Genomic DNA, 70,810 nt, shown 5'->3' with positions numbered 1-70,810 from the left:
TAGCCCGGGACACCTCCACCCTGTGTTGTCCAGTCCTCACGATGCCAGCACGCTGGCCCGAAAAACCTGAGGAGAGATGAGCCAGAGCCACAATGGGGTTGGGAAAGCCAAAACTCCTGAGGTCTTCAAGCTAAAAGAGCCTCATGTCTGCCAGGCTCCACTTTGTAGATCAGGAAACTGGCTCAGAAAAGTTGTAGTTGACAGGCCCAAAGGGTATCCAGCCAAGCCTGAGGCCCTTCTTGCTGCCCAGAGTGAGCCCCCCGTGCTGTGGACTGAAGGGGGAGGGTAATAGTGCTGAAGCCACCATTTGTCTCCCAGAACATTTAGTGAGCACTTACTATGTGATGGGTGCAGGCCAGGCAATGTGTTGGCGTAGTCTCACTCGATCCCAACCTCACTCCCTCTGAGGTGGGCGTATTACTATGCCTCTTAACAGATGAGAAGACTGAGACCCATGAGGATGATTTTGTCCCAGAGCACACAGCTAATAAGTGGCAGGATCAGAATTTGGACCCAAACTTCTCTAACCCCCAAACAAGGATCTTTCCTTTCCATTTTATAAGCACTTCCATGTGGCATAGACCCTGGGAGAATGAGTTTCAGAGTCAGAGATGGTGGCTGTACTGACTGAAGACAGGGAGAGAGGGGTCCTGGGGACAAGGGAAGAATCAAGGCCAGGATAAAGGGGGGAATTATTACCATATGGTAATAATTAGGTTGGTTTTAATTAGATTAAAGCAGGTTGGTAACATTGCAAGTCTTTTTTTTTTTTTTAAGATTTTATTTATTTATTTGAGGGAGAGAGCTGGGGAAGGAGCAAGGAGAGGGAAAGGACAAGCAGACTCTGTACTGAGTGCGGAGCCTGACGTGGGGCTCGATCCCAGGACCTTGAGATCATGACCTGAGCAGAAATCAAGACTCCAACACTTGTAACCACCTGAGCCACACAGGTGCCCACATTGCAAGTCTTTTTTAAATTCATTTAGTTGGGATGCCTGGTTGGCTCAGGGGTTGAGGGTCTGCCTTCGGCTCAGGGTGTGATCCTGGAGTCCTGGGATTGAGTCCCACATCGGGCTCCCTGCTGAGAGAGAGCCTGCCTCTCCCTCTTCCTGTGTCTCTGCCTCTCATGAATAAATAGATAAAACCTTAAAAAAAAAAAAAGAATAAAAAATTTCATTTTGTTTAAGTGTAATATATATATATATTTAAAGAGTAATAGACATTACAGAAAAGTACACCAATCATGAATTTTCACAAATTGAGCACTCCAATCAGCACTTAAATGAGGAAGCAGAACCTTTCCAGCGACCCCCCTCATGCCCTCTGCCCTGACCACTATCCTGACTTCTAACCTCATCAGTGGATCATGTCTGTTTTGTTTTGAAGGAAATTACACATCACACATTCCTTTCTATCTGGCTTCTTCCATGCAACATCATGCTTGTGTGTAGCAAGTGTGTTTTTCAACATTTTATTTGGAACATTTTCAAACATATGGCAAAGCTGAGAGAATTTTACAGCGGACTCCCACCCAGATCCTCCTATGAACATTTTACTACACTTGCTTTTCTTTCATATAAAACCTCCTCTCTATCCATTCAGTACTATGTCTGTTTTATTATGCATCTCAGGGCAGATTGCAGACACCCATGCACTTCCCCTAAATACTTCAGCAAGCATGTTATTAAAGAGTTTAATATTTGTTCACGATTTTTGTCCTTTCGGTGTAAAATTTATATATGATGAAGTGTACAAATCTGAAGTGCACAATTTTGATAAATGCATACACATGTGTCACCCCAAACCCTGTCAAGATAATAGAACATTCCTATCACCCCAAAAATTTCCCTCATGCACCTTCCCAGTTAGTACTCCCTCTCCCCAAGGCCCTAGGCAACTATCATTCTGATATTTTTCTATGATATATTAGCTTTGCCCATTCTAGAACTTCATGTAAATGGAATCATATAATATATACCCTGTGTGTAAGGCTTCTTTCACTCAGTGTAATGTTTTTGAGATTTATCTGTGCTGTCATTCATACCAGTAATTTGCTCTTTTTATCGAGTAGTGTTCTATTGTAGGAACATACCACAGTTTCTTTATCCATTCTCCTAGTGATGGACTCTGGGGCTGTTTTTTTCTGGAAAGGGTGCTCTGAGCACTCTTATACAAGCCTTTTTGTGAAAATATGCTTTTATTACCCTTGAGTAAATACTAAGGCGTGTAAGTCCTAAGTATTGGGTCACAGGGAAGGTATATGTTTTGTTTTATAGAAAACGGACAGATTCTTTGCCAGAGTGGGTTTTATCCATTTATATCACCACCAGCAATGAATGAGAGATCCAGCTGCTTCACAGCCTTGGTGTTGCCAGTCTCTACTACTCCTAGCAGGTACGCAGTTATGTAGCAGTATCCCATTGTAATTTTAGTTTGCATTTCCATGAAAAGGCACCACTTCCTTTAGGGGGATACAGCTCCTTGCCCAGGCTCAAAGCCTAGCAAGCAGAGTACATGCTTTTTTGTGCAGACCACAACCTGCCCAACTGTACAAGGTAGCCCTGCTTCACGTCTTCCTATCTAATAAGCACAATGAGTAAGAGCCAACCCTTGAAGTACCATCTTTATTTCAAAGAAAAATAGCATGTATAGTGGTTGGGACTGGCCTCTGCTGTCAGACTGCCTGGACTCAGACCTTGACCTCACCACATACCAGGTGGGTGATGATGGGCAAATTACTTAACATTTGTAACTCATTCTCTCTAACCTACTCATATCATAGGTTTGCTATGAAGATGAATGAGATAATCCATACAATATGCTTAGCACAGTGCCTGACACACAGTAAACACTGGGAAACGTTAGTTGTTTTATTATTGTTATGTTTGATTAGGAAAGTTTTATATGCATTTATTGCAGAAAGAAGGTAAATAAAAGTAGAAAGAAGTTTAAAGTCAACATAACCCTGCCACTGAAAGGTAACTGCATTAATGCTTGGTGCATTTTTTTCTTGTACTTCTCCTATATAATTTTTTTCAAAACACAGTTGGCATCATGCTCTATCTGCAATTTCATGTCCTCTTTCCTATAACTAACCCTACGTCACAAATGTCTTCCCATGTCCTTGCGTATTCTTTGAATATTCTACTCCGAAAGGCTGTGTAATGTCCCAGCAGCAGTTGCACCACATCTGGAATATGTCATCCATACATAAGATGACAAAACGGTGGGTTCAAGGGCAACAACCCTAGACACAGGCTTCTATGTTAACTACATGTGGTATTTCCTTACAGTGGTTTAAAGCCATTGGTAAAGACGGCCAGATTGGAATGCAACGTTAAAAACATCTTCTCACTTATCCCCAAACATAAAAGTATGAGACAATAGAAAATGTTGTAAAGAAAAAAATGAGTCAATGCACGAATGTGAAAACATAGAAAGTAAAAGCTCCCCCGCCCCCCACCAGAATGTTCTCTTTTAATACCACTAGTAAGGAATAGTTACTTTGGTGCACGTGCTTCCAGACCTTTTTTCCACACGCATACAACCACAGAGAGAGAGGTATACTGATGCAAGGGTAGGAGGGGGCTCCGGAGCCTGCCCAAACCCAGGTCCAGAACTGACTCTGCCACACGTGACTGCATGTGACCTTGGGCAAGTTACCTCGTCTGGCCATGTGCCCTATTTCAGAAGGTCTCAGGCACTTGTTTCTGGAGCAACTTTTCGAATGTCTCCAGCACTGCCTCCACCCCCTGCCCCCAATCCCTGAATGGATATGGGAGAATAGGTGAAACCCATTCCTGAAGCTGGGTGGTGGTGGTCACTTTTGCCCTTTGGACCAGACATTCCTGCTAAGCTGCTTCCCCAAGGCCCTTGGACCCCAGGCAAGGTTGGGGCCCCCATGGTTTGCAGCAGGTTAGACATGGATTCGCCTGGACAAATGGGGGATTGCACAAGTTCCCTACACAGATGCATGCCTCACGCCTGCTTACTCAATGCTCCCCTCGGTGGGTGTGGCGTAGTGGGGACAGGTGGGGCCTCGGCCTCACTTACCACTCGGAGGCCCCTGTCATGGTCATCCTGTGCCTGTCAGGGAGCACAGAGAATGTCATTTAAAGCTTTCTCCGAAATGACATCACCTTCTCCAGCGCAGGACGTCAGGCTGTGGCTGTTCACCATGGGACAAGAGGGCATCTCAAGGGACTTTTAAACAAACGTGAGGCGAGCCCCAGTGGTGACCCTTGCCTCCCTGAGGCCTTCACCGGCATTGCCGAGAGCACCTCCTGTTTACTCCCCCTGCTGTGTGTATCACCTCTTCGAGCTGACCTCATTCAGTAGCACAAGGAAAAATCAACTGTGATTCATGAAAATCCCAAGACACCCTCGGCTTCACCTGGAAACTCGGCAGAGCGACTTCCTCCAGGAGCAGGGAATTGGGCCACATGTTTAGTTTATTGACTTACCTACACACATCTGGCCTACTTTGCATTATGATTCATCTCGGGAGGTGGATCAGATGGGACAGCACCCAAGGAGGAACCAAGCTGCGAACGGATGCTCGGATCCCGGAACTGTCTTCCTGATAACCTCGGAAGCCGGCTTGCCTTTCCCCCCTCACACTCTCCTCCCTGATGAGGCTCCTCCCCAGAAATCCTGAGCCTTTCGGAACACTTTCCACAGGTCGATGGGACTGGGTTTTTGTTTTTGTTTTGAAGATTTTATTTATTTATTCATGAGAGACACAGAAGGAGAGAGGCAGAGACACAGGCAGAGGGAGAAGCAGGCTCCATGCAGGGAGCCCGATGTGGGACTCGATCCCAAGACTCCAGGATCATGCCCTGGGCTGAAGGCAGACGTTCAACTGCTGAGCCACCCAGGTGTCCCAATGGGCCTGGTCTTTTGGAGGGATGGGTGACCCAGGTCAAGTCCCCAGGAAAACACCATAGGCTCAGAGCACAGCTGTGGGGCTCCAGCAGGTTACAGAACCTCCTCAAGACTCAATTTTCTCATCTGCAAAACAAGATGTTTCCTCTAGAGGGGTTGGTGGTTGTCAATGTGAGTGAAAGAACGTGGGCAAGCTTGCTTCTGGACCTTTGCACGTGCTATTCCCTCTTCTGGAGACACAGTTCTCCTCAACACCTGTCTTGCAACCTGGGCGCCTCCAACTGACTGACATCAGGGATCCTTCTGGCTGTAGCCTACATGTTATCCCGTCGCCCCCAGTCTAGCCCATGCCCCACAGAAGTACCCACGGCCTTCTGTGCTTTCCCGCCTCGGCTACGTGACAGCTGAGATTGAAGTAACTCTTGCTCTTTGATGCTCCTCAGCCCAGGCCAGGAGCTTGGCAGGGGAAGGCTGGTCTGCCTGGCTGGACGCTCCGTCCCCAGTTCCTCACACGGGCCTGACCCATAGCCGGCCCTCAGGAAACACCAACGTCCCTTTCAGAGTCAGGAGGTGGCCAGTGCGTCGACAGCCTCGACAGCCTCCTGCCCCTACGTGGGAGGCCCTGAGACTTGGCACCTTGCAGGATAGAGACTGGGCCGGGGCCCAGAAGCCCGGCAGCAGCCTGGAAGTTCAGGCTGGGGTGCCTTGCCGCTCCAGGCCTGCCGTGGAGCTCCCCCTAAAACTTGGGGTTCAGGCAGTTCCCCGATTCTGTGGTCAGATTAGGGGTGGACAGGCCCGGGCAGGCCTGTTCTGAAGCACAGGCCGCTGGGAAGGGCAAAGCCAGGGCCTCACCCACGCTGCCCCTGCCCCGTACCCTGCCGCACGCAGGCTGCTACATGCCCGGCGAGGCCCGGGCCGCCTCCCCTCGGTGCAGTTACAGCCTGTCTCCATTTTCAGAGAAAGAGCAGCCTCCGAGGTTCATTGGGGCCCCAGCGGCCCTCGCACCGAAGAGGAACCGGGTGACACTCGTGCTAACAAACGCACGCACACCTGTGCGCACACACTCCGCTCCAAGAAAAGTTGGGGGCAAGGCCCAGCCCTCTGCTGTGGCTTCTCAGGGGCCTGATTATTTCTCTTTCTCAGTGTGCAAGCCCAGGAGGGTGGTGATCCTGATAAGGGTGGCCCGGTGCCCCAGGAAGCTGCTTGCCTGTGTGCCCTGGGCAGTCACGCCGAGTGTTAGAATAATGCCACCAGTAGCCGCCGCCACCGAAGTCGCCCTTTTGTCAGACTTGCTATGTGCCAGGCACTGCGTGAGGGCCCCGGGGGACAGCGAGGAGCAAGAGGTAAGAGGCTCTGCCCCTGTGCAGCCTATGGCTGGAGAAGACAGATGATAAATAAGTAACTTAGAGCAGGCGAGGAAGTGACAGGTGCTGGGGCGGAAAATATAATAGGAAGTGTGGGGCTGGGTGGGGGGACACTGGGATTCTATGCAGCATGATCAGAAAAGGCCTCCCCAGAAGCCGACCTGGCCTCATCTCCTGTAACCTGCTTAACAAACTCTGGAAGCCATTACTGTTGTCATGTGCATCCTATGGATGAGGGAACTGAGGCTCAGAAGACCTCTCTGATATCCAAGTGCTAACCTGCCATGAGACCCCGTCCCCTAGCATGGTGGCCCCAGCGCTGTGCCCCGGGGAGTGCGGACTTGCAGGACCCCTGGGCTGTGCTCAAAATCCCACCTGCTGGGTTACCTGAAGAGGGCAGCTGCTGGGTCTCCCTGGGGCCTGGCATTCCGGCTGGACATGTGTCTCCAAGTCAGACCTGTTTGGGCTGGACAGCCCAGCCCCTGAAAAAGTTCTTTTGTGCTTTCTCAAAGGGCCTCACAGAGGGTTAAACGCCCTCACATTAGTGCTAATTTGGGGCTGACTTTCCTATTCAGCCAGTGACAAAGCCGGGTGTTTGCACAAGGGCCTGAGGAATGGGACCACACGCACTGCCAGGGAGCCAGGCTCCGTGGGCTCCGCCGCCCTGCCCTCCCAGGCACCTGTTCCTCCCACAGCAAGTAACTGGAGCGCTGTTTCTGGCTCTGCCCCACCTCTGCACCAGCCTTCAGCCGGTGTCCCCCAGTGGAGGACCTCTGGAAAGGAGTGGAAGCCCCATCTGCAAAATGGCCCAGTAGACCTTGATTTGGTTACAAACCCCCATTGTCATGAACAAAAATGTTTGTAATAACGAAAAATGGAAACAACTTAAGTGATCATCTAAGGGGGAAATGAGAGAAGACATCACACAGATATTTAAAAAGAGTGAGGCAGGTCTGTAGGTACCAAACACAGGAAGTGCCACGCGGCTTGTTGTCATGTGAGAGAAGGAAACTGCAAAATTATGTAGACAGAAGCATCCCACTTGGGGTCATTGAAACACAACCTCAAATACGTATGTCCTTGGATAGGATTGTAAATGTATGAGTCTGATTTAGAAGATTTAGAAAGCATTGCACTTTGGTCAGAAAAAATATAGATACAGCTTTAAAACAAGATTGTATTTATTTATTTGACAGAGAGGGAGAGAGAGCATAAGGAGAGAGTGGGAAAAGGAGAGGGAGAAGCAGACTCCCCACTGAGCAAGGAGTCTGACATGGGACTCGATCCAAGGACCCTGAGACTATGACCTGAGCTGAAGGCAGACACCCAACCAACTGAGCCACCCACGCGCCCCAGATTCTAAATGTTTTCTTTTTTTTGTTGTTGTTTTCTTTTTTTTTTTTTAAGAGTCTGAAAACAAACAACAAAAAACTATTAATGGGGAAAGAGCGATTAGCTAGGGGTCTGAGTGGGGAAATAAAGGTGGACTTTCAATGTTTTGTTGTATTTTCTTCTGAATTGCTAAAACATTTTTTTGTAAAGATTTTATTTATGTATTCATGAAAGACACAGAGAGAGAGGCAGAGACACAGGCAGAGGGAGAAGCAGGCTCCTGCAGGGAGCCCGATGTGGGACTTGATTCCAGATCCCAGGATCACGCCCTGGGCCGAAGGCAGACCCTCAACCGCTAAGACACTCAAGTGCCACTGGTTAAAACATTTTTAAAGAAAGAGAATATAGGTACACATATGTATTTATGTATGCACGTACCTTTGTGCAGGGGGAGACAGAAGCACTCTTCACGAAGCACTCCCATTTTGTCATCCACAGAGGAGCCTCACATTTGCGTAGTTCTGTAAAGTCACCACACACACGTCTCCCAGGGGACATAGAGGTGCACGGGCCTGCAAGCCTCTGATCACAAGATCTTCTTCAACTGATGGAACTGTAACCTTGCTTTATGTGTTTCTCTGTAAATGTATCTTATTTAATATAAATTGTTGATTTTCACACTGTCCTCACAGCCACTGTAACTCAGGATGAAATAAGGTTCCAACACACATATTTTGTCTGTAAAGCACATCGGAGCCTTGTGGCTTTTAGGAACACTGTACGGTGTTCCTTGATCCCTGGGTGGCTCAGTGGTTTAGTGCCCACCTTCGGCCCAGGGCGTGATCCTGGGGTCCCAGGATCGAGTCCCACATCGGCCTCTTGCATGAAGCCTGCTTCTCCCTCTGTCTGTGTCTCTGCCTCTCTCTCTCTCTGTGTCTCTCATGAATAAATAAATTCAATCTAAAAAAAAAAAAAAAGGAACATTGGTCAGCACCTTGGCACTATGCTCAGGAGCCATTTTAAACAGAGAAATTACCAAGAAAAAGCACAAAAATGTGAAAAGGGTAGCACTAAACCGACCTCGAGAAAGACCTTTATTTATAGTATGAAAACTGAAACAAGAGGCAGAGCGTCACGTCGTTGGTCCTCAGCTGGGAATGTGCATGTTGAGCAACTCCTATTTCCCCCCACGTCATGCGTGTGCCAAAAATGACCACAAAGGTGCCTCAAGGTATTGATTTGGGGATTGCAAGGAAATTTTAGCGAGTTGGCAAATTCTCAAATACAGAATCTGTGAATCATGTATATACTTCAACCTTCTTCCTATTCCCAGGATAATTCTCATCTCATGCCTTTAAGGCTCAGTGCGGCATTCTGCGAGCTCCTTGTGCGTGTGCCAGGCCACCGGGGGGCTGTGCGATCTTGGCGGGGCTCAGTGTTCTCTCCCTGCCTGGCACAGTGCCTGACAACACAGGTAGTCAAAACCCAGCCGTCTCCCTCATCCTATGATCCTGCATCTGTGCACTGGGCAGAGGGTTCACCCAAAGTTTGGAGAAGTCCATCTGCACCAGAGCGCCAGGCTGGCATCCTTTCACACACTCTTTGGCCCGTCCTTCCTCTCCCCGGCTGTACCTATAAAGCCAGACAACAATCTGTTGAAAATTGTAGTCAATAAAATGACTTCATGACACCAGGACAGATAGGAAGGTTCCCGTTGATGTGATGCCTTCTCCTCGCCTCCCCCTCCCTTCCCCCCCTTCCCTCCAGTGTGCCCCTGGGGCTGTGCTCACTCCTTGGGATTCCCATAAGACTGCTCAGCATAGATCCCACTGGCTGATGCTGGTTAATGGTCAAGATACTCAGACTCGGGGCCAGAATAGCAACTCACCCTGGGCAGGGCCGCGATACTCATCACTGCTCCCCGGGCTCAGCACAGGGCCCAGCATGGCTGATCGGTGCCCTATAAAAGCTGAGTTGAAGAAATAGGGACCAGGAGTGAATGAAGCTTCCTACCACAGACCTCCCCCAATGCAAGTAGAAGTCCATGGACCCATGGAGAGTAGTCAATGCAGCATTGGTCATTGCTCTGGGCTTCATAAGTGGTATCCAATGCTATGGACATTTTCCACTTAATTGAGTGTGCCTAAAGTCCAAAGTGGCCGCAGATATCTCTTTCACTCTAATAAAACTATGAAACTATAGCCTGGGAGAATAATGGGAACTTAAACTTCTAATTTTAAAAAACTTTTAATATTGAAGAGAATAAGCCCAGGAATGGGGGTGGGGAGGAGAAGGAAGCAATGAGGAGAGTTAGCACTCGTTATGGATTTGTGAAAAGGGACAGGGAAAGAGGAAGGAGAATGCCTGATGACCGAATAACCACCAATCAAGTGAACCAACAGGTGAATGAGATGGAGACGCGTAGCTCTCCGCCTCTGACCACGGCTGGAAAGGGCAAGCAATGAAAGGAGCCAGGGGCTATAGAACAGGTACTAGCATTAACAGGTGCAAATGCTGTGCCACCGGTTCTCTGCTGTGCCTGCTGAATGTATGAACTAATTTAAGCCCCACATCAGTCCTAGGAGATTACAGATTACCGGCCCCATCTTACAGATGAGCACACTGAGGCGCCGAAGAAGCCAAGTAAATTGCCCAAGGTCAGAGGCCCGGTTAGCAGGTAGCTGAACTTGAACCTACACAGCTGGTTCTGGAAGCTGCCCTCCTAGCCACTATGAGATACTGTCCCTCTGGGCTGTGATGGCTCTTGTCCCTCAGAGCCATCAGGTGGTGGACATCCCATAGGGTGTGATGATCACATACGGGTGGGGTTATGCCTTGTTCAGTACCCATGCCCAGACTCCACTGCCCGAACCCCTAGGTCCGGACTCCCTCGCTTGCCAATTTCCCATTTCTCTGCAGCCTGTTCCAACAGACTTTTCCCATTTTATCTCCGTCCCCTTCTTTCCCACACCAGGTCTGTTCTGCTGCTCAGCCCAGCCCAGATGTTCCCTGTTCCCTGTCACACCCTCCACATTCCTGTCTCCAGGCCTCTCCTGCTGCTCTCCCCTCCTTGGCTCAGAACATGTTCTCCCCTCCCTGCCCACCGTGATCCTCCCCACATCCCAAATCAAACTTGGATGCCCCCTTGCCCTCCCTGGCCGTCCCTGATGGAATCCACCACACCTTGCCAGCCTCTGGGCCTCAAGAGCTAACTCTCAACCAGCCCCAACACCTGCCCTTCACCCCCACATCCCACCCTAAGAAATTCTCACTGACCAGCAGCCTGGCAGCACGCTCACAGCCCTTCCCACTGCAGATCTTGGGATGCCGGAGAGCTGGATGCCGCAGGGAGCTCTGTGTAGTTCCCGTCTTTGCCCCCACAGCCTAACCCAGTACCTGGCACAGTAAACAAAAATACTTCTGACCCTGCAGATATGATGAATATCTTGACAGTAAAAGTCAGTGACAGGTCCATGAGTCCATGTTTCATGAATTATCGCTCCACTGGGCTCCTAATAGCATGATAGTGTCCCCAGATCTTCAATTCCAGGGCTCCTTAGGTCTCCCTCAATATACACCATTTCTCATCACGCCTCTGTGCCTTTGCCATGCTGTTCCCTCTGTCTGGAATGCTCTTCCCCACCAGCATTGCCCAGAGAATCCAATCCTTGCAAATTTGGTTCACTGCCCCCTCCCCGGAGAAGCCTTCCCTGATCACTCAGCACCCTCTTTTATCCCAGAACTAACCACTTCTTATGAGTTGCCTACACACTTGACACTTACCTGGGTAGTTGTTAAGCTTGCTGCTGTACCACACTAGATTTGTCTGTGTGTCCATCCCCTGGTGGCTTTTTGAGGCCAGGGACATGTCATACCATCTCTGTGTTCTCGGGATCAAACATGGTAATTTTCAAGCATTTTAGGGGTGGATCTCTTTCTCCAAAAGAAAATCTATGAGCATCTTGATACAAAACAGAAATAAGGGAAACAGTTCTTGAAGGGGGTGATGGATATATACCCCTGCCTGTGTGGTCACCTCAGAACGTGCCTGGGACCCTCCCTGGAGCTCCTGAATCTCTACAAAGGTCTGAAAGCCTCTGACTCAGCACAATGCTGGAAACAAGGTCACTGCTCAACAAATATCTTTTAAATGATTTGAAGACCAAAGCTTTACGACCCAAAGAATCTTTAGGGTAGAATTTCAGATATCTTGACTATAGGGAGGGGTATGCTAGGGCTTTGGGGCAGGAGTCAGGGGTTCAAGTCTGACCACCATTGCTCTCTGGCTGGGCAGAGACCTCACCTCTCTGGACCTCATTGTCTCATCCATAAAATGAGAATGATAGGATGCCTGGGTGGTTCAGCGGCTGGGTGCCTGCCTTCGGCCCAGGGCGTGATCCTGGGTCCGGGGATCGAGTCCCACATCGGGCTCCTGCATGGAGCCTGCTTCTCCCTCTGCCTGTGTCTCTGCCTCTCTCTCTGTGTGTCTCATGAATGAATAAACAGATAAAATCTAAAAAAAAAAAAAAAAAAAAGAGTTGAGCTTTGGTACCAGATCCTGGTTCTGACATCGACTAGCACACTGAGCCTCAATTTGCTCATCTGCCAAATGGGGATGATACTAGTAGCTTCTAGGGTGTCAGTAAGTATGTGGCCAGGTCCAGAATGCTCTACTTTGAGGGCTGGCTCCCTCACTTTCTAGCCTGTGACCTTGAGCAGGTTAGGTCACTTAACCTGTTTGAACCTCAGTTTCCCCATCTGTACAAAGGAGGTAATTATAGTACTCACTTCATAGGATTGGATAAATTAGTTAACACGAGATACTTAGAACAGTGCCTGGCACACAGTAACCGTTGTGTACACGTGAGCAATGGATACCACCCCCGTGGCGCTGTTGTGAGGATTAAGTTGATTCATACTTAAAATGTGCCTAGCCCTGGGAACCTGGGATATGATAAAAGCTCATTTGATAGGAGCTGATGTTTAATATGAAATCAGCTCAAACTCAGCATGTTGCATATGAGTTTGGGTGGAAAAATGTAAAAAAAAAAAAAGCAAAAGATGGGCAGAAACTGCAGGGCTTGGGATGTCACTCTGCAGCCTCCTGCGGAAGGGGCAGTGGCAGCGGCTCTGTCTGGGTGGGTGCCCCACGGGGCGGCTGCGGGCGTGTCCTGCCACCTGACTCAGAGAAGAGCGGCCCCCCCACCGGGTCCCCACCCGCCTCCCAAGGCACCCTGTGTCTGCCCATCCATGCGGTGATCGGCCCTGACCCTGGGGAGCTACAAAGATCCCATCACTGCCCCGGGGCCGGGGGTGGCAGGAGGGGTTATAATTACGGGTTTCATCGAAATTGTGGCTATGATGAGCTCCGCTTTCCACAGTTCCTCCTTGAATAGCTCTGCCTGGGCCCTCCCCATCCCCTCCCACCTGGGTGCTGCCAGAAGCGGGCACTCCCAGCCGGGTGAGCTAAGCACTTTATTTGAGGTATCTCAATTAATCCTCACAAACGGTGTGACTTCCCCCATTTTACAGATGAGGAAACTGAGGCTCAAGGAGGCAAACTGACTCACCCCGAAGTAAGTAGCCAAGACCCGCTCCAAGGTCTTTCTGGCTCGTGTCCCGCAATCTTCACCTCCACGCAGCTCGTACCCCAAATGGCATCAAAATCTGGTTGTTGTCACAGAAATGGGAAAGTGGGTTCTAGAACTCAGTAGCCCTGGGTTTGATTCTAGGCTCTGATGCTGTGTGATCCTGGGCAGCCACACCACCTCTCTGATCCTGGATCCCCCCTACCCCCACCGCCCACAACCCCTGGCTTTGTTGGGACGACTGTGTGAGAAAATATACAGATACGTATCTGTAAGTGCCTGGGACAGAGAGGGTCCACTGAGGGTCAGATGACACACAAGTGTCCGAAATCACTGTCTATATAGATACAGTCATCAGGGCGTGAGGAAACCTCTTGGTATTGGACGTGCCACATGTGACATTTCTAATTTTCTCCAGATTCTGACTCATGAAAGTGTGGACTGAGTCACGGGGTTTCCATTTTGCCTATATTAAGCCATCAGGTTGTGGGATCACTCCCTAGCAAGCAACAGAATCTTTAGTGGAAGCAAATGAAACAGATTCCCCAGTTTGCTGTGCAAGTGGATTCCAGTCAATGAACCTCTCTGTTCCATGAGTTTCTCTCTAGCAGAATGCGTTGATCTCTTGCCAGGAGGTAGTGATCGCAGGGTAGGGCCTGGAGCTCTGGGAGGGAAAGGGGTTTTAGAAGCCCTACCTAGTCCTGTCCTGTTTCCTGTTTCCTGTCCCTTGTTTCTCGTGATAAATGACTGGGAGGGGAAGATGTGCAATAGGGAGGGGGAAGGGGTGGGGAATGTCATTTACTGCTCTGGGAGCACGTCTTGAAGACAAAGCCTGGAGTTCCCTCTGTGGCCCAGAGCAAGTATCACTCCAATGTGCCGATGTGCCGTGACTGGGCTCTGATCACCTCTCTCAGACTTACTCACCCCTCCCGAGGAGGCAGGAAGGGAAACATGGTGCCTGGCATGAGGCAATCCCAAGGACAGGCACGATTCCATTAACCCCAGAAACGAACCCTGGGTTCCCACCTGCCAGGTCCCACCTGTGATGAGGCTGAGGCTTCATCCTCCTTTATGAGCTTCTCCACTTTGCCTGTTATTATGTCCCTCGTATTCATGAGCAGGCTTAGGGCATTCAGGATTTCCTTAATTAGTGTTTCTTCCTTCCTGAGCATTTTGTCTTAGGATTTTTATAGGTCATTTACGGCCTTGCCAGGTTGGACATTGTCCCAGGCAACTTTGGTTTCTTCCCTGGGAAGGACAAGGGACAGGTTGAGGAACAGAAATGGCTTTCTCATTCCAGGGGGAGCAGGTGGGAACTACTTCAGCTCAGGTCAGGGTGGCTCTTCATCCCCAAGGGCCACAGGCTCACTATTTCCTGTCCCCAGGAGACAAACACAACACATACAGCTAGCATGGAACCGAGGAGATTTTGTACATACATTCTTTCAAAATTCACAGGGCTAGAAACTGGTCCCCAGAGACAGTGTGGACTACTCTTTTGAGCTTCTGGGTGCTTTCACCCAACGCACCTTTCCTTGGCCTCAAGCTCTCTTGGGCTCAGATGCACAGGGGAAGGGCCAGAGTGGGGAGACACAGTCCCAGTCAACAAAAACACCTTTCTTTTTATTCTGCGGTGTTTGACACACGGGCACGCTTAATAAAACAGGTGGCAGGCACGGTGAGCCCGAAGTGCTGAATCAGCCGTGTCCCTTTGCTTTCATCTTGGGCCGGGAGTGTTTAACAGCCACGCTGAACAAGAAGAAATGGAATTTATCTCCTTAATAAGCCACCCTGAAGTCGCTGTGCTTAATCATGTTCATCTCCCAGGAGGCTGGGGGAGGGGGGGGGCGGATAATTTCTGGTTATATTAAGAATTTTCCTGGTGTGCCTAAAAAGTATTGATATGATCCTTAAAAACACACACACACACACACACACACACACACACACACAAAGAAAAACCGTTGCTATGGTTCTTTTGAAAAAAGTGAGTTTAGGGATGCCTGGGTGGTTGAGGGCATGCTGCTTCTCCTTCTGCCTATGTCTCTGCTCCTCTCTGTGTGTCTCTCATGAATAAATAAAATCTTAAAGAAAAAAAAAAAAGCAAGTTTAGAAAACAGCACCTGACATACAATTCCAGTTTTGTGGGAAAGAGTCCTTCCCTTCCCATTATTTTCCCTTCTGGATGGGAAAATAGTGTGGAAGGTTTAAAATATGAGCATTGAATGACAGGGTAATGTGGTTTTCAAATTTTTAGTTCTTCATTGCCTTTGGAGATTTTGATACATCCCTCCCACAAACATATATTACACTCGAGATTCAAGAAAAAAAGTAAGCCCCAAGATATCCCTGGTAAATCCAGCTCAAGCTTGGCTCAAACTGTCTTCCTCAGACAAAAAACCTAGATGTCATAGCTAATTTCTGCTTTTATAGCCCTTCCTCAATCTAAGCCCAGCTCCGCACAGGCCCCCGAGGTGAAGCTAATGAGAAATGATCGTTCATCATTTGCGCTGGACTCCGTAGCCCATTTCCCCCCCAGCCTGGGTTCTTCCCATAGTGAGAGCTGTCACCCAAGTACGCGGGGACGGGAGCGGCTGTCTTCCCACAGGCCTCTGTTTGGCTTCTCCTAGCCTCTGCTTTACCCTGAAGGCCGGGGCTTCTGTACGCTTCTCCAAGGAGGGAGATGCTTATAGAAATTTGCTGGTCCAACCTGGGTTGGGGCGGCCGGGGTCTCAGGGTGTGGAACCAGCTTCTCTTTCAGCCTTTTGTGGGGGGTGGCGGGGGTCAGTGTTCTCAAGCAGAAGCCAGGAGCAGCAAGGCCTTGGAGAGAGGCTTCTGGTACTAACTCCCTTCAGCTTCCTCAAAAACAGCCTGATTCCCTCCCCACCTGCGGTTAAGCCTGGAAAGTCTTGACATTCCCCCTACGTGGAGGAAGGAGAGGGGTTTGCAAAAATGATTTGGAAGATCATTTGGAGTTAAAATGATCAGGCCATTTGGGAGTTAAAACAACATTTTGGGCTGATGAAGCCTGGAAACTGACTTTGAACACCCAGGTGGTAGTTTCCCAGGGGATGGGGAGAAGTCCCGACACCCCCCCACCCCACCCCCACCCCACCCCTGGGCCTGTGTCTCCCTCCTGCGGGGCAAAGTTGCACTCAGGACATGAACAAATCCCATAAGGCAGTGGCTAAGAATGTGGACTTTGGAGCCCATGGATCTGGGTTCACCTTCCAGCATGGCTGTCAAGGGCTGTGTGACCTTGAGCAGAGGAGACCCAGTGCCCACTGCACAGGGGGTTGGAGGGGATTAGGTCAGAGAGCTCCCCTGCAGTGCAGAGCAGGGCCCCAGGGGACAGGGGCGTGAAAGAGCTGTTTTGTATCTTGACTGTAGTGGAGGACACATGACATTATGTGTTTGTTGAAATCCACAGAACTATACGCTACAGAATGAACTGTATGTTCTGTAAATTTTTAAAACTTGACTATCTTGAGGATTTCTCCTGGTTTTGACATGCTACAGGTTTCCTCAGAGGGAGAGGGAGAAGCAGACTCCCCATTGAGCAGAGAGTTCCATGCGGGGCTCAATCCCAGGACCCTGAGATCATGACCCGAGCCTAAGGCAGATGCTCAACCGCTGAGCCACTGGGGGGGGGGGGCCCTAATTAATTTCTATTTAGATTTGGAAACTGAATCAGTGTAAAATATTTTCCTACTAAGGATAACTTTATTGTTTTGGTAGGACTACATTATATTTTTAATATATTTTTATCATTAACTTTTTATTGAGATGTAACTCAATACCACTAAATTCGCCATTTTATTTTATTTATTTATTTTAAAGATTTTATTTATTTATTTGACAGAGCAAGCAAGAGAGCACAAGCAGGGTGAGCAGGAGAGGGAGGAGCAGACTCCCCGCTGAGCAGGAAGCCCCATGAGGGACTCAGTCCCAGGATCCTGGGATCATGACCTGAGCTGAAGGAAGACGCTTAACCAACTGAGCCACCCAGGTGCCTCTAAATTTGCCATTTTAAAGTATACAACTCAGCGGCTGTTAGTATATTCACAAGGTTATGCAACCATCACCACTAATTCCAGAACATTTTGTCACCCCAAAAAGAAAACTCATACCTATTAGCGATCACTCATGCCCCCCCCCCCCCCCGCACCCAGCTCCTGGCAACCATAATCTACTTTCTTTCTCTATTTGCCTATTCTAGACAGTTCACATAAATGGATTCATTTAGTATATGCTCTTTTGTGTCTGGCTTCTTTCACTGAGCATATTTTTTTTAAGGTTTCCTCCATGTTGCATTTATTCCTTTTTTATTGCTGAATATGTAATGTTCCTCCAATTGAATATAACACCTTTTGTTTATCTAAATATCTGGATATTTGGGTTGTTTCCACTTTTGGGCTACTAGCTCTTGAAAACATAGCATCAAAACTGAGATGTGTTGTAAGTATAAAATATATTCCAGGGATGCCTGGGTGGCTCAGCAGTTGAGCGTCTGCCTTTGGCTTAGGGCATGATCCTGGAGTCCTGGGATTGAGTCCCACATCAGACTCCCTGCGTGGAGCCTGCTTCTCTCTCTGCTTGTGTCTCTCCCTCTCTCTGGTGTGTCTCTCATGAATAAGTAAATAAAATCTTAAAAATATATACAAAATAAAATAAAGTAGGGACACCTGAGTGGCTCAGCAGTTGAGTGCCTGCCTTTGACTCAGGGCCTGATCCTGGGGTCCTGGGATCGAGTCCCGCATTGGGCTCCTTGCATGGAGCCTGCTTCTCCTCCCTCTGCCTGTGTCTCTGCCTCTCTGTGTCTTTCATAAACAAATAAAATCTTTATAAAAAATAAATAAAATAAAATATATTCTAGATTTTAAAGACTTGTACAAAAAAAAGAATATAAAATACCTTTTTAATACTCTATTAAATTGACTGTATGTTGAAACATATTTTTTATATGTTAGGTTAAATAAAATACATCCTTAAAAAAAAAATTAGGCTGCAAACAAAGCAGGGAAGGCATGAGCTGCTGAGGAGGAGGGCAGGGGCCCATGCTGGCAGCTTCTCCTCCTCAGGTCACCCAGCGCAGTGGAGACCTCAAGTGAGGAGCAAAGTGAGCAGCCACTTTTGGTCACCCTGCCTTGGCACCGAGGGCAGCTGCAGAGAGGGCAAGTCCAGGCAGGAGTCATTAGATTATTCCTCCCCAGGAGGGGACCCAGACCTAGAATTACGGACAAAAGTAGTAATTGCAGTGGCCAATGACAACAATGGCTTCTCCTGGCACCTGGCCTGCTTTGGGCTGCAGAGTTGCTCATGTCCCCACAAGCTCTAGGGCTCTGCTCACTAGTCCAGGAACAAAGGCAGCAACAGGAGAGGCTTCCCTACCCCTGGCACCAGGCACCTGGCTCCTGAATGGCCATCGGGAGGCTGGAGCTCCAGCCCTGTGCTGTCACTACCCTACTATGTGTCCTTGGACATTTCCCTTACACCCTGAGCCTTGTCAGGTGAGGGAATTGGATTAAATGATCTGGAGTGTTATCCAGCTTTAATTTGGAATATAATTTTGATAATTGTTAATATTTAAATAAACATTAATATTTCATATTCTAAATGAAAAAGTCGTGAGTCAAACAGATGTGAAGAGGCCTGAGTCAGATAGACGTGAGATCAGTTTTGGCTTTTTTCTTACCATTTGTGTAACTTCTCTGCTCCATGTTCCTCCATCTTTAAAACGGAGTCAATGATAAGTAGTTCTCTTACAGCATTACTGTGAGGTTTAAATCAGATAATGGTTGCTGGCACTTAGTGCTTACTGGGTACCAAGTAGTGTCCTAAGTGCTTTGCACAGATGAGCGTATTTAATCTCCCCACCAAACCATCCACGGCAGGTCTTATTAGTTCCATTGCCAAGTGCATACAGGTGACAGTGTTTCAGGACGAGGGTTTGGAACCCAGGCTGTCCAGAGTTCCTTCTGTGTCATGCTAGCCCGCCCCCAGCACAGATAGGAGGCATAATAAATCCTCAGTAGATGTTAGAAGGGCGAGGGAGACAGCATCCCATGATTGTTGATATACCTCAGTGGAAACACTATTCAGCTCCCCACTGAACAGATACGGACACCAAGCCCAAAAGGATAAAGTGACGTGTCCTGGGCCACCGCCAAAATGGTGACAGTGCGAAACCCAGGTATCCTGGCTCAGAGCTCCCCTAAGTATTTGAAACTGGAGTGGATCTCAAGTTACACATGCAAATCTGTTGGCAGATCAGTGGCCCCAACCCAGGCTGATCTCAGAACTTATCACTTGGCTGATTAACATCTGAATATCAGGGCTGTGCTTCTGGAAATGCCTTTGTCTTCCTCTGTGTCTAGTCCCTGAATTTCATCTAGGTAGAATCCTTGGTTGTTAGGTCTTGCACTTAATAAGAATTGTCTGCCCAGGGCACTTAAAAAATCACTCTTGGCTTCTGAGACTCAGTTCAAATACTTCTTGATGTTTACCTTGGATAGAACTTGTACTAGGTACAGGAGCTACCCAGAGATGAAGGAGCTACCTCCCTGCCCTGCCCTCCGGGAGTTCCCAGTTGAATCAGGCAGATAAAAGAAATTCCCTTGCTCAAGAATAATTGCTTAAAGATGGACAAAAATGATAAAAGCTGGTGTTGGTGATGTTGCAGAGAAATAGTCACTCTTATTCTCGGCTGGTGGGAAAGGAACTTGGTATGGTCTTTCTGGAGGGCAATTTGGCAACAGGTTATCAAAAGTCCTAAAACTGTGGCTGCCCTTAAAATCCTGCAATTCTATTTCTTGAACTTGGCTCCAAGGAAATAACTGTGGCTGGGTACAAAAATTTAGCTGCAGTTATGTTAATGCAGCTTTGATTATAGTAATGAAATACTGGATGTAACCTGAATGTCCATCAGTGGGTGACCGGTAAATGAGGCCTGGTCTTCCAAAGGTCTTCATAGAATAGTTAATGCTGGAAAGAGACTCACATTGTCGTCTAACAGAAAAGAGAAAGAAAGAAAGGCAGGTAGCAAACAGTATCTGTGGAGTGATGTCATTTTTCTCATAAGAATATATATTTGCTATGATAAGAGCTAACACTTGTTGAGTCACGGACATTATTTCAATCCTATAACATAGATCATTTCTTTAGAAAAAAATTTTAAATGAACTTTTTAGTATCCTAGATGCTGTTCTTAATTTCATTTTACAGTTGAGGAAATGAGGTTCAAATGGCATAGAGACTAGCCCACATGTGTCTAGCGAGGATTAGAGTCCAGCTCAGCCAGCCTGTACATTTTATCCTGGGGCCACAGCCTTCCTGTGAGCAGAGGGAAAGATAGGAAAGATCAACTGTGGTTCTCTTCGGATGAAAAATAATCAGTTATTTGTTTATTAAATTTATTATTATTTTATTCTTCATTATATTTATCTGCATTTTCTCTTTTTTTCTTTTCTTTCTATGAGCATGGGTTATTACTTTATTTCAAGGAACACTGGCCTATTGACTCCACAAATCAAAAAAGACCAAAGACTTGAACTGTCAAGAGTTTCTGCCCTGCCTCGCCCTCCACATGCCAGGGGGTTGTTTCAGGCAAAGAGGCGGGAAACCCTAAGGTCTAGTCTTCAGAACTACAATGAGGGGAACCTCGTCCCCTGCCAGTCCCTCTCACACAAGATCCCAAAGGGCAAGCTTCCAGCCAAAGGGGTCCAGTCTTCCCACCAGCCCCCTGACCTCCAAGGCCCGGACCTCATGTGAAATTCAAAGGTGGACACTCTGGTCCCAGTGGTCCCATTCCTCATGTCGTTAGGCTTCCAACTACCTCATTTCAGAATGAAGGAGGCAAGGAGAAGCCCAAAGCAGGTGGCAAGGATTCTTTAAAAAACAAGGATTCATGTTTTTTCCCCCAAATCAGCTAGGGATCCCCGAGTTACCACCCACCAGATGACTCTTTCTACTCCCTGAGCTGACTGGCAGTCGTGGCAATTGTCCCCGATTCAAACTATTTGTCACAACTACCAAATCCTAGGCTTCTACCTTCTGAGGAAGGGAAGAGGCTGGGTGCAGGACAAAGAATTGTTTGGAGGGGGAAAAAGGGGAGAGCAGGGAGTTATAATCCTACAGAAAACAGCAAAATGATAATAATAAACTCAATAAACATTTACTGAGAATGAGAGCTTAGACATGTTGAGAGGTTTACGCACATTACCTCATTGAATCCTCCCTCAAAACGCCAGAAGATGGGCACTGTCACTACACCCATGTCGAAGGTGGGAGAACCCAGGCTGAGTAGTATCAAATAACTTGCCCCAGGTCATGTCATGCAGCTGATAAATGGGGCAGTTAGGATTCTAAACCCAAGTCCTCCTTGCTATAGCCCCTTCCTGGAGCTATGGGAGCCCTACAGTGCCTTTACACCTCTCTGTACACACACACACACACACACACACACACACACACACACACACTTTCAACTTCAAGGAAACTGTTTTCAAGTCTCTTGGCCAAAAAGATCTCACGACATTTCTTCTGGATTTATGTGGTGCCACTTTGGAAACAGTCTGGCTCTACGCCTCTGAGATCAAGCACCCTGGGTTTGTCTCCTGGTCCTACATGTTTCTGGGAAGTCGAATCTCATTATCTCCATATAAAATGGAGACTGATAGTAATACACACAGACACATATGCACACAATCGCACACTGACTATAAAGTCAGAAATACACTATCATTTTGCCTGTATTATAATGCAATATAGCTAAACCATTTGTATTTATTATTAGTCTGTTTTCAAACTTATTTTTTTAAAGATTATTTATCTTTTCATGAGAGACACACAGAGAGAGGCAGAGACACAGGCAGAGGGAGAAGCAGGCTCCATGCAGGGAGCCCGACGTGGGGCTTGATCCTGGGACCCCGGGATCACGCCCTGAGCCAGAGGCCGAGAAGCTCAACCACTGAGCCACCCAGGCGTCCCATTAGCTTAGTTTAGAACTTAGAAAGACTTCAGCCACTGCTCATTCCGCCCTCCCAGCACCTACTTTGGAGGGTGGAAGAATGGGATTGGTAAACAATCTTTCTTGCTAGAAACTCATGTTTCTTAAATTTTTAAAAAGATTTTATTTATTTATTCACGAGAGACACAGAGAGAGAGGCAGAGACCCAGGCAGACACAGGCAGAGAGACTCCATGCAGGGAGCCTGATGTGGGACTTAATCATGGGACCCCGGGGCCCCAGGACCACGCCCTGAACCAAAGGCAGATGCTCATCCGCTGAACAACCCAGGTGTCCCTGTTTTCAAACTTAATGGCTACTTTGTATTTATCTTGTGGGGGATATATATATATATGTATATATGTATATACATATATATAAATCATGTATAAATAATGAAATGAAAAAATATATATGTATATATACACATGTATATATATAATGAAATGTGTGAGGAACTTTGTATACGGCCTGACACATCACAGGTACTTAATACATGATAACTACTGTTGTTTTTCTTTATATTTATGGATCTGGCCTCAACTCAATCTTACCAATGCTAGTTCATTGCTTGCTATGTGAGGGTTCTAGAGGGAAGCTCACATGCAGTGGGGGAGCAGACATAAAGAATTCCCCTGGTAGGCAGTTGTATTACAGCGATGTGCTGCCTGTATAGACAAAGTGTTTTTGAGAAAATAATGGACAAGAGAGTGAATTATTGCCTGGGAGACCTAAGTGGTAAGGTTTTTACTTTTAGATAAAGTGTATAATACAGATAAGAGTACAGATCTTAAATGTACAATCTGGTGAATTTTGACAAAAATATACACCTGAGTAACCACCATCGGAATCAAGATAGAGAAGATTTCTATTCCCCCAAAAGCCCTTTTGAATGCAACCACAGGACGCCTGCGTGGCTCAGTGGTTGAGTGTCTGCCTTTGGCTCAGGTCTGATCCTGGAGTCCTGGGATGGAGTTGCACATCGGGCTCCCTGCAGGGAGCCTGCTTCTCCCTCTGCCCATGTCTCTGCTTCTCTGTGTCTCTCATGAATACATTTTTTAAAAAAATGCAACCACAGCTCTGTTTTTTCCATAGTAGAGTAGCTTTATCTGCTCTTGACCTTCACATAAATGGAATCATTCATGGCGTCCTCTTTTTACATCTGGCCTTGTCCATTGAACATAGGTGGCAGTTTCTAAACCGGGGACCAGTTATTTGATCATTCGTTCATTCATTCATTCGTGAGTGCATGCAGACATTCATTCACAGTCTCCCAACCCTCTAACTGGTCAGAACGTCTGTTTACTCATTCACTCAAAAACAATTTATCTGTGATGGAGGTCTGGTTTGATAATTCTCCATTACATTCCACATCTGGCTTTGGTTCCTCTGACTAGGAAACAAGTAAAAATTTGGTAAACCGTATCTGCTGTTGTTTAAAATTCTACTCCCTCTCTTCCCACATTCTGGAAAATCTGTGACCTATTCTGGGCATCATCATCCTCAAGTCTTAAGAAAATCTTCATCCCCATCAAGTATATGTTTCTGGAACACCCTCCTGGGCAGGCATCACCTCATATTATTTTATAAGATTAGCTTCAAGAAATAGGAAAGGCTTAAATCAATGAAAGCAAGATTAACTGCAAAGTTTGGTGGAAGGCTGGGAGTAGAATTTCCCAAAATGTGTTCCACAGTGGATCACTGGTTCTACTGGTACAGGTATATGGTAGAGACAGGGAGGATGATTACATGGCCATCTCACTTTAGGAAAGCCTGGGTTGAAAAAGCAAACAAAACCGGTTTCTTGATTACTGGACTTTTCAGAGACTTGACTGTGCATTGCTAATTTTTAAGAAGAGGGTCTGGTGTGCAGCTTTGCCCAGACAATTTTGATCCCAGAAACTTTGCTGCCTAGAGCATCTGGGGCATTCTTGTGTTGTATAGGGTGCATCTGTGGGATTTTCTGACATGACTTTAGAGAATTCATAAGCAATTTGGGTCCAGGAGAGGTAATGGAGCAAACTGCCCAGGAAGGTTGAACCAGAGGAGGGTAGAGCTAGGGGATGTGAAGAAGAGGGAGCTACTTCCTGAGAAGATAGGAGAAGAAGCGAGGAGGGAGTGGGCTTGAAGTGAGCCTAAGAGTTTCAGGGAAGTGAGGAGGAGAAAGGAACTTGCCAGCTAGAAGAGAAACAGGCTCAGGCTGGACTGGGGCCTGGAGAGGATATCCATGTTGCAGAATTCCTATGGAATGTTCTTTTCACTATGGGCTGCCTCTGGATGCTGCATTTGCTGGACAGAGGACAAGGAGGAAAGGGTTCGTTGTTCCTGGCCCTTGGACATGACAGTGACTGGGAAACCACAGTCTGTACCACAATGTCTACTGCTAGAACTGGCCTCTTTCCCACAGACAGGAGTGAGAGGCCGCCCTCTGCGTCTTCCTGGACCGGTTCAGACAAGACACATGCACTCATGGCGCTGCCACTGTCCCCACTGCCGGAGGACCGGAAGTCGACCAGGTGGGCCTTCCGGAGAAGAGTCTGAGATTTCACAAAAGATGGGCAGATCCGGGTCTCCATCAGCATGGAGGCAGAGCTTCACCCGAACAAGGCTTCCAGAGTTTGTCTAGGAAGCTGTAGCTGCCAGGTGTTCTGGAGTAATTCCGGCCCGGGGTTCAAGTGCCAGCTCCGCCGTTCACCTTGGACAAATCGCCTTGCTTCTCTGGGACTGTTTGCCCACCTGAAACATGAAAATTGTCATATGTTTTTCCCCATGGTGAAACTAATATATTTTTTTAAATAATAAGACAACAGGTATAAAATACCTGGCATATATGTCGGGCACGAAGGCCTTTTTCGTAAAAAGGGCCGGTGCTTGTTACCACCAATAAATTCCTCCACCTGGCAAGGTCTCTGGGAGAGGAAATCTGTTACGTTAAAATGGTTAAGTGATGTTTTACTGTAGGGGGGTAAGAACTGGTAGGACTAGTTGAAACCTATTGTTTTTTATTCTCAGGTAAATCCCACCAATCTCATCCCCCTGGGGCCAAACAGGGCATAAGAATAACTCAGTGGGACTCTGCACTAACGGACACTCCTGTGGGGAAGATGCCAGACGCCTCCTCTCTCCCCGGCACTTGTCCCCTGCTGGGGGACTCAGACTGCTCCATAGGCCAGGAGGGGGGGCGGTGTCAGAGGTCACTACACACACACACCCACACCCAAAAAAGAAAAGAACGAGAAAATGTACCACTTCTCTGGTGGGGCCTGTTTTATAACAGATCACTCCATCCCCAGGCTCCAGGGGAAATATCCCTCCCTGGCCATAAACTCATCCATTCCGAGGAAGTGACCAGTGACTCCTGCCTGAGGCACCGAGGGTAAAACTCTGGGGTGTGATGTTTGAGGTTGGCCGGTTAATTGTGATGTAGGCTCCGCTTTCCAGCTACCATCCACTCCCCCCTTCCCTGGAGTCTCACTGAAGAAAGCCTCTTGGGGTCCTGCAAACAGTTCCTGGGGTTGAGAAGATTCGGTGTCCAGGCTGCTGGATGTGGGGGTGGGGTGGGGATGGGGGAATGGACTTTTGAAGATGGTGCCAAGTCACTGGGGTTTGTGAAATGTGATCCTGCTAGATAAAGACATCGAGCACTAATTCTTTCTTCCATTCTGTTTTCTTTTGGGGAGGCACCTTCCAAGTCACAGACCACAAATCTTAGCTAAAAAGAACTTGAATGACCTTCAAAGCCAAACTTTTCATTTCACAGTGGAAGAAACTGATTCAGAGAAGGGAGTTAACTGGCCTAAGGTCAATACAGTCAATGAGCAGCGGGACTGGAACTCAAACCTTGACCTCTTAACCTGGCCCAGTGCTCTCTCACCCACTGCTTAGCAACAGTATGTGTGACAGCCATGCGCCGGGCACTGTATTAAGTGTTTCACATGCATTTAATCCCCACAACCATCTTATGGAGTAAATTACTACTACGGTTGCCATTTTACAGATGAAGAAACAGACTCAGAGAAACAAGTTAAGAAGCTCAGGGTCACAGGCAAACTGAAAGCAGAGTTGGGATTCAAGCCAAAGTCTGGCTAGGGACCAGGAGCTTATAATCATTAACACTAAACTGAGACACAATAAGCCTTTAAGTTGAGGACCTTAACTTGCAACACCCCAAGCCACCTCACAGGCTTCTGGGAGCTTGGAGAGTGGACATAAGTGAAGCAAAAGTCTCCCAAACATGTCCCCTCCAGATGGGGCTGAGTATAAGTTGTCAGTTATCCGAGGGCGACCAAATGAAATACCTCGGCCCTATATTGGGTCGTCAATCAATTTGGAGGCCACTAATACTTTCGAAATATGGCCTAACAGCCAAAGCCACTGGCTAGAGAGTCAGGTCCCTGTCATCTGCCTACCGAGAGCAAGACTCTTCCTCCTGGAGGTATCCCCAGGGCCCATTAATGGGTAATCCTGGGGGTGTCTGCTCATGACTGAGGAGGGTGTGAATGACAGAGCTGACTGTGAAAGGGGAGGGGGCAGAGGCTGGAGCATCTCTTCAGGGGCAGCTGTCAAGGCATGACTCAAATTTCGAAAGAGCCTGGGCAGAGAGAACACTCATGCTCACATCCCCTCTGAGTCTGAGGAGCCTGGTGACTAACATCCATCACCAGGAGCATCTGCCCTGGGCTGAGTGTTGTGGAGGCCAGAGCAGAAGAAGAGACAAGACTGGGAACTCACTGTTTCCCTGGGAGGCAAGATAAGCCGTTGTAATGACAGCAACAACAGCTGACATTACCAGGACTTAGCGTACGGAGCGGTGCGAAATGCTTTGCATGTGTTAAATCATTTAAATCCTCACCAGGTAGGAGTTATGCCTACGTTAAAGATGAAGAAACTGAGGCTCAGAGAGATCAAAGAAACTTGCCCAAGGTCACACAACTAGTAAATAGTAGAGCCAAGATTTGAACTCAAGTAGTTTGGCTTCAGAATTCAAGGTCTCAACTAGATGTGCCCTACCGTGCGTGCACACATATGCACGTGCATGTGCTTGGTGCAGATGCTCTGCAGTACAGATTCTCATCACCTAGAAGGGAGATTGGAAAACTCTCACAGAGTCCTCCAACACGTGAGAATCTGTTCTTTCCATAAGGAAACTGATTTTGCAGAAATCCAGTTGTAGAGAGAGAAGGGAGGAAAGGTTTCCAGAATAAAGGGGTTTGATGAAGTTTTCCCCACCAGGCTTCCTTGTAGGCAGGAATATGCCTTATTTGCTCTTTTTCCCTGCCCGTGGCACAACTGCATGGCCAGAGTAAGTCCTCACTAACCTTACTGAATAACTGCTTGCTGAGGCAACATAAACTGGTAGTACAGGACTCGGGCTTTAGAGCCAAACGTCCCAGGTTCAAATCCCAGCACGGTCACTCTAGGGCTGTACGACCCCATCAACTTCCCTGGCCTCTTCATGACTCAAGTTCCACATCCATCAATAGAGCTGGTGATTGAATCTAAATCTTTGGGCAGTTGTAAGGATTGTGCGAAACAGAGCAGGGAAAGTGTTTATTATCCCAGTTGGCATATCCTTAAGTGCTCAAAAAATAAAAGCTCCCATATAATTTTTAATGATTAAATATATCTTCATACTCGTTCAATGAACACTGCACACATATAGATAGATGGCAGCTTCTGAGGTGGAGGAGATTCCAGAGCAATTGGAAAATGGAAGGTGGGGTTGACGGAACCAAATACAATGAACCTTGTCTGGGAAGGAAAGCTGACTGCAGTGTGACATGGGTCCAGGCAGGATGGGCAGCCTGACTTTAGCACAGGCTGAAATGAGGAGCAGGGGCAAGTGGGAGTGGTGAATGCTGGAGACTTCTGAGTAGCTGCCTTGCTGAGGGAGGGCTGGAGTGGCCTGATCTTGGTATAAGACCTGGTTCTTGGGTACCTCCAGGCCACAGTAGCTCTTCCCCTTCTTACTCCTCACTATTTGAATACCTGCCACCACAGTGAGGGCCTTAAAAATCCTCCAGGCAGACCAGTCATGGATTCAGAAAAACCCAAACCTGAATGTCTGGGGTCCGAGGTCAAGCACTTAACTTAACCTGTGACCACATGGCCTCTGCCTTCCTGAGAAGGTGCAGGGCCCAGGAGACCCTAGCATGTCCCTCCCTGCCCCCTTCTCCATTGAGAGCAGATCTAAACACCAGGGGCAGGCACTGAAGGAAAACTGTAAAGAACTAGCAACAATGAACCTTATGGGTTGGTTAATTGGCCTGCCTGAACCTAAGCCTGGAGCAGGCCCCGCCTCACACCACCCTTCCCCACTCTAACCTAGGGACACATCACTGATCCTAGATACTCCTGTTCAGCACTGACACACCAGGACTCTCTGTGTCCATGCCAAGCTTTGGACATTTTCCTTGTAGTTCCTCAAGAAAACCCTCATCTGAACCCTCCAAGCCCCCAGTTTGACCCCTGCAAATAAATGAGGGGAAAATACATTTTTAGCATTGTTGGCCGTGATGGTGGTGGGGATTAACCAGCATTTCTCAGCAAAGCTCTTTTTATTTAGAAGTGGGCAGTATCTTATTTAATGGCCCTTGTAAGATGCAGGCTGGTGATGGTCTGCAAATGAGGGTAGGTCCAGGTCCCTGCAAAGAGTGGGCCTCCAGGGCTGGGGCAGCTGGGTTCTGTTCTTTCCATGGACCCTCTCCTTCTAGGATGGAGGCTGCTTTTCCTGGCTGCCTTCTGCTCTCACCAGGTCCTGGCAACAAAGTCTCCAGATAGTATTCTGGATGCTTCTTCCTTCCAGGCTCAGGATAAGACTTCTTTGATTTGATACCTTTTAATAAGTGTAGCTTTTCTTTCTTTCCTTCCTTTCCTTTTCTCTTTCTTCTTTCTTTTATTAATAGGAGAAATAATGGCCACAGTAAGCCAAAAGAATATAATATAAATGACCCTGATCCCATTATATATGATACTCTCTGGTATGTAGCTTTCCTAATCGCTTTCTATTCACATAAATAGGTTTTAAAAACAGGAATGGATTAGGGGCACCTGGGTGGCTCTGTCAGACTCTTGATCCGACTCTTGATCTCAGCTCAGGTCTCAATTTCAGGGTTGTGAGTTCAAGCCCTGAGTTGGGCTCCACGTAGGGTGTGGAGTGTACATTAAAAAAAAAAGAAAAAAGAGAGACGCCTGGGTGGCTCAGCGGTTAAGCGTCTGCCTTCGGCTCAGGGTGTGATCCTGGAGTCCAAGATCAAGTTCCACGTTGGGTTCCCTGCGTGTAGCCTGCTTTTCCCTCTGCCTGTGTCTCTGCCTCTCTCTCTCTCTGTGTCTCTCATGAATAAATAAATAAAAATCTTTTTTAAAAAATGAAAAAAAATTAAAAAAGAATGGACTAATTTACTAAAAGTAGTTTGAGACTCAAAATTCCAAAGTAGGACATCAGACCCAGTTTCAAGACCCAGAGGCTTCCTGGAATGACTCTGGGTTAAGTTGCTTCATGGATGGGCCTCCCTTTTCTCATTTGTAAAAGTATAACAGTAGTTACTTCATAGGGTTGGTGTGAGGATTAAATGAGATTAAACACTGAGCCCAGGGCCCTGCATAAAGGATGGACTCATAAATGCTAACAACTGTGCTGTAAACTCAGTGAATAACCTCCAGGGCACTAAGGGGCCTTCTGCAGCACCTTGCAAACTGTGGCTCAGTATGCAACTACATCTGGGTATCTTATTTCACTGAGCTTTTATTGAAGAGTATTTATATTAAGTTTTCAGGATTATAAACAATGTTCTGATGCATATCCTTGCAGATAATTCTTTGTACAGATTGCTTGCTTAGTCTAAATTCCTATGAATGAAATTGCTAGATCAAAGATGAGCTAAAATCTAAAGCCCACATTTGGACTGATTCACACTCCCTCCAGCAAGGAGGGAGCCTGTTCTGTTTTCCATCACCCTTGCCAACACCGGGGTTTGGCATTTTCTTTCATCTTTATCAACTTGATAAGTGTGTGTGAGGTGGGGGCGGGGAGCGGGGGGGCAGGGGGAGACAAAAAAAAAAAAAACAAACCAAAACAACAACCCTTGTTTGTTTTCCAGGTATTTGGAGATTTTCTCATTTTTTAAGGGATGCTCTGAGGACAATTTTAGACCCCATAATGATTCTTCCTGTCCAAAGCACTTCTAGGGAAGGAATGTAGGTGGTGTTAATGGCAGAATTGTGACAAAAATCTCAAGTACAGTATGTAAAAGGGTCTGGATGCTGCCCACCTCAACCTTCCACAAGCACAACTTCCAGGTCCTTCCATGCTTCCAAATTAGGGCTATATTTTCTGTGTAGGGTGTGTGGCCTACCCCTCCACTTAAGTCTACCGATGGGGTAGAGATGAATATTACACTGGAATGTTTACAGAGCTGTAGATCCATGCCCAGGATAGCTCTTTTGGCACCCATTAGGATCCACAATGGTATCTAGGGTGATGCTTTATCCAAAATCTGAGGTGCCAATCCCAACTCCTTTGCATGAATAGAGACACTTTCTCTAAACATCGCATTCAAATGAGGCCCCAAATGTATTACCCCCTGACTACCATCATCCACTACAGCTCATCAGAAGAGATAAAGCATAGGAAAACATGTCCTAAACTGAAAAGAGCTTTACTATCAAACAGGCTGTTAAGAGAAGTTGAGTGCCAAGTGCTATAAACTAACCTGTGAATTGGGGCTGGAAATAGGTGGTGGCTGAGGACCCTTTTCTAAGCTGGGTGCTCACCTATAACCCTGGCTATCTTTTATTAGGTACCTATGGTTTATTTGCTGTTGGCTTTCTACTGAGATCTTCATTTAATTCTCAAGTCAACCCACTGAGGGATGATGGGGAAACTGAAACTTCCAGAAGTGAGTCACAGAAGTAGTCCAAAGGTATATGCTAATAAGCGGGAGCACAGCAATTCAAACTTTGGAAGTCTTCTCTGGGGGTTGGGGGTGGAAGGCAACAGTTGATTTGGTCAGAATGTCAATTATCCAAGTAAAAAGTCAATTGTCTTATGTCAATTATACATGTTATCATCTACTTTTCATTTATTCAGCAAATATTTATTGAACACTTATGTTGAGACATGGGACAGGTGCCATTTAAAATTTAGTTTTCCTGGTAATGGTTTCTGCAGTCCAGTTTATAAATCCTTCCTACCTTACAAATCCTATCAATCACCTTATCTACTTTCCTTCCTTTCTTCCCTCCTCTTTCCCTTTTTCCTTCCACCCATCCATCCACCCATCCAAGGCTTTGTTCCAAAAAGGCACTCAGGAGGCTGACAGAGTGGTTTCCACAGCTTTAAGGTCAGGTGGACCTTGGTCTGATTCTGTCACTAAGGAGACAGTGGGACTGCCATAGCTGAGTTACTACCTCCCATCTCGGGAGCCTGTTCTCCTTCTGTAAAATGGGGAGCTCAAGAGAATGACAGGCCATGCACATGAAGCACTTCGACCTGTGTCTGGCCCATACAACCACAACGGCACACACACGTTAAGGACCTTATCTCCTTCAATCCTTACAGCAATCACTTCAGTGAGGAAGAAAGCTGCTTGTCCAAGGTCTTGGGCAGTTGACAGCAGAGTTGATATCCTTTGGTAACTTGGCGATTCTCCAGGAGTTGAGTCCCTCTGGGGTGTGTTGGGTGAACCCATTTGACGGCGGGAATGGGATAAAGCATCTTAAGCAAGTATCATGGGGTGAGTGCTTGATAAATGATAATAATTTGAAATAAGTGAAGATTGGAGCTGATTCCTGAGCTCCCTGCTGAGAGCCTAGGAGTTGGGCTGTCCCCCATTCTCCACTCACGTACTTCACAGGAAAGCTCTGAGCAAGGACTCTAAGGCTTTTCTAGCTCTACCTCCACCTTGGCTCCAGGAAGAATGGGGACATGAGGATCATTAAATGGGCGTTGAAACTTAAGTTTTGTAGGGATGCCTGTTGAGCTCAGTCAGTAGGGTGTGTGACCCTTGATCTCAGGGTCGTGAGTTCAAGCCCCATGCTAGACATAGAGATTACTTTAAAAAATCATAATAATAGGGCAGCCCAGGTGGCTCAGTGGTTTAGCGCTGCCTTTGGCCCAGGGTGTGATCCTTGGGACCCGGGATTGAGTCCCACGTCTGGCTCCCTGCATGGAGTCTGCTTCTCTCTCTGCCTCTGTGTCTCTGACTCTCTCTCTCTCTCTGTCTCTCATGAATAAACAAAATCTTTAAAAAATCATAATAATAAAATACCAAAAACAAAACAAAATGGATTTTCTATAGCATTTCTAATTATAAAGCAATGCCATATCAATGCAGAAACTTGGCAGGGGGGAGAGAGCAGAGGGAAAAAATTAAAATTATGTCATTTCAGCATCTACAGAGAGGTACTGTTGACATTTGGGAGCTTGCCCTTTCAATATTTTTTTAAGATTTTTATTTATTTATTTATTCATGAGAGACACAGAGAGAGGGAGGGGAAGGCAGAGACACAGGTAGAAGGAGAAGCAGGCTCCATGCAGGGAGTCTGACATGGGACTTGATCCCAGGTCTCCAGGATCACGCCCTGGGCTGAAGGCAGCGCTAAACTGCTGAGCCGCCCAGGCTGCCCCCCTTTCAATATTTTTATGTAGGTTGACAGATTTTCCTTAAGTTTTAGATAACCCTGAAGTCTTAATGTTTTAGGGGAAAAAAAGGACTGTTAGCAGTGCCATGGTGCCCAACAGCACAAGTCCATACTGCAAAATGGCACCCTGATCATGCAGTACACAACCTCTGCAGACAAACAACATGGCCCTTGCCCTTAGCACGTTCTTAACTCAGTGGTCCTAACCTTTACTCCTCCCTCACATGCCAAGAGTGTCACACTAGAAAGGAGAAGGAGGGATGAAGGACCATGCCATCTTCCAGAGGGGGCAGATCATGTGTCTAGAAGAGATCATGTATCTAGATTTCAGAAGTAATCTAGAAAAGGAAACCTTACATGATCTGATAGGCAGCTCCCCCCTTACAGTGATTCATTAGTCTTGTCTCAGAGGAGGGAAACTGAGGTCCCAAGAGAAATTTACCCAGTCACACAGCTAGGAAGTGGCCAGTGGCCAGGCCGAACTTGAACCCAGGAGAATCCCTGACTTTATCTAGCTCTACAAGAACGGAGGCACAAAGATGTGGGTTCAGATCTCACCTCTTTTACTTATTAGCTTTTCTCTTCTGAGAAGTCACTTAACCCTTTGAATCAAGTTTCTTCATCTGTAAAATGAGGGAACAGCTTCCTCATGGAGTTTACGTAAGAATTAAATGAGAAAAAAAGGTTTTTCCTAACAATGACGGAGTGCTATGTGCCAGGCACTGCTCAGTGCACTTCACATGTGTCCTCTCATTTCACCTTCACATGACCCTCATTCTACAGCTGAGGAAACTGAGGCTCAGAAAGTTTAAGTCATTTGCCTAGCATGATACGGTGGGGCCGGATCTGGAAATCTAGAGCTCACATAGGTAACTTTCAGCATCGTGCTTCCCACATACCAAGGGCAAAATGGCAGCCACCATTATTTACTGTTGCTATCATGAATATAATTATTTTGTCACATGTGATCAGATGGTCTCTGTTTTCAATTTCCTCAGCCAAGAAACCAAGAATGGGCTGCTCCAAAGAGAAGAGGTGCCAGCCAAGCCTAGCCCTGGGCCATGCCCATGCTATAAAGGAGAGGGGTGGGACAAAGCCGGGGTAGTGTTCCTCTCAAACTCTGGCATCTCTGGTTCATTTACTGAAGGGCTGGAACAGCTCATGCCTCACGACTAGGAGGCATAGCTCCCCTGAGCGCCCTGGCAAACCTGTAAACTAGCCTGCAGTGCCCCTGCCTACCTATCCTAGACCACTAGTCCCTCTGTCCCATCCAGGGTGCCTTCCTATGTTTGGGGACACAGGACCCTTCTGCCCTACAATTTGGGCCTCTGCTGATCTTTGCAGATGGGTGCAGGTGACGAAAGAGGCAAAATTCAGAAGTAGAGAGAGAGGACCCATTTAAAAACGTCCAGCGAGCACAGACATGCCGCCTGGAATCCCAGCCTCCATCTAAGCCCAGCCAACATGAGTCACCTCCACAGCCCTTTACCTGTGAGTTGCAACACAGCTGACAGAAACTCCCAGCCTTCCAGGAGGCGGGCAGACAAGTGTGCCATCCTTTGGGCTGCAGTGAGCTTTGCAGTTACAGTTGGCACCCAGTGGCTCTCCTGCCACCAATAACATCTGTGAAGTGGTTGGATACCAGGCCCTGCTCTTGGATCAAATCCCAGCTCTAGCGCTACCACTTCTAAGCTCTGTGGCTTGACTAACTCACTTAATCACTTTGTTCCTCAGTTTCCTCAGCTCTAAAACAAGGATAATCAAAGTGCCTCACAGGGTCCTTGGAAGGATTCAATGAGACAATGCGTGTAAGTAAAGGCGTAGCACAATGCCTGACGCGGTGTACTGAGCACCGACTACCTGCCAGACGCTGTAGGAGGCACTGGAGATTCAACACGGAGCAGGACAGACATGGTCTTTACTCTTACGGAGTTCACATTCCAAAAGAAGGGGAGACAGACAATGAACAATTATAAAAACATCACAAAGTTCTAAGAGCTTTGCAGAGAACCCAATAAAGTGGTATGATACAGTGACTGAATGTCTACTTTAACAAGAGCAGCTGCAAAGGCCTGCTCTGAGCTGGTGGCTTTATTAGCAATTACTATTACTATTTACTGTTACTTATCAGGGGTCCCCTTGGCTGCCACAAACAGCCTCCTGACAGTTCTCAAACTTGGTACCCTTTCTCTATCAGCCTGACCTCACCCCAAGAGGGTTCTCCTTTGGATTCTGCTTTACCCTAAAAACCTCCATCATGTTGGCAGGAGTAGCTGAAACCCCACCCTTCCCTGGGAGAGAAAGGAGTGGGCCAAGGTGAGGCTCCCAGGAAGACAGAGCAAAGAGATAATTTGCTAAAAGGGAAGAGGGGGTGGGCAAAGAACAGAAAGAGAGAAGGAAAAAAACAGATACCAAGATCTCTGGCTTAGATTTAATTTCAGATTAATCCTGGTGGAAGCTCTAAAAACAATTCTCTGGCATTCTTCTACTTTTGTCTGTGGATCTTTTAGGTTTACCAACCTTGTTCTTTACGGAGGCAGCTCACAGCAATTATTCCACAATTTCTTAGTCTAACAGGCATCTGATTCTTCTGTGTTTCCAATGAGGAAGAAAGCACTTATTAGACTACATGAAATGACCAGCTGGCTAAGGCATTGGGGGTGGTCAACTTCAACCTCTCCATCTCCTCTGTGCTGGCCAAAGGCATGTGGGTTGTTCATATCTCATTCAGATCTGTACCACACCAAATAAAAGGCCACCTCTCAACCTACTGCTGGCTGCCTCCTCTGCCACCAACACACACACACACTCCAGACTGTAGACTCCTCCCAAACAGTGACCCCTGTCTCTGAATAAGGCCTGGGACACAAAGAGGTGCTCAATAAATGTCTGCTGAATTGAGGCCACTGACTTCAGTTCAAAGGGACAGCCAGACTTGGAGATGACCGAAGATTCAGATCTAGACACTCACTAGGTTTGCCCTGGGTGAGTCAATTTATCTCTCCAGCCTCCCATTTTTCCTCACCTGTGAAGTGTGTTGGAAGGAAGGTGTGCAGTAATATCTACCACAGTGGGTTACTGTGAGAATCAAAATAACTCACTTGAATAACTGTAAAACATTGTTTAGAAAGAAGCTATTATTATCTTAAGGGAAAAGCTCTGAAAAAAAGAAAGGGAGCTTACACAGAGACAGCCCCCCTACCCCAGGGTGAGGGTCCAGCTGGGGGAGGGAGGGGATCTGCTCTCTCCTTTGAGAATTCCCCGGTGGCTGTGAAGTATTTGATACTGGGTAGAAGGGGCAACAGAATTGGGGGCCATGGGGATGTTCCTAAGTATCCAGGATACGAAGTAGAAACAGAAATTGAGATTTTCTTTAGCCAAGTATCTGTCTCTGTATTTTTCCTCTATCTTCTCTCTAGCATTTTCTTCCGCCCTTCCTCCTCCCTCATCTCCACCTCCCTCCCCCTCACCTAGGAAGGAATTGGCCAGCTCCACCCAGCCGGCTCCCCTTGGCTCCACCCCCAACGCGGCAGGCCAAGAGTTAACAGCTTGCACCTGTTGAGGCATACCTGCTGTCGCCGGCACCTGTACCCATAGCCAATCAGCACCAGTGCTGCCGGGAACCTACCTGTCAGCAAAATCCCGACACTCAAACCTCAACATAAATCAAACACTTCCCTGGGCAGGGAATGTCTGTGTCAGGCAAGAATTAGAGACAAGCGGTCAGCAGAGCCTCGGTGCTGGTGCCCGTCTTCATCTTGGAGCCTGGGAGCCTGGGAGCAAGAAGATGTCGAATGAACTTGAGTGAGTAAACATTGGTGGATGCCTGGCGCTCTCTGAGCGTGGAGGCTCGATGGGGTTTCCAGAAGGGGGAAGCGCAGGGAGGCCGGCGCCAGGATTCACAGAGCAATTTGTAAGGGTAAATGAATGGGCTGACGATTTCACTTTGGCGTGTTGAGGCAAGCCCTATCTCAAGCTAGAGTTGAATGTTTCCCTGGGAAAATAGTTTTTTTTTTTTCTTCTTCTGTCTGCTGAGCAGTTTCGAGCCAGGTAGGGAAACACAGGACTGAAACTGTGAAGGCTTTCGGCACCTCTTTCTGATACTCTGAAGGGACTTGGAAATCAGAGACAGCCCCAATCCCATCTAGGCTTTCTATCTTCTTGCCAAAAGGAACTTCTTTGAGGTTGTTCTAAGAGCTGTCTTAGGCAGAGAGTTGGGTTTCTCTAAAGGGACTTGTTTGTTGGGTTGGAACAGCCCCAAGTGGGAAGGTTACAGAGTGGTGTTTAAACATATGCCCTCTGTAGTCAGCCTGACCTAGGTTCATATCCAAACTCTGTTCCTTATGGGGCGTGTGATCTTGGACAAGTCACTTAACTTACTGGATCCTCGTTTTCCTCATCCAGAAAATGGGTACAAGAATGCTTTGTAAGATTCCTGAGTGAGTTAAGTGTGATAAAAGCTGTAAAATGCTAAAGCACAGAGCAAAGGTGTGAAGATGCATTAATAAAATTTTATTCAGGGGCAGTTCTAAGGCTGAAGAAGCTGAGATGTGGTTTTCAGTGAGGTCATCTCTATTACCTGGCAGGATGCAGGTGCCTTCCTGCCCATATCTGGGATTTAGACTGCTCACTGGCTGATGCTGACCTTCATCATGACCACCTGTTTTGGGTCCAGACCTCAGAGAAGGTGGGATGTGGATGGGATCTGAGGCTGCTTTAGCTTGGGCTCAGGGAGCTGGCAGAGAAGCCAGGCTTCTAAAACACAGACTCTCCTCCTCTTGCCACGCTCAGAGGTGAGTGGGCAGAGACAAGGGTTGAACTATCTTTTTTTTTTTCTAGCTGGTCCTCAATAGATCGTTCTAAGAACAGGAGACCAGACTGGGGGGTGGGGGGTCCTAACTGCAGTGTTCCAGAGTACCAGCTGACTCTTGAGTTCTCCTAGGTTAGCCAACTCTGTTCATAGCACAATCACCGGGCATCGGATTTCTCTTCAACACATTCCGTGGGGTTGACAATGCACTGACAACTGGAATAGGAGCAGGGGCACTGGAGGCCACTAGTGGGTTCCAGTCCCGGCTCTGCCACTGTGCCGCGTGACCTTGGGCAAGTCACTTCACCCGAGTCTCAATTTCCTCACTGTAGACTGTGAGCCATAGTGGTACCCACTTCATGGGGTTGTTGGGGGAATCCCATCACTTTAGAAAAGTGATGGGTTTAGAGCCCCCGTAAGGAGCAAGCAATAACCCTCTTGTTGCTTCATTCGGAAAGAACCGGCGAGTACTTCTGCACCTCTTGCTTTCTCTACTCTTCCACACCATGAAAACAGACAAAAATCTTAGGATGTGTCTTCATCTCACTTCGATCTCATCTGATTAAAAACCTCAGAGGCTGCAGACAGGATCTATTCATTGGTGCCCCTTAGGGGTAAGCGTCCTGAAGCTGGGTCGCTCCAACAGAACGGTTTCCTGATTTTCTCCTTAATGATGTGGGGTTGAAGTCGGATCCGCTGACAGTTGAGGCTTCTCTGTTTGGGGTGGGGTGAGGGGAACCTGTGCCTGCAGAGTAATTGCAGGCGGGCTCTGAAGCCACCGTTTGGGATTACAATGACAGAGCCTCAGCGCCTGAGGGCTCAGCTACCCTCGCTGATAAGTGGGGGGTGGGGGGGGGGATCAGGTGCTTGGCTTGCAGGTTTCGAGCTGCTGCTGCTGCTGCTGGCGCTGCTGTCGCCCCTGGCTTGGCTGCCCAATTCCCCCCATAGACAGCGCTCCTCCCAGCGTCCATCTTGAGCTCCGACGGAGGATGAAATCGCGCCGGCCCTCGGTGCGGTGGGAAGAGCCGGGCTCGCACTCGGCTAACTTCCGCCACTTGGCAATCGCAGGGTCCTGGTGACTTTGTTTCTCCTCCCTGGTCCTCGGTGTCCTCCTGGGTCCAACAGGGGCCATGCACACCTGCGCGGCAGGGACAACAATGCGCTCCCGCCTGTGGGTCACCTGACCCGGGGCCCCATCCCTGGGCCTCGGGGAGGAAGGCGGCCTTTCGAAGGCCAGGTCTTGGGGTGCGCGGCGGCGCCTTCAGAACCCAGCTCGAGGCAGCTGGCGGGTGGAGCGCCTTGGCCTTTCATGTGGTCGGGCCCAGCGCCTGCCGGGTGCGTCTGCCAGCCTCCAGGCCAGCGCGGCCCGCCTCAGGTGCCGCCAGCCAGCGCCGCCAGCCGCCCGCGGCTAGGGCCGCCCGCAAGGCATCCTGGGGCGGCGGGGGGCGCCGGAAGTCGCCGCCACGGCCCTCCTCTCGCGGGAAGACAGCCCGCGCCTGCGCGTTGCGGGGGCGGGGGGGACACACGTGGGCGCGCCGCGGGGGTCTAGGGGTCCCGCTGTGGGTCTTCCCTGCCTCGCTGGAGCTACAAGCAAAGCGGTGCCCTACTGTGTGCCCGGCGCACCTGCGCTCGCTCGCCCTGCCCGGGAGGCAATGAGGTCAGGAGAGTAAGTGATGAGCACACAGTAGGTCTATCGAGTCGGGGGGAGAGAGACGGAAGCGAGCGAGGCGCACCAGTATCCCCCTCGACAGCCTTGCTCATTCTGCAGAACCTGGGATCCTCTCCCCCTCTCCCCAAAGCTGTGGACTGAGGGTAGGAGGGGGACAAGGAACATCCCAGTGGGTGACCGCAGGCCTCGGTGGCTGCTGCTCCATCTGATCTCCCGGAGCGCCGGGCTCCAGACGGCCTGGAGCGCTGAAAGAGTTAACCAGGAACGCCTCCCCGCTGCGGTTTTGTGGTCGAAACCATGATTGCCAGGAGCAAATTTTTGTCGTGCACAAGGTGTGTTATTAAAAGTCGGAGTTACGCTGCTGGTGAATGAAAAGTTAAAAGCCCTCATTAAGCTCGGCCTGTAAAACAGGCGGACTGGGGCTGAGACTACCCTAACGGCGGCTGGCTGGGCTGCAGGACACTCCCGAGGCTGAGGCTTCTGCTCCTGCACTGGCTGCTCTGCCACAGGGAGGGCCCTGCCGGGTGATGGAGCCACAGAGGACTTGCTGGGGGGTGGGCGTGAGGGTGGTCCACAGCGAAGGCCAGTGGGAGGAAGGGCCCCGGGGCTGGAACACAAGCAGCATATACTGGAAACTTTCCCTTTAGTTAAAAATAACAGCCAGCCAATGATGGAGCGCAGACTCCACCGACTCAGTGTCCAGTCCTTGGTAAATACATTATGTCCTTGAACCTTCCCAACGATCCAATGAAGATGGGAGTGTAAGTGCAAGGAGGCCAAGGAGGGGTCTGAGACTTGGCCCAGGCTTGCTCAAGATCTCAAGGAAGACCTGGGATCTTAACTGGGTCTTAACCGAGGGGCTGAAAGGATGCTCCACACCAGTAAGTCACCCTGCCTCCTATCTCTACAGATACTGAAAAAAACAAAAACAAAAAAACACAAGGAGATATGCCAAACTGTTCACAGTGGTTATCTCTAAGTGGAGGAATGCAGGTGAATCTAGTCTCTGCTTCCAATTTTTCTCTCCGTTTTACATTTTGTATATTGTGTTTTACATACCTTGTGTTACTTTTGAAATAGGGAGGGTGAGGAGAGGGAGTCATTATTTTTCAAAGAGAGAATTATTGGTTCGCCTAAAATTGGTGTTCTCGAAATGTGGTTCCTGGACCAGCATCATCATCATCTTCACCACCTGGGAACTTGTTAGAAATGCAAATTCTCAGCCTCACCCTAGACCTACTGAATCAGAAATTCTGGGGGTGGGGCTCAGCAATATGTGTTTTAACAGGCCCTCCAGGCGATTCTGATGCATGTTCAAGTTTAAGAACCACTGGCCTAGAAGACCTGGCAGAGGATTGGGAGGCAGGAGGTTCCCAGATCCTCTTCTGACCTGACACATAGTCGCTGGGTCAGCAGGCTGAGAGTTTTGCTGCAGGGGTCACACTTGTGTTCAAGCCTAGCTCTGCCACATGTGGACTGGGTGACTTTTGGATGAGCTCCTTAACCTCACTAGGTGTCAGTTGCTGTGTTGAAATTGGTGCTAAGCAACCCCTGCTCCATCCACCCCCCACTCCACCTCCCTGAGCAAGTATGAGAATGAAAAGGCACAGGGCCTGATGCTTTTAAATAACAGTTCCCTTCACTTCTTTCCCTGTCTTCCTTCCCCTATTGGAGCTCAGCGTTTTTAAAATGGAGCAAAATAATCCTGCTTGGCTACCTCCCTCCATTCCTTTCATCTTCTAAAAAGTCTGGGCAACTGACCTAGTGAATGTCCTGAAGGGAAATTATCTCACCGATATTTGGTGTTATTTTCCAGGTGGGTGGAGCACCAGGGCAGCAAGAATTGGAGACTCTTGAGGGCAGGGACAGCATAGTATTTACATTTGCGTCCTAGTACCCAGTACAGGGCCTATTATAGAGTAACCCTCAGTGAGTGTTTGTTGAATGAATCAGTAAGTGAATGAATGAAGGGATGTGGCACCCTGGATTGAGGGGTGGATTTCAATTTCTTTGCACATCTCAATTGAAGGAGGAAAAAAACCCAGGAAAATTGGACGGGAAACCAAAAGAGCATAACATGAAAGAAGAATTTCCACAGAGGGCGGGATTTTTCAAAGAGGCGAAAGCGAGTTTCTGGTATAATTAGGAAATGGTGCACAATTAATTTACATGCAACTCGAAGCGTTGGCTGGAGCCTGACCACCCTCAGCCTGCCCACCCAAAGCCAGATGGTGAAGCTGGCAACGCTTGCCCCTCTTATCTGGGAATCTCCAAGCTTCAGGTCTCCCGTTGCTGCTAGGAAGAGGTGTCCCATTTACAGATGGGAGAAGGTGAAGCTGTGAGTTATCATGCAGTTTGCTGGGGGCTACTCTACAAAGTGTGTTTTAGTAATAATAATAATAACAATAATAATTCACATTATTATGTGCTAGCACTCTGCTGATGACCTGCATTATCTCATTGCATTTTCCAACAGTAACACCTCACAGAGTTGTAAAGATGAAGTAAAACAATGACTAGGAATTGTTGGGCCAGCACCTGGTGCTTGGTAAGCCCTCAAGTAAATAGTAGCTATCCTCATCATTCTGTGAGGTTAGTCCCTCCCATCTTTCCCTCTGACGGGTAAGAAAAATAAGGCACAGAGAGGTCAGTTGGCATAAAGTCACACAGCTGGTAACTAACAGCTGAAACTGGAGCCAGGTCTGTGAAGTTCTGGGGCCCATTCCGGAGACATGAGCTCATGCCACCTCGTTTGCAATAGAGTCACTACAGAGCCATGCCCTAGAATGGACTCCCCCATTTCTCCATTGAGGCCCCCAACGAGCCCCCAGTATGTGACAAGGCACATTTCACAACCTGTGCATCCAGAAACTACATGGGCCACTGGCACACAGGAGAACCCTGGAGTGCTCCTGTCATGCCTAGGGAACACCTCGCATGGGACTGACTGGAAAATGATTCTTCTGTGAGCGGTTGTGGCAGGGCCTCCCAGTAGGTAATTAGTGAGTGTGATTGATCACTGCCAAGGAAGCTGGATGGCTCAGGACAGGGTTTGGCAAGTTATTGGGTGTATCTGGGTGTCAACACCCAGCTCAGGTCGCCCCTGAAACTCTTCCTTCTCAGGCTGAAGGGAAGTGGGACCCAGTTCACTGGATCTATCTTGTGCCAGGCACCTCCTTTGGTGGGGCTTGAGGCCACCAGCCTTGGTGAGTTTTCTTCTTCCTTCTCCAAACTGAGTAATAGTCCTTCCTCTTATGTCTCTGAATTATTGACATGCTTTTAGGATAGGGCAGTGATTTAATTTAGTACCAGATAGGAAGCTAAAAGACTCAAATCTCAATCCTGCTCTATGCTGAGTGTCCTTAGGCAAAGTCACACCTTCTCTGAGAAACTAGAGTTTGAAAGTCCCTTTGCACGCTAAATTGAATCCAAAAGTCCTCAACTAATGGCTGAGACTCATTTACTTAGTCACATTGGGAGTTTCAAATGGCTCTCAGCCAGAAAGCAGTGGGCACTGAGAGCCCAAAAGGACTTGGGATGAAACCCACTTCACCACCCTGGTTCCTCCATCCTGGTGCCCAGAATGATGCATGGTAGAGTCAGGAGGCCAAGAGTCTGGCTGGGTGTGGAACAGCTGGTACCACACCCTTCCCATGCTGTGGGCCCAGAGTGAGCTACTGGGGAAAGGCCCCACCCACACGAGAGCCCCTGCATGGGCAGTTTGTGCACCCATACAGGCTAGAGACAGGGGCCTCAGGAAGTGAGGCTTATCAGGTAGATGCCTGAGCTCCTCTCTCTTGATTTTGTATTCAGCTCTCTCCCAAACGGAGGGAAAGCTGGGTGGGAGGGGCTCTGAGGAGGCAGCCTTGTGAAGGTTCTTGATGCTAGAAACCAGAGACCACTGTTCAAAGCTTGCTGTCATGAGATCCTAGCTAGGTGGCCTTAGGCACCCCTTAGGCAAGCCAGGGGCCCTCTCTGTGGCTCAACTTTTCCTGCTATCATACAGGGGATAGTCATACGTCTCCTCCCTACTTTACAGGGGCGTTGCAGGATCAGAGGTGATGACAAACGTATGAGAAGCATGTTGAAAAATCCAACATGCCATGCAAATGTGAGGTATTATCAAATCTCTGACTTGAATTTCCTCCTCAGGGGGCTGGCCTTCCTCAGAACAAGGCAACATATATGCAAAAAAACTGGCACACAGTAGGTGGGCAGGCTCTAGGAGCTGTCCCAGGCTTATGCCTTTGATCCTGCATCTCCTCCCCTCTGGAAGATCCAAAGTCCTCCCTACCTATCTCTCTACTCCCTTTCCCCCTCCAGCTCTCTTCTTGACAACATCCAGTCACTCCCCAAAGTTCAGGCAGGTCAGGCTCCTGCTTCCTTTCCTTCATAGCTTTCTTGGCCTATCTGACATGAGTTGTTTGTTTTTGTGGTCAGGTCTGTCTTGCTGCCACTAAAATACAACCTGCATGACATCGGGGATGACCTTCTTGTCTTGTTTGCCCAGGACAAGGCCTGGCACGTAGTAGTTCCTTGACAAATATTTGTTAAAATGAGGGATGGATGCCACCCCTATTTATCGGGTTTTTCCTCTCTTCTGTGTCCCTTTTTGGAAACTAATGGTTGATGGCAAAGGGACTAGTTGTGGAGTTAGATCCCAGGAGGCCTGGCTTTGTAACTCACTTGGCCAGTCCCCTGAAACAGGTCCCCGAACATCTCTGTTGCCTATTTCCTGGTCTGTAAAGTAGAGATAATAACACATGATGTATGTTGGGAGGCCCCGTGAGATAATGAGTGTGAAAGTCAAGGCAAGGGGTTATTACACTGTCTCTTTTTTTGGTTTTTGACATAGAACCTGTTCACAGACTGGAGGCTTAGAAAGGATGTTAATTTAAGGACCTCAGGCAGAGTCTCCCCTCTACTGTCATTTGGGGGTTCTGAGATGATGGTGGTCATGATGATGGTGATGATGATGGCTGTTATTTACTGAGTGATTATTCTGGCAGGCTCGAGGCTAAGCACATTTCTTACATTAATGCATTTAATTCTCCTAACAGCCCGTGAGATTAGCCCCTCTCTAAAGTAGCCAACCCTGGTGACTCCATCACATGACTGTGTTCTAATTTTCTTCACAGTGCTTATCACTGACTAAAATTAACTCATTTATCTCTTTGTTTATGGTCTGTCTTACCCAATTAAACTGCAAGTTCCATGGGAGCAGAGCCTTATCTGTCTTGTTCTTGGCTGATTCCCCGGGGCCTAGGAGACTCCCTGACTGGGCACATGGAAGACACTCGATTGACCCATTTGACAGATGAGGAAATAGGCTCAGAGGGGCAAATGCCTTACCCAAGGACACACAGCTGACTTGAGTCTGTCAGGTTATGACCCTGGTGCTATTTCTTCTCAAGATACTACAGGTTCTTCTGTGCTGTGCCCCTGGTGGAGATCTGACATCAAGAAGGCAACTCAGGGCTGTCTTCTTGCCATCCCCCTCCCCCATTCCCCTTCTACTTCCTAGTAGTTCAGGAGTTCTGCCTTAGGGGCATCAACAGCAAGTTTGTGGAGCCCCTTGGGAAGGTGACTGAACAGGCTGAGGGTCGCTTAGTCTCCCCTCCTTATTCTGGCTCTGTGACCCATAAGTAGAGCTCAGTCCTTGGAACTCTTCATGTCTCTCACCCCCTGGGCCCTCAATCCTCAGTTTCAGTGTTAAGAGAACAGGTACCAGAAGTCCTTGGATTTCAGGCTTTGGAACATAAGTCAATGCTAATCTCATCTATAATCAAGACTTTCTGGAAGCCAAATGCTTTGTCTTGGGTCACGAAGTTGATTGGTAGCATGAGCAGGCATGAGACCAGGCCACTAGGGCTCCCAGCTCCTGGCCAGAAACTTCCAGGCATCTCACTTTCTTACTCATTCCCTCCTGCCTGGTGTGGGTGGAAAATCCCTGACTCTCTGTCAGTGGACCATTGGTTCAGTGTATTCCAGAGGAAGGGAATTTCCAGAATAAGAAAGACACCCTGAAAGGAAACTAGTGTGGGGTAAAAAACATCTTAGAGTCCAGCAGGTAGGTCCAGGTTCAGGTTGAGCTTCCAATACCTACGAGCTGAATGATGGTGAGTAGGTAATATTACCTGTTTGAGTCTCAATTTCCCCAATACCTGTCTCTCAGGGCCATGGCCCAGAATTGATGGCATAGTGCAGAAGAACAATTGGCAGGTGTCTGCCTATGGTAAACACGGAAGGTACCACAGCCGCTGTGTAGCAAGGACTCACGCTGAGGGATCCCGACAGGATGGATCCAAGACCCATGTAGGCGAGCAAAGTCTCCTGGATGAACAACAAACACTGGCCTTTTCTTCCTGATGGGACCTTATCATTGTCTTCTAAACTTTAATTTTTGAGTGTGGTAAGATATAACTAATAGCTCATCAAAGCTGATAATGGTCATTCCACCAGAGTCAGCAAATTGGGGCTCTAGGCCCAGATCTGCCATAGACTTGCAGAGTGACCATGTCTTAAGCCACTTCGCAGCCCCTCATGTATTAAGCACCTGTTACATGCCAGGGTCAGCTCTAATCATTTTTTGTGTGGCAGTGCCCTCAATCCTCATAATCCTACATGGATCCTAATAAAAGACTCATTTTACAAATGAGGAACAGTGCAAAGTGCTGGGGATCCCAACTGACATGGAGGGAGGAGGTCCACCAGGCCTTTCCCGGCTTCTCCCATGACCCCTTGGTTGGGGAGTTTGCTTTCGCCTGGAGCTGGCAGGGGCTGGGGCCAGCTACCCTGGGCCTGCTCTGTAAATTCTTCTAACCCCAGGCCCAGAAGGCAGCTAGGAGGGGCCTACTTCTCACTTTTCTGTCTTTAATGTCCTTGATTTATTGCAGCAGAAACTCGGGGAGTGCCTCCCTTTCCGCACCCCTAGAGCAGGAAGGTTTCTGTCATTTCTCTTTCCTGTGTGACAGCTCTCTCTCTCCCTCCCTCCCAGAGCCAGTGTCCCGCACCCTGGGACCCAGGGAGGTGGGAGGCACTGTGCCCCAGATGAAGCCCCTGGGAGAGCTGCTGCCCACTGCCTGCCTGGGTGTGGTCTGGCTGCTGTTCCCACTCTGTCTGGAAAGGTAGGCCTGAGCTGCAGGCCACCCACTAGTCTGCCACAGTGCCTGAATTGCCACCCCTGAACTGTTTGCTGCTGGGGTAAGGATCTCCCTCTTGCATTACAGTGAAGCAGTGCAGCTCAGTGGAAGGCACACGGCTTTGGTACCAGACAAGCCTGGGTTTAAATCCTGGTTGTGTCATGGACTGGCTAGGTGGTCCTGGGCATGTTCTTACCCTCTCCAAGTCTCAGGCTTCCTCATCTGTAAACTGAAGCCAGTGATCCTTACCTCGTAGTGTTCTTCTAAGGAGCAGAGCTTAGGGATGGAAAGCGTTCAGACATATTATGGTAAATGGCAGCTGGCCTTGGTCCTGTGTCCCTAATGTGAGAGAGTAGGAGGCTCACTTAGGATGGGGCAGGGGGTTGCATCAGGCACCAGAAGACCAGTCAGTGCTCACTTCATCACTGGGGTTCTCTTCTCCCAGTCCAGCAGCTCCCAACTTCTCACCAAGCATTCTCCTTCACACCCTCTCTGCTCTAAAATGAACACACTGAAACTTTCCCACCTCTGTGCCTTTGCTCACCATCAAGATCATGTTTTACACCAGTGATTCTCAAAGGGGGGGTGGGGGGAGGTGTCCCCAGACAACCAGCATCAACAATACCAGGGAACTTGTTAGAAGTGTAAATTCCCAGCTACCCCAGACTTACTGAATCAGAAATGCCAAGGGTACAGCCCAGAAATCTGTGTTTAAAAAACAAGCCTTCCAGGTCATTCTGATGCAGCTCAAGTTTGAGAACACCAGCCTGTAATACACCATTGTCCTGCTGGAGCTAGATTGCCCTCGGGGCCACTCACTAACCAGGAGCTTGAGCGATTCCCATAACCTCTCCGAGCTTCAGCTTCCTCGTCTCTAGAATAGGGACAATAATAGTACCTGCCTTACTTGGTTGTTGTGAGCATTAAGTGAGAGAATGCATGGAAGGTGCTTATTAGCTCAGCACCTAAAACACGGCCGATGCTCAGTGAAGATCAGATATTACTTTTAATCAGCATCACTCTCATTCTGGGTCGTGTCCCTATCCTGGTGGCCCCCCTTCACATTTCTGCATGATTTAACAATCCCCAGTGCTGAGTGCCCCCAACTAAATGTCTGCTTCCTCCAAGGAGCCGCTCGGGATCTCTCCTTTGAGCCCATGCAGCTTGTCTCTTGGGCCACATGCCTTGCATTTGTCTGAGTTCTCAGCACGGGGCCCGGTCCTGCCTCCTCTGTGTGCCCTGCAGCCTCCTCCTCGCCTTCCAAGTTCCTGGCATCTGAGCAGCTGCTTGGGCCATCCACAGTCCATGTTGGTCAGAAAGGCCACTTCCCAAGATGGGGCTCTGCCCATAGGCTTCCTGGCCACACTCCCTAACTTGTAAGCATCGCCACCGACCTTCTGTGTCTCTCACAGTCTGCAAGGGAACTTCTCATGTTGGGTTATCTGGAAATTTTGTTTGTCACGATTTCCTATCCTTATGCTAAGTTCCTTTGAATGAGTATCTACCGTGGAAGCATTTTACTGAATCCTCTCTGAAGCCTTGCGGGGTTGGGATTAGGGTCTTGGAGTCGTGGGTGAGGGAAGTGAGGCCCCGGGTAGAGACTGAAAGCATCTAGCTCCCAAGTTCGGGTACATTCTACTGTCCCATGCTGCCCAAAGGTGGTAGAAGAAGTGGTTTCAACTTTTCAAGGCTGATAACTCTGAATTCCTGGCCACTGGCCTGAGGCTGACCATTCATGGACCTGCCTCTTGACCTTCCCTACTTATCTTCCAGCTTCAGGTCTGTGCGATTGCTGAAGAATGACCCAGTCAACTTCCAGAAGTTCCCCTACACTAGCGAGGACGAGGCCTGGAAGACCTACCTGGAAAACCCCTTGACAGCTGCCACGAAGGCCATGATGAGGGTCAACGGGGACGATGACAGTGTTGCCGCCCTGAGCTTCCTCTATGACTACTACATGGTACATTTGCCCCCTCTGGGAGTGTCCCCCTCTGACTGAACGGTCGCCTTTGTGCTCAGTCCTCATGGCCCAGCAGCCCATCCCCAGCCCAGTACCATGTTTCTTCTCTCCTCTGGGTCTTCACACATGCCATTCCCTCTGCCTGGCCCCCCCACTCCTCTCCCCTTGGCTAAGTTCCCCCCCTCAGCTCTGGGTCTCTGCTTCAAGGTTACTCCATTCATTCTGCTTTCTTGGGTCTCTCATTCTGTGCCCCCAGGTACCCTCAGGAACTACCATCATTATCCTTGACTCTGTCTTTAGAAACTTGCTTGCTGTGCATTTATTTCTTCATCTCCTGCATGACTGAGCTCTTGGAGGGCAGGAACCACGTGGTTGTCATCACTCAGTCCTCAGCTCCCCATCCTGCTTGCCACATACTTAGTGCTTAGTGATTAAATGGATCAGTGCCTTGGCCACACATACTCCTCATCACAGCAGCACCCCCAACCTGCCATCTTTTTTCTGCCCCGTCCCTTAGGTCATCCCAGTTGCCCTGTCATCCCCACCCACCTATCCCAACCCCACCACCTAGAACATGCCTTCTGCTCTTGAATCATTTTCTTTTCTTCCCAAGGCCACTTTCACCTGGAAGCTCTCCTGCCACATCACCTCTCCCTCTCTGGAGTGTCTGACTATCCTTCCTACCCTTGCTGCCATTCTATGTAACCTAACACCTCCTGACAGACAGTCTCTATTGTTCTCCAATTGTTTCCAGGGCCTTGGCCTTGACTCTGGGGGACTATCAGCACCTGAGAACAGAAATTAGTCCCTCCCCTATCTGGTTGCCAGTGGGCAACCACAAGTACCTAACACAGTGACAGAGCCACCGACCCCTTCCCATGCCTGTGCCAGACATTGCTCATGGATTACAGCCTGCATTCTCACCGGGGTGCAGGAGGCTGAAGAATCTTTTTCCACTGCACTCCAGGCAGCCCCTACCCATCTGTCTGAACTGTCACATGACAGTACACTTTCTTGTTTTCCCTGGGCTGGGTGATTGCTCCAAGAGACTTTCCCAGATTTGAGAATGGGAAACATAAACAGCCAATTATTGAGATAACTGGCTTTGAACCTGAAGATTTAAAGCCACTTTGTAAATAAGCCCTCAAATTTACTGACCCAAGAAATATTTTATCTACCTTACCCTAAGGGAGAAGGCACTGCCTGTGTAAACTCACATGCCAAGGATGGGAAGTGTGGTCCCAGATACAGAAAGACCCCAAATTTTCTTTCTGGCTTTGGTTCTCACCTTGGAGTGGTGCAGTTACCCTACCTTATTTCCTCCCCAGCAGGCTGATAGTGTGCTGGTAGCGTTTGGCCCAGGCCGATGGAAAAGAAATTTAAATTGACTGCCTCAGGTTGGAGACATGGTGGGAGCCAGAATCCTAGGCCTGGATTTAACCCCCAGCCTGGGATTTACAGCTTGAGGTTGGAGCATAATGTAAAATCTGGCACCATCTTCCTAGGCAAAGGGCCACTCCCAGGGCCAAGACGATGGGAACAGTTTCTGGAGGTGACACTTGTAGTGGTTTTAGTGAAATACAGCATCCTGGGGAGACATATCTGTCCCAACCCCTCACCCCTCATTTCAGAGCATTATGAGTTGAGAGCAGCCCAGTGGGTAGTAAGGCAGAGAGCACGGAGTTGGGAGTTTGAGAACTGATCTGGCCAGATAGTGTTCTCCATGTGCTAGGTGCTGGTCTAAGCACTCACGACAATCTCTGGAGTTAGTGTTACTATTATTATCCTTGCTGTACAGATGAGGACAACGAGGTACAGAGAGGTTAGGGGACTTGCTCCAGGTCACACACCAGTATGTGGCATATCTGGGAATTAAAGCTAAGAAATCTGGATCCAGAGTCCATGCTCCTAACCGCTGAGACAACAGAGCCTCTCTGGGCCTCAATTTCCTCATCCATATAATGGAGATAACATTAGTAGCAATCACAGAGTGGTCTAGAGATTAAATTGGAGATTTAAGGGTGTGCCTGAGATTTGAGGGGTGCCCGGTGGCTCAATTGGTTAAGCATCCGACTCTTGATTTTGGCTCGGGTCATGATCTCAGGGTCGTGGGATTGAGCTCCACATCAGGTTCTACACTCATTAGGAAGTCTGCTGGAGATTTTCTCTCTCTCAAATAAATAAATCTTTAAAAAAAATAAAAAAATAAAAACCAGAGAGCATTATTTTTACCAATAAATCTTCACAATACTCTTGACATAAGTATTCTAATCCCCCACTTGCCATACGAAGACAATGAATCTCAGAAAGGTACAGTCATTGATTCAGAGTCACACAGCACTCTTAAGTGGCGAAGTTAGATCTTAGGGCAGATCTGCCTGACTCCAAATTCTCTGATGCCTAAGTGCTCATCTTGGGGTACTTCTTTCCACTCTCTAACTTGGGACTTAGACTAAATGCTGGTCTGCCAATTAGCAGGACCAGAAGGTTTTCTCCCAGGGACCAAGGTAGCTCCTCTGTCTGGCCAAGTCTGCTGGAGGGGGCTGATCTGTCCATAAATGCATAAATCCCTCTTTCCTCTCCACTCAGGGCCCCAAGGAGAAGCGGATCCTGTCCTCCTGCACTGGGGGCCGGAATGACCAAGGAAAGAGGTGAGGCTCGCCCTACCACCATCTCGGCCCCTTCCCTCATCCTCACCTTCACCTCTGGGCTATGACCATCGGGCATAGAAGGCTCAGTGCCCAGGGCCCACAACTCTTAGGGGCCCGTGAAAGTGTTAGAATTTATCTTAAAATCATAAGAAAACAATGAATATGATCCAACATGGATTACATCTATCTTTACACCAATGCAATTGTAAAAGGCGTTTTAAACTATTTTTTTATGGAGGAAGGAGCCTGTGAAGGCAAGAGACTAGGGCCCACCAAGTCACAATGAGACCCTGCTACACTTGAATGGGTGCGCACACAGCACACCAACGAGGCCTGCAGGCCATGTGGGTTAGAATTTACTGAAAACAAACTTCAAAGCCATGGTCCAGGAAAAACCCCAAAGGCAGCTTTTCTGTCCAGACTCCAAAACCCTCCTCCCTGCAGCCTCAAGGGGAGGGAGACCTGGCCTAGGGGAGGGGACAGACACCTGGCTTCCCATACTTCTTCCTCTGGCTCTCTGGGCCTCTGCCGGGCATTGGTGCCTTGAGGCACTAATGTTCCCCTCCTCCTAGCAGGCACCACAGACCATGCTCAGGGCCAGATGCGCACTAGAGGGACCCTGCCCTTTCTCTGCCCTTCCCTCCCTGCTCCTCCCCACCTGCCAACCCTGTAGGGCCTCTCCTGGGAAACCTCTTGGGGCTTATCTCTGCCTTCCAGAAAATCCAGACTGCTAAGGCAGGCATTCTGGCTCTTGCGGCCCAGGGCCCCTCCATGCTAGAAACAGTAGGGCTGTGCGTGAGACTCTCCTGAAAACTAATTTTTTAAAATGTTAAGCTTTTCTGATTACAAAAGTAATACCTGTTTGTTATATAATACTCAAACTCTATAGAAATGTAGAAAGTAGAAAGTAAAACTTTCCTGTAGCTACTTCCCTGCCTGCTCCACCTTAACAGTTGGAGTGTATCCTTCTAGACCTTTTTCTCAACATATATTAATGTACTGTGTTCACTATAATAACCATTAACCACCCCCAGACACACACACACACACACACACACACACACATACACACATACACTCTGGACGACTCAGTACAGTTGTTTTAGGATGGGGACCTTTGACTCTGGTTAAGAAATAAACTTTTAGTTTTTGAAATTACCAAGTGCTATAAAAGATAAAGCATTTGTTTCTCCCCTCAACTTTGAGCCTATACCTTATTCCATTCTTGACACCCTCTCCCTGCCCATCTCCGAGACAAATTGGCCTGTTAATAGTAACATGTCTTGCTTCATGCATGTTGGGAAGATCTAACATTTACATTGGATTAAAGGAGGTCATGGTGTCAGCGTGATGGTCACCCTCCAATCCCACCAAGGACCCCCTTGCCCCTCAGAGAGAAGAGGTGCACTCACTCAGCCCTCCTCTCTCCCCAGGTACTACCATGGCATGGACTATGAGATGGACCTCGCTCCCCTTGAAAGCCCCACGCATCTTATGAAATTCCTGACAGAGAATGTGTCTGGAACCCCAGAGTACCCAGAGGGTCTCAAGAAGAATAACCTGATGAGTTTGGAGGGGACCATGCCCACTCCGGGCAAGGCAGCTCCCCTTGGCCCCAGCAAGCTGGAAGCTGGCTCTGTGGACAGCTACCTGCTGCCCACCAGTGATATGTACGATAACAGCTCCCTCAACTCCTTGTTTGAGAGCATTCATGGGGTGCCACCCACACAGCGCTGGCAGCCTGACAGCACCTTCAAAGATGACCCACAGGAGGTGAGGGCCTGTGCCCATACCCCTCACAGCCTCCCTGGATATGTGTATGCATGTGCAGAAGGAGAGAAGACAGTGAGGAGGTCAGAGGTTTGGAATCCATGGGATGAAAAGTCCTAGAGCAGAGGCAGGTCTGCCATGTACTGTTGCCTTAGTTGTGTACTGCATAACCTACACCACTGTATGTGACAGCCATGGGATGAGGCCCCAGCAGCCTGAATGTGGCCATTTATTCTCTGAATTGTGTTTTTCTGCAGTCGCTGCTCTTCCCAGACATCCTGAAAACATCCCCAGAGCCCCCGTGTCCAGAGGACTATCCCAGCCCCAAGAGGTAACTCAGCCCTTCTGGAACTTTGGCCACTTAGATGATAGACAGAGGCTACAGACAGAGCCTCACAGTGTCCCCAGAGCAGGCATCATCAACAAATGAAAAGACAGGAGTGAAGGCATGTGAAAGGAGAGAGACTAATTTCTACATTTTTTTTTCCTTGGGCTGTGACAGGGAGCTCAGAGCCCGTTAAAAAGCTGAGGTTCTGTGGCCCTCCTTCTCCCCTATGGCTTTGTCACCCCTCAGGGGTCTCTCTGGTTTCCATGATTTGTCATTCAGCAGGATTGTGGCTCAAGGAAACCATCAAATAGAAACTCCAAAAATGTGGAAATGGAGGCCCAGGGAGGTAGAATGATTTCCTGGAGTCACAGAGTGACTGCACAGCACAGCCTCAGGCTTCCTGCCCCGCTGCCCTCTGGGACCCCCCTGCCTGGGAGCACAGCCTCACTGTCCTCCCCTTCTCCTCCCTGCAGTGACTTTGAGTACACCCTGGGCTCCCCCAAAGCCATCCACATCAAGTCTGGGGAGTCGCCTATGGCCTATCTCAACAAGGGCCAGTTCTATCCCATCACTCTGCGGACCCCTGCAGGCAGCAAAGGCCTTGCCTTGTCCTCCAACAAGGTCAAGGTATGTTGTACCTGGAACAGCCCGGGATGGGGGTATAGTGGTGGGGCTGGCCCTGCCTGATGGAGACCCTAGGGAGTAGGGGGGCAGAGGCCCTGGACTAGGGCTCTGGGAAGCGACGGGGACTGCCTGGGCCTCTCCTGAGGCCAGGGTCATGGTGGCTGCTGTGCTTGCAGAGTGTGGTGATGGTTGTGTTCGACAATGAAAAAGTCCCAGCAGAGCAGCTGCGCTTTTGGAAGCACTGGCATTCCCGGCAACCCACCGCCAAGCAGCGTGTCATCGACGTGGGTAAGAGCCCCACCAGGCCCCAGCCCAGTCTCCATGTGTCTCCCTGTCTCCCTGTCTCTTCCTTGTCTTTCTCTGTCTGTCTCTGTCTCTCTCTCTCTCTCTCTCTCTCTCTCTCTCTCACACACACACACACACACACACACACACTCACACACGCCCCAATCAGGTCTTTTTGTCCCAGTCCTCTGTGATCTCTGCAGGATTTAGTTCTGACCCCAGCCACCCGCCTGGCCCCTGTCTCCAGGCCATACACTGTGGGCTTTGCAGGGATTTGCATCTGTTGGCTGGAAGCAGTGGCCTCTTTTCTATGTTGCTTTGGGGTAAACAGTGCTCTAGAGACCCCAGCAGCATCCGATAAAAAGACCCCTGGGATGCTGGCCTGCTTGTCCCCATGGGGAGCTTAGCCAATTGAGACACAAATGCAAAAGACAACAGAGTGGCCCCAGTGACTTAGCAGGTTTGAAGGACAGCAGTTCTGCTTTGGGAGCTGGAACCCAGGGCTCTGTCAGCAGGTAGGGGACACAGGGAAGGGACACGGGTGCCATCTTATCCCTGTCCCAGGCCCTGGGATGTGTAGGAGTCACAGCCCACCCTTGGGCCTCCAGGTTCTGGCTCCATCACTCTTTTTCTGACAGTGTGACCTGTGTCACTGCCCCTTTCTGAGCCTCAGTTTCTTCGGCTGTCAAATGGAATGAGGCCAGCTGCCCTGCCTGCTTATAGGGCTGTTTCTTCGGTCTCAGAGTCACACATACTGGACAGCATGCTCTGAATCAGGGCGATCCGATGACTTGTCTGAGAGGCCACATAGCAAGTGGGTAGGAGCCTGTGTTCAGAGGCCAAAGCTGAGCTCCAGTCCATGCTGTACCTTTTTTTTTTTTTTTTTTTAAAGCTGTGTGACCCCTGGCCAAGTGACCAGACCTCTCTGAGCTTCATTTTTTTTTTTTCATTTTGTAAACTGAACAGTCAGTCATAGGGTCATTGTGAGGATTAACTGGGGGCTCACCATCGTGAAGTTCAGTAAGTGGTGGCAGCTGTGCTATTTGCTCACTAGCCGTCTGATAGCTCAGTCCTGGCATCACTGCCCTTGCTACTACCGTTACCACCACTGCTCTTACTCCTTCTACTAGTGGGAGATCTCCTCAGTCACAATCCCGATGAAGACTCTAACCTTCACCCGAAACTGATGAGGGCCCTGGCCTACTTGTCAAAGTTAGGGATTCTCTGTGGGGTTTGGGCAAATCTGTTACCCAGGCTGGATCTCAGTTTTCCCATCTGTAACCCAGGGCATAACAATCAGTTCCCCCTCCCAGATTGAAGCATGGTTCTTGGGGGAGAGGGCCCGAATCCCTGCGGAGAACTAGGTCCCGCTCCTGAATGCCTCCTCCCCAGCGTGTCCCCAAATCCCTCTCCTCCTGACTCTCCGTCTGGTCTCCTGTGCTTCCCAGCTGACTGCAAAGAAAACTTCAACACTGTGCAGCACATTGAGGAGGTGGCCTATAACGCGCTGTCCTTTGTGTGGAATGTCAACGAGGAGGCCAAGGTCAGTGTGTAGCTGTGACGGAGCTGGGTCCTTTGGATTTCCCCAGTGGGGATCTGGGATTGTGGCAGCTCCCCTCATAAGAGCACCCATGGAGGAGGCAGGATAAGGAGTAGGGGAGAAGCACAGGCTTCCAGAAAGGCTAGGCCTATGTCCAGCCCTGTGACCTTGGACCAGTGCCTTGGCTGTAAAATTGGGGTGCAATTACAGCGCCGACTGAGAGGTTCACGTGAGGATCGTGTGAGTTAAGTAAAAGGTAGAGCACAGCTTGGCATAGCAGTGGTGGCTATTGTTATTAATCAGATCCACCCATTCACCGGATGGGAAAACTAAGCCTCATGCAAGGTCACACAGCCAGCCACCAATGACACCAGGTTTCCTGGCTTGCAGGCCAGTTGGTGTTGCAGGAGGAGTATTTGGAGTCTGGTAGAGGAGGCCGAAATCCCAGTCATATCACTTCCTACGTCCAAAAGAAGGAAACAATAGTCTGTCTCCTGGGGTTGTGGTAAAGATTTCATGGGCTCATGTATGTCTCAGACATGGGCACAGTGCCAGACCTGTCCAAGAGGCCTGAAAGTGGAGCCTCTGGTGACTTGTTTTCATACCAGCCACTTAGTGCCTAAGGCCAACTTGCCATGTGCTTCTGGACCTCTCCGTGCCTTGGTTTTCTGTTTGGAGAGCTGGTGTTGTGGAAGGGGCACTAGTCTGAGAGCCCCGGGCTGGGTGACCTTGGGCCTGTCCTTTGCTTCCTTGGGCCAGGCCTACCCTTTCAGACCAGGATTGGGCCCAGCTCCTGGCAAGGGCATTTCTGGCCTGGACAAGCTGGGGAGCTAGACTCTGTCTCCCGGCTTGCCTCATGGAGCCAGAGCCATCTAGGCTGCCTGGAGAAAATAGAGCTGAAGGGGCTCTGAAAACACAAAGGGAGGCACAAAAGTGAGGGATTATTATTATTCAAACAGATGCCAGGGGCTGGAGGAGGAGCTGGGGCCCCCAGTGCAGGGAGGTGGGGAGAGAGTTTCGTAGGAAGGGAGAGGTGGGTTTCGGTTGGGATTTTCTCACAGCCCCTTAAGCCCCCAGGCGTGGGTCTTTCTCAGGTGTGCGCAGGGTGGGAGCTGCATTAGGGCTGAGTTGGCTGAGGGGGAGGTATGTCTGGCATGCGCCTGGGGGCCTGGCCCCCACAGCCGAGGAAGGAAGGGGGTCTGCTCAGGCACTGCACCCCACCCCTACCTGTGCAGGTCACGGTGGCCAGTCGGGAGTGGGGTCTGGCCCTGGCACCTCGTGGAGAGTCAGTCAGGTAGACGCTCACCAGGTGAGCTTGCCAGGGAATCCCAGCTGAGACTCCACCCAGACTGCCATCAGCTGGGCCTGGGCTTCGGGGTGAGATTCCAGCTGTCCCATCCCCACAGCAGGTCACTGCGTGCCAAGCCCACTAGGTGCTCCACGCACCCTCACAGCCACATGGGGTAGGTTTCATCATCCCCGTTTTGCAGATCAGGAAACAGAGGCTCCATGAGGCTAAAGCTCTGGTCTAAAGCCACGTGGCTTCCCAGCCCGAGTCTGGGGGGCCCCATGTCTGGGCCCACTCTGCGCTGCCACCCTGCCTGCCTCCCTGTGGAAACCTCAGCGGGTCACACCTGCTTAGCGCCCCTGTTTCCTTGGCTGTAAAATGGGGGTGACAGGTCCAGTGATGGCTGGAGCTGGGGGTCGAGGGTGCCGAGGGCCAGGGTCTCACCCTTGTGGCTCATGGCCAGCAGGAAGGTGGTCTTCTGGGCTGTGGCTCTCCGCCTCCTCACTCTGAGTGGCAGACAAAGGAGGCTCCGGACTTGCATGAAAGCCGCGGAAGGACCCCCATCTCCCTGCCGGGGCCTTGAGCCTTTGGGCTGCCCTCGGCAACCTCGCGGGGGCCCGCTGCTCCTGAGCCTGGGCTCCAGCCTTCGTGGTGGCAATATAGGTGGGGCCGGGTGCATTGGGGTGCCGCTCCGGGCGCACAGCACGCTGGGCGGCGGGGGGTCGCAGGGCCGCAGGGCACCCCCGGGCCTGCTGTTCATCCAGCTCTGCTGCCGTCCCCAGGTGTTTATTGGTGTCAACTGCCTCAGCACAGACTTCTCCTCGCAGAAGGGGGTGAAGGGCGTCCCCCTGAACCTGCAGATTGACACCTATGACTGTGGCTCGGGCGCTGAGCACCTAGTGCACCGGGCTGTCTGTCAGATCAAGATCTTCTGTGACAAGGTAGCTGGGGAGGGGGGGGACAGACCCTCCACTGGGCCCCGGGAGGGAGCAGGGCAGCCCCCCCAACCCCCCACCCTCCCACCCGCCTGTGGGGCCTCCCCACCATGCAGGGCCTGTCAGTCGCTCTCTCTCACTCTCCCTCTCCTTCTCTCTCTCGCTCTCTCTCGCTCTCGCTCTCATACTCTCTCTCGCTCTCCTGCTCTCACTCTCACTCTCTCACTCATTCTCGCTCTTGCTCTCTTACTCTCTCTCTCACACGCACTCACTCTCTCGCTCTCTTGCTCTCCCTCTCTTGCTCTCTCTTTCGCTCTTGCTCTGTCTCGCGTACTCTCTTTCTCTCTGTCTCTCTTGCTCTCCCTCTTCCTCTCTCTCTTTCTCTCCCCCTCTCTTCCTCTTTCTCTCCCTCTCGCTCTCTCTCCCTCTCTCTCTCGCTCTCTTGCTCTCTCCTCTCTCGCTCTCCAAGCGTCTTGCTCCCATGAGCTGGTCATTGTGCGTCTGGGCCTCCAGGTGTATCCTCCTCCATCTCAGCACTGCCGTCTCCTCTCTGCCACCTTCGGAAGATCTACTTCTAGATCTCTCTGAATCTCTCTCCACCGTCTTTGTGTGTCTGCCTCATGTTTCTCTTCTTCTCGTCCCTCTTCCCTGTGCCTCTGCCTGTGCCCCTCTCTCCACGTCTGTCTCTCTCTCATGGCCCATCTGACCTCAGACAGGGCCTGGGCGGGCTGGACGCTGCTACTCCCTGTTTCCTGGTCTCAGGCTGGCGGGGAAGCAGCTCTAGAAGGCTGGCAGCCCCGGAAGGCTGGCCCATATTTAAGACATGAGGCAGCCAGCCCCTGCCAAGACCCGTGGTGACCCCTTTCCCCCTCTTCCCCACAGGGAGCTGAAAGGAAAATGCGGGATGATGAGCGGAAGCAGTTCCGGAGGAAGGTCAAATGCCCAGACTCCAGCAGCAGTGGTCAGTGGAGATGGGCCAGGGGCTGGGCTGGCCTGGGACAACAGGGCGGAAGGAGATGACAGGGCGGAGGTTAGGGGCATGAACGGAGGGCCCCAGACGCAGTGCCTTCCTCCTCCCATCAGGCATCAAGGGCTGCCTGCTGTCGGGCTTCCGGGGCAATGAGACCACGTACCTGCGGCCTGAGGCTGACCTGGAGACGCCACCGGTGCTGTTCATCCCCCACGTGCACTTCTCCGGCCTGCAGCGTCCTGGAGGGGTGAGGGCCTTGGGCCGAGGAGGGTCTTGGGCCCTGGGTGGGGGCTGCTCCACGTGGGCTGGCCCGGAGCACCTGCCGCTCAGCTGATACAGGCCGACAGAGCTTGTATAGGGCCCGACGTTTTTTTACATCAACATGAAAATGCTCTTACCGAATCCCATGGGATTAAAAAAGTAGGCATGTTCAGACAACGTTAGTGACCTTTTCTACTGTGAAGAGAAGGTGGTCGTGAAGAAACATTCATGCCTGGAGCGCACATGGAGGTTTCTGATGTCCGAGCCCCAAGTTAGATGGCGGCTGAATCAAAGCTGGTGGGCCGTGGTGGTCCCAGCAGCAATTGTGAGCGCTCACTTTGCGCCAGGCACTGTTCTCGATGCTTCCCATGCACCACCAGCTCTCACCCTCCTCCCTACCTCCCCACTAGGTGGAAACTCTCATTCCCCCCGGATTTCTGAGGGGGGACATTGAAGCACAGAGACCAAACCACCCAGTAGGCGGCAGAGCTGGGGTTTGGACCCAGGCACCTTGGCTTCAGAAGCCGACCGAGCTCGTCAACCATAGCTACACCACCTCTCAGGCTGGGAGCCATCCTTTGAGGTGGACTCTGCTGGCCCTCCACGTTCCAGATAAGGCCTCACAATAAGTCAGTGGGGGAATCAGAGTTCCAGAGCTTGTGTGGTCATTTGCTTCCACATTAAACAATTTAGTAGACTTTCCTTCCGATAAGGTCCTCCCCCGGCCCCCGTGTAGGTAGGAATGTTTGCAGAAATAGCTCCTGCTGTCCAGGATGTGCCCAGTGCAGTGACTTCAAACAGTAAGAGATTATGGAACGGACAGAGCAGCCAGTGCTGAGGTGGCCTGTGTTGGCCATCCTCCCCGAAGCACTGCTGTGGCCCCATGGTCAGGTGGCTGCCTACCCCGGTGTCTCTCCCTGCCAGAGATGACTGCCCTCTCGGGATTAAGGGCCCTGTGCCCAGTCTGACAGCTGCTCTGTGGGGAAGAAGAGGGAGGCTCAAGAGGGTTTGCCCCTGGGAGCCTGGTTGGGGGATGGGGTCTGAATCCTGCCTTGGCCTCCGTGCCACGGTGTGCTGGCGCGGAGGGAGGGGGCCTCTCTGGCAGGCCTGGTGGCCTCCGCTCATGAGACTGGTGATGACTGCACCGGGCGCAGAGTGCCCGGTGCACAGGAGGGTGCCAGAGAGGGCCCTGTCCCCTCCCCCGCTTCTTCCCGGGTGCGTGGGCTCCCACTCCCCAGCTCCGGGCTGCAGGACAGGACGGTGTGCGGTCCTGGCCCTTCTGGGTGAGCTGGGGCTCCTGGAGTTTGCCGCATTTCCTCAGCCCCATCTGTGTTCCCTGAGGCCCTGACTCCTTCTACCTGGGCTGGATGCTGCCTTTTGGCTCAATCTTTCAGCTCACTTAAGAGGACTTAAAGTGAGCAGAATGGGCTGGAAAGGCCCTGCAGCTGCATCTCCCTGCTGTAAAGATTGTGCCCCCTCCCCCCAGAGAGCCTCCAGCAGCGGGGGGGCCCCCTCATCTTCCTGCACATAATGGACAATGTCTTTCCTTTTTATTGCAGGCCGTGCCCTCGGCGGGTCAGAGCAGCTCCAGCAGGTACAGAGAGAAGCAGCTAAGGGCCTCCTCACCCTCCACCCCCGCCCGGCCCCCTACAGCTTGTGCTGCCCCCCAAGCCAGGAACTGGGCAACTGGGTGCTGGGGAAGCAGCCATGAGACTCTTGCCCCTAACCCCCCAGCTAGAGTCCCGCTCCTTTCCCACTGAAACTGCCTGCGATTTTATGGGTTGGTTTTATGTGAAAAGTTGGCGAATCTCTGGCGGGACACATGCTTGTAAAAAGAGAAAGAAGCAGCCTTGGAGATGGTAGTGCAGATTTGGAGGACGTCTGGGGACGGTGTGCTGCAGGGCTGGACAGGGGGTCAGCGCACAGCCCCTCGGGACTGCCCCCCAGACTCCAGGGGCCGGGCGAGGGGCCTGGTGCCTCTGGGCTCCTCAAGTCCTTCTCTCCCTCAGCCTAGAGATCTGTGTGAGGGGAGCGTATCCCAGAGGGAGCGTGGCCTGAGGCAGTGATGAAAGGGAAAGCACTTAAGAAAGCTCCTTTGTTGTTGATCTCAGTGTCTTCCAGTGTAAACCAGGGGTACTTTTCCTGAGGTGCTTTCACACCAAATGGGGTCACTTATCCCCTCACCACAGCCCCCAGTGGGGTCAGGCAAGCAGGGGTTATTGCTCTACCTGAGGGACCAGGACCAGAGGCTCAGAGACGTGAAGTGACTTGACCAAGCTCACACAGGGTTTATGTAGCATCGGCAGGCCGGAACCTGAGTCTGCCCTACTCTGAACCCCACATCCCTGCCCCCTCTCCCCACCTCACATCCAAGTGGATTCTTTCTAAAAAGAATCGTGTTGATGGTGAAACAACAGTCTGCATTCACCAAGGCCCTACTGTGCGCCACATGTGACTCTAAAAGCAGTTTGCGTGATCTCCTGCAGCCTCACCAGCTTTATGAAGTATTGTCATCATTACCTTACTGTCACCCCGTTTGATAGATGGGGACACTGAGGGACTAAGAGACTCACCCCGAGTCGCCTGGCTAGCGAGTGGGGTTTGAACCCAGGCAGTCCCAACTCCAGAACCTGCTGCTTCCCCCGCCATCCCTCTGCTTTGGGCCTGCCCTCATGGGACCTTCTGCACCTCTGGGGCCCCTTTGGACTCTGGGATCCCCCCGGGTTCCTTATAAGCCTCTCCTTGTCGCCCACCACCCCCAGGCTGCCTCTGAAGCGCACCTGCTCACCCTTCGCTGAGGAGTTTGAGCCTCTGCCCTCCAAAAAGGCCAAGGAAGACGATCTTCAGAGAGGTACCCTCACTCCCAGTTCATCCGCTCCCTGAGCCCTCCGCGTAGCCCCCAGCTCCCCGTGAGGCCTGCCCCAAAGCCTCAAACACCCATCCTGGCCCACGCAGCCAGGGCAGCACCCGTCCCAACAGAGGGCACAAGGGGCTGCTCCTCAGAGCGGGAGTGGGGCCAAGGCTGGAGGGTGGGGTGGGGGTCCGCAGGGCACCCAGGGTGCTTGGAGAGATGTCCATGGAGCTGGTGGGCTTATGCCTCCTCTGGCAGAGGCAACAGGTTCATTATTTTGGGCAAGCCCCCCCCCCCCCCATTCTCTACAGCAGGTGGGAACAGAGTTGGGTTTCCATTCCTGGCTTTCTGGCTTTAACAGCCTAAATCTGTGACTTCCTGGGAGAGGGGGACATGCCCAAACCTCTGGGGGCTGCAGCTGATTATCAAGAAGAAACCAACCGACAGCTAAGATCAAAAGCTTCCAGCAACCTTGACCTGAGCCTTGTACCACACTTGGTGTTTAAGACATCCTGTCCCTAGTTCCCCCACAACTCTAAAACAGAGGGTGGGGCCACCTCCATTTCCCATTTGGATAAAGTGAGGCTCAGTGATGGAAAACTACCTTCAAGGTCGCCTAGCTGGCAGGCGATAGAGCAGGGATTCCATCCTGCCCGAATGGGCACAGTCCGAGCAGGCCCGAGTGGGACCCGCAGAGCTGGGTGGTAGTTCCCATCTGGGCACAGACCCTCAGCAAGGATTTGCCCTTTCTGCAGAAATTGGTCTTCTGTTAAACATAATATTTTTGAAGCCTCCCCCACCCCCTGGGTGTTCCCGGGCTCCTTTGTCCTCCCCTTGCCGCTAAAAGCCACCCCTCTGCCTCTCAGTTCTGTTGTACGTGCGAAGGGAGACCGAGGAGGTGTTTGATGCCCTCATGTTGAAGACCCCGGACCTCAAGGGGCTGAGGAATGCGGTAAGAGGCTCTGTGGCCCACGCCCCCCGCCCTGGCCAGACCCTGCTCTGCGCTCCTGTCCCCTACCCCTCACCACACAGTTTTGACTTCCCTCAGGAAGGCACTGAGGAGGAATATGCCGGAACCCTGGGTTTCCGACGGCCCACCTGTCCCACCCCATTGGGGGGGGCACCCCCAGGCCTGGCTGGTGGGGGCGTGCCTCTGTGATGTTATCTCCCAGCCAGAGCCCTGGCTCCACCCTGGGAGTCACACACACCATAAATCCTCCTTAATCTGATGGCTGCTGTCTGACAGGCCAGAGCTTTTTGTTGGCTTTGCAAACCTGTTTCTGTTTTAATGGGAATGAAACCCAAAAAGGCCAGGTCCCAGAGACACTCTTTTTTTCTTTTTCGGGGGGCCTCATTCCTCCAGCTCGTGGTTGGCTGGGGGGGGCACTGGTGGGGGGGGCACAAAGTGGTGTTCGGGCAAGGAGACCTTCCCCAACCCCCCAAACTGCCAGAGAGTGGGTGAAACGACTCTGAATGAAACCCACAGCAGTTTTGTGGCTCAGCTAGAAACTGAGCAAACACAAGCCTCCGCCAGGGCCAGCGGGGCTTAAAGGTTGAACCAACGGGACAGCCAGAAGGTTCCAAGGTGGTGGGCTGGGGAAGAGAAAATGAACCCCGTAGTAACGCCAGCTACCTTTTACTAAAGACCCACTACAGGCCAGGCATTTTGTCAGGCGCGCTGCATTGCTAGCTCTCCATATTCTCTGAACAACCCCAAAAAGTGGCTACTATTATTATTTGTTCATTTCCATGAGAGAACAGCCTTCTCGCCATCAGGCAACCTGCCACAGCGGCTAAAGTAACAGAGCTGCAGTCCAGCCCAAGCTCTCTCCGCTCTGCTGTACCCTTCTGGTCCCTTCATGGATCATCTGCTCTGATTGATTGACACCAGCCATTAATGTCACTCGAACATGGACTCGGAATCCTTGGGTTGGATAGACCTAAAAGGGTCCCCATCTGGTATTTGAGCTCTCTCCCCAGCAGCTCTTCCAAAGGGGTACCCACTCTTGACTTGCCTACTTCCAGGGATGGAGAGCTCACCACCACACGGGGCAGCCCATGCTGTCTTCGTACAACTTATGTTTAGAAAGTTCCTAAGTCCTTCTTTAGGTTGAATTGAGATCTTCCTCCTGGTAGCTTCCAGCCATGTCGCCATCCAAGTAGAATAAGGACTTTCCTGCCTGGGAGGGATCTCTGTCAGGACAGAGAATAACCAAGCAGCTGAGCCTGATCCTCTTCCTAAAAGGCCTGAGAGGACCGCCTCAGCCTGAAGCCTTCGGTCTAAGCCTCGCTGCTGCTTCTAGGCGGCCAGTCACGCCAGACGGCACCCTCTGACTGAGCCTCTCACCAGGGCACAGACACAAGCTGGGCCTTCGCTTCATCTTCTCAGCTCCTGGGCTGAACCACGCTGCGTGGACATCTTATGCTTGCTCCCGTTTTACAAATGGGAACGCTGAGGCTCAGCGAAGTCAAGTGACTTGCTCAGAGTCTGCACTCCTGGTGGTGGAACTGGGACCAGACTGAGTCTGTCTGCCCTAGAGGAAACTTCTGGCTGCCTGGTGAGAAGTGAGCTGGCTCTGGCTGTGCGAGCTCAGGCAGGCCACTCACGGACCTCCAAGCTGGGGGTTCCTTGTCCGCAGAACAAACACCAGTGTTCTGGGATGTGACGGGGCAGGAAACCCGGGATCTGGCCGGGCCCTGGGTGCACAGTTTATATTCGTGGAGCTGGGCACCCTCAACCACCCGATGGGGTTAGTAATTCTTGCCTCGAAGGGGACAATATCTGGGTGATCCCCCTCACCGCAGGGCAGGAGCATCCAGTGCTCCCCTTCTAAGAGAACAGCACTGACTCTCTGTGGAGGTCTGCAGGCCGGGAACTGCCCCGAATGCTTTTTATGGGCCAGTTTAGTCACTTCCAGCAGCCCTACAGGTAGGGGCAATGCCCATCTCTGCCTCTGGTTTTCCCAGAGTTGGCTGCTGGTGAGTGGGGGACCCTCAGCACTGGAACGATGTGGAGTCTGACTTGAGGCAGTGGTTGGAGGACCTGGTGGATGCTCTTTGGGATATTTTACACCCACTAGATGTGCAGTCCGTCAAGAGTTTGTCGTGATGCAGGAAGGCTTATAACATGCAACGTGAAGTAAAAAAAAAAGTTATATAAAGCTATGTGTGGGGAATATAAAAAATCTGCACCCATGGCCAAAAGATGGGAAAGAGGGCACCCAGATGTTTACCTCTTGGAAACAGGATTATGGACAATTGTATTTTTTTTCTTTGTATTTTTCCACAGTATGGATGTATGTTACTTTTATAATCAGGAAATAAAAAGATTACAGTATAAGAGGCTGGAATAGGTCCAGTTTGGGCAGCAGACAACAAATCCCCTACTGTTCTCTTCCAGATCTCTGAGAAGTATGGGTTCCCCGAAGAGAACATTTACAAAGTCTACAAGAAATGTAAGCGGGGGTAAGTGCTCAGTACAGCTCTTCCTCCCATCCCCCCTCGTTGCCCCATTCCCTCTAAAATCTTGGTTCAGGGAGCTCCCAGAGGGTTTGCTCTGCCCCCCATGGTGCCGAGCAGCATCTGTCCTTGGCTCTGTGGAGAGGGCAGGGGCTGTGGAATTGGCAAGGCCACCTGCCAACTGGGAAGGAAAGGAGTAGAAGACAGATGGAAGGGTCTTTAGAAGGTGGACACTTGACGGGATGAGCACTGGGTGTTTTTCTGTATGTTGGTAAATTGAACACCAATAAAAATTAATTAAAAAAAAAAAAAAAAAAGGAAGGGTCTTTAGAGATGGCAGGTGGAAGGCCAGTGCAGGCCCAAAGATCAGAAGACCCAGGTCCAAGCCCCAGGCCACTGGATGGCCAAGTCATTTGATTATAATGATGGTGATTGTGACTACCATTCACTCATCTGTCTACCATGTGTCAGATGTTGGGCTACACGTCTCCCACTTAACTCTCACAGCCACACTATGAGGTAGACACCATTACTCACACTTCACAGAGAGGGAAACTGAGGCTCAGAGGGGCTAAGCATTATTCAGGGGCAGGAGCAGCAGAGTAAAGGCAGGGAGGCAGAAGGGCCCAGCAATGCTGCTGCTACTGGCCGAGTCAGGGCCCAAGGAGGGAGTGGCTGGCAATGAGTCTGGAAAGGGTGCGGTGACTGGGTGTGGTTTTGAGGAAACCCAGCTGAGATGCTGCATAGGCCTTCACCGGTGGATCTGCCTGAGGCAGGAGGGGCTGAAGCTTTATCTTCCAGAGGGCTGGGCAGTGTGGTACCTACTGTGGGCTGCTGGGGATTAGTGCTCAACACCACAGTGCCCTTAGCTACCTGCCCAGGCTCTCCTGGGCAGGGCGGGTACAGGGGGCCACATGGTGACTGCCCCCAAACTCAGTCCCCCCCCCAGCTCAGAGACAATGAGCTGGGCATTCACAGAAGTCCCTGCCCAGCCTAGTGTAAGGAATTGTCAGCACTATTCCCTGCTTGGAGGCCCCACTCCCAGCCCCCCGGCCTCCTAGCCCCCCAATGCAGCTCAGAGCCTGTCCTCCTGCTCTAGACAATGTAACTCCAGCACACTTACTTGTGGGTGCTCAGACATCACCTCGTGGCTACTGTCTGTGGGCTTTCCTTTCTTTAGGAAGTAAACGTCCTAAACGCCAGGCAGGTTTTGTACCCAGGCTGAGGCCCCATCCAGTCAGGCCCAGGGGCTGGCCTCCCACCCTCCCTCCTCTTTGGTTCCCACCCAGCCTCCCACAGAAGGGCCCGGGGCGGGGGGGGGAGGAAGCTGTACAGTCCTGTAGACCCTGGGAAAGGACCCGTTTGGTTTTGATTGTATGAGTGTCTAGGTTTTTGTGTGTGTGTTTTTTTCTTCCAAGTTTCGGTTTCAAACTGGGGCTCACAAGCTCTCTGGAGCAGAATCCACCTCATGGCAGAGGGCAGGCTCTGTTTTGCCCAGACAGGCCCAGCCCCAGTTCCCCTGCGGACTAGTGCCCGTGCCCCCCTGGCTGCAGCCCAGTCTGTGGCCAGCCTCCCTGACAGATCCCACCACAGGCTGGGCTGAGGGGCTGGGAGATTGTGTGTGTGTGTGTGTGTGTATGTGAGAGAGAGAGAGAGAGAGAGAGAGAGAGAGAGAGATTGAGATTTGGGGGGGGGGGGAGTGCATACAAGGATGCCCCAGCCCCACTGGCAAAGTTGCAGAGCTTTCCCTTAAGCCCCTACGGCTCTTTAAATCCTAATTTTAATAGCTCCCATGTGTGGAGCACTCACTATGTACCAGGTGCCAGACTAAATAAATGACTCCCAGACATCATCTCATTGACCTTTGAGTTTGGTATGATTATCTGTATTTCTGTAGATGAGGAAACTGGCATTCAGAGTTGGTCCCAGGGTCACAGCTAGTAACTAGCAGAAGGAATCCCAGCCTGCCTAAAGCCTGTGCATGCACCCACTATTTTATCTTGCCTCCTGCTTCTTCCTCTAACTGCTAAGCAATGTGCAAATAAAGGCCTTTTATTTGCCTAGCCCCATGGCCCAAGCCATCACTCAGTAGCCCTTCGGAGGCACCCTATAGCTCATACACAGCCTGGACCATGAAGACCTCGGGCCTAGAATCAATCTGTGATACTTAAATGAGAAGAGTCTGCAAAAAAACCTTTTGGGAGAGGAGAGGCGAGGCTCATTTGCCATGTCCCTCCGTGTCCGACTCCTCTGCTGAGGAACAGAGAATTCTAATCATGGCCTAGTTTATTTTCACAGAACCCTCCTGAAAGTCCTCTGGACAAAGGTAGATAGAATCAGCTTTACAAGCACCACTGAGTGCTTGAAAGATGAACAAATACACTGTTTTGCTGGCAGCTGGCCAAGGGTTTGGGGCAAACCAGGACAGAAGACAGCTAGAAGCTGGCAAGTGACAAGAGGCCCACATTCTGGGGCACTGGTTCCCCACCAGCCCTGCTTCTCTGGCCCAGTTGTCACTGAACTCTGGGGGGGAAGGGGTCTATGGGCTTGTCTGGGATACCTTGTGTGGAGGTGTGCACCCCGGCCCACTGGGAGCCCCGCTGGGGAGTGGGGGGGAAGGCAGCCGTCAAGTTCCTGCATGTAAGGCACACACTGCCTGGCACCTAGAGGCGCCCCGTAACTACTACTGTCGGAAACACATGGAAACCTGGCCACTGACAGAGCACTCACCCCTCTGGCCCAGCCCTGATCTCCTCGGATCTGTTCCCAGCCTGCAGCCCCCAGACAAAGATCCCTCTGTGAGATGAAGGAACCGCTGATGGGACCCAAGGAAGTGGGAGCCTGTAATTAGACCCTGGCTGTCAGCACCCCGGCCTGGGAGCCTGAGCCCGGACCTCCTTCCACAAAGCAGCAGCATCTGGAAGCTGCTGTACAGATGGCCGGACATAGGCCGTAGGCTTAGGCTCCCTGCTTCTGCAAGGTCTCCGTCCTCCCGACCCGGGGGATGGCAGGGACAAGCCTACTGCCTCCCCAGGGGTCCCCCTGGAAAGCAGATGGCTGCCTGCTGGGAGCGGTAGTCTGAGATCTGCAGCCCCCCATTCCTGCCCTACTTGAAACAATCTCGCCCCCATCCAAACTCTCCCCCAGACCTGGCTTTTGCCTTTCTCATATAGGCCACTTCCTAACTCATATTTATAGGGAGTTTTTGTTTTTTTGTTTTTCTTTCTAAAAAACGGTACAGTGGAAAGAGACAAAAGTCTAGAACTCAAGTCCTAGCTCTGCCATCTATAAACTGTGTGACCTTAGGCAAATGACTCTGCTTCTCTGAAGCTCAGCTTTTCCATCTATCAACTGGAGTAACAGGGTTCTTAAGATTTCTTTTCCCAGGCCCCACTAGAATACGGACTCATGGAAGGCATGTAGGGCATCCTCTAGGATCTCTGTGTGGAGCAAGACCCTGCACACGGAGAGGCCTCAGTAAACGCTAGTGGGGTGGATGGATGAGGACCGCCAACTCCATTACAAAGGGACAGCTGGTGTGGTCGGGCCAGGGAGGCCCTCACAGTGACTAGGACGCTCTGCGGAGGGCTGCAGCATGGAGGCCCTGTCCTTCTCAGGTTGGCCCAGGTCCTAGCCTGAAGGGTGTAGCGGGGAGAGAGCCGAGCCCCTCATGCGTCTTGTGCTATCCGTGAGGTTTCCACTTCATGGGGGTGCACGAGAGCAGAGACTCAGGTGGCACCTGCCTCTGGCTCAGGCAGGCACGCCTGAGTGACACATCGCAGCCTCCTACTGAACCCAGGCCACACTGGTCCACCCACCGTGCCTCTTGCACTTGAACTCTCACGTTGTGTCCGAGTCCCATCTGGCCTAGGGGCTGAGGAGTACTGTGTCCCTCCCAGTCAGTCTGCTGCAGTAGAGAGGCCGTGGTTGGAGGAGTGGCTCGGCCCCTTGGGAGCCACTCCCTCCACCGTAGGTGGGACAGTGAATACCCACCTCTGCTGTTAGGGCGGTCAGGAGAAAGTCCGAGAGGCGCCTGCCATGTTGTGCACACCCGATAGGTAGGAACCAGTACTATCATCCTTGTCACCCAGAGGCCTGGCCACATTCTAGACATATCTCCTCTTCTCTTCCAGGATCTTGGTCAACATGGACAACAACATCATTCAGCACTACAGCAACCATGTCGCCTTCCTGCTGGACATGGGGGAGCTTGACGGCAAGATCCAGATCATCCTTAAGGAGCTGTGAGGCCCGGGCATCCATGCCCTTGGACCCCCTGGGGCCGGCTCCAGGCAAGGAGCCCTCTGGGAAGTGGCCCCATGCCATACCACACACAACGTCTCCTCATGCCTCAGTGCTGTTACTTGAATGTCCTCCCTGAGGGAGGAGGCCCTCATATTGCAAACCCACAGATGCTACGGTCAGGGAGGGACCTGGGAAGTGTCCCGATCTGAACCCCAACTCATGCTTGAATCTACACTGGATTTCCTGCCGGTGCCTGCCCAGCTAGTGAGAGTGTCATGTTGGTTCACGTCCCCATGGCCTGTCTCCTTCTCGGAAGACCCCATTCTTTCTGCACATCTCCCGGTTGGCTCTTCACCCTCCTTCCCAAAGCTGCCTTGAATCTTGTTCAGCTTCCATTCTTGATTCTTCTATCAACTTCAGACTGAGGATTCCTTATATTGTTGCTCAATTAACTTTGATTTTCAGTGCAAACAATTTGTAAATGTCACCATAGTGGAAACACTCTCTCTCGTGGATTTTGTCAATACAAGGTGTAAATAATAATGCTCATTGATTGGAACAAAGTGGCTGCTGTATAAAACAACTTCCGTGCCTGTGCCTGTTTGCTGATGTACACATTTCTTATTTACAATTTCCATTTATGTTATATATATATAAGTATATATTGTATATACATGCAACATTTTATATTTTTCATGGATACATTTTTATCATTTCAAAAAAGAACGTGTATTTCACATGCTTGGACTGTTGTTTTTTTTTTTTTTAGCTGTTATTCAATTATGCATTTTGTATACTCACATGGTATTTAGTAATAAAATTCTACCTATGTATTACTTCAAATACTACACTTGTTCCTTTTGTGAAAGTCTTCCCAGAAGAGAGGGTGAAAGCAGACGAGGCCTGCTTCCTTCTGTCCTGTAGGTGGTTAACCCTGGACCCGAAGGCTGGTGGTGTGTACTGGGCACCCAAGAAGCAGTGGTGCCCCATGGAAGGCAGTGGAATCCTGACGCTAAGATCTCGGTCTTGCACTGTCCCAGGGGCCGAATGTTATGACCTTAGGATCATTGACTAGAGAGACAGAGAAGTCCTGGAAAAGGTCCAGGATGGCCTTGCCAAGGACCTCACAGCTGGGGCCAGTAGGCAGAGCCCAAGGCTGGGAGCCACGTGACCTGGCTTCTTGGGCCAACTCTGCTCCCACGTGCTG

The 70,810-nt window shown here is 50.2% G+C and overlaps 1 protein-coding gene across 2 annotated transcripts; it reads left to right on the top strand.

The window, feature by feature from the left end:
• Positions 1–36,332: 36,332 nt before the first annotated feature.
• On the top strand, positions 36,333–70,446 carry GRHL3 (grainyhead like transcription factor 3). 2 transcript variants are annotated; one of them, XM_026012539.2, is made up of 16 exons: positions 36,333–36,619; positions 48,210–48,396; positions 50,986–51,047; positions 52,481–52,820; positions 53,075–53,148; positions 53,619–53,772; positions 53,946–54,057; positions 55,503–55,597; positions 57,665–57,823; positions 58,700–58,778; positions 58,901–59,034; positions 60,608–60,642; positions 61,811–61,899; positions 62,766–62,851; positions 65,300–65,364; positions 69,492–70,446. In XM_026012539.2, the coding sequence occupies exons 1-16, from the start codon at positions 36,603–36,605 to the stop codon at positions 69,604–69,606; spliced, it is 1,803 nt and encodes a 600-aa protein (XP_025868324.1). In that variant the 5' UTR covers positions 36,333–36,602; the 3' UTR covers positions 69,607–70,446. The 2 variants fall into 2 exon arrangements, with proteins under 2 accessions (XP_025868324.1, XP_072606869.1); XM_072750768.1 differs by lacking the exon at positions 36,333–36,619 and adding an exon at positions 39,143–39,626.
• The last annotated feature ends 364 nt before the right edge of the window (positions 70,447–70,810 follow it).

The sequence above is a fragment of the Vulpes vulpes genome, chromosome 2, assembly GCF_048418805.1.
Source record: "Vulpes vulpes isolate BD-2025 chromosome 2, VulVul3, whole genome shotgun sequence".
Taxonomy (NCBI): Eukaryota; Metazoa; Chordata; class Mammalia; order Carnivora; family Canidae; genus Vulpes; species Vulpes vulpes.
Note: the sequence above shows the minus strand (reverse complement) of the source record. Positions and strands in the feature narration are given on the sequence as shown.

Bases quoted from the DNA above. Each gene is read 5' to 3' on its own strand.
- GRHL3 (XM_072750768.1), top strand. From the start codon at position 39,592: ATGATTGCCAGGAGCAAATTTTTGTCGTGCACAAG. The intron at 51,048-52,480 runs GTGAGGCTCGCC...CTCTCTCCCCAG, and splicing joins CGGAATGACCAAGGAAAGAG to GTACTACCATGGCATGGACT. The intron at 52,821-53,074 runs GTGAGGGCCTGT...GTTTTTCTGCAG, and splicing joins TCAAAGATGACCCACAGGAG to TCGCTGCTCTTCCCAGACAT.